Raw genomic sequence first — 72,089 nt, 5'->3', positions numbered from 1 at the left:
CACAGCAATGGTGGCGGTGGCGGTGGCGGTGGCAGTGACGGCAGCGGCGGCGACACCAACTGCGCGCGCAAAGAGCATTTAGTTTAATTCCTTTGGACGGTTGCATACGGAGCTATGTTGCCACTGGCCACGCCGCATGCCACAACAATGCGTAACAACAGCAACTGCCACAAATCTCTCTTCTGCCAGCCTCTTTGCCAATACTCAACTACGCACGTATACACCGATTCTTGGCCAGCAAATGTTGTGCGCCGCAATTCATCTTCTCAGGGGGCGGCACTGCTGCCTGCATTGAGTCCATGTTTCACTTTGCTTCTTCTTCGGCTTTTGCTTTGTTGGCGTTGCTTCACCGGAAAACCACACGTGCCAATTTAGCCCACATGCTGTATGTAGCCGAAAATAGCAACAACAACAATGGTTGCATTACAGCTAGGAACCGAGATTCAAGCTAACAGTGTTTTCTTTGCCTTTTCATGTGGCTCAGTACGGCTTGAGATTATTTCTGCCATATTAACCGCAGGAGGGAGGAAATCTGCTGTCGAGGCGTTGGCATGTGGAGCATGCGCGCACGTCGTCACAGTACCCCGAACGCACGGGTGGCGTAACAGACCGACCACGGCAATGTTCATACTGCACTTTCGAAGCGATATAAATACATATAAACTTGTCCAAGTGTGTACAACTATATGAACATCCGTACACACACGAGTGTGAGTGACTTTGTGTGCGCATGCGCAACGTTTGTTACAGCGCAATACGCAAACGGTAGCTAAATTCATTCGTTTCGCATTTGGAAACTGCTTCATTACGTAGCCGCTGGCAGGGCCCACGCCCGAGCACACTTATCCACATATGCGCGTGTATATGTATGCATATCTAGTGTAAGTATATTCGGACTTTTAGCTCGGCATGACTTTAGATTTACATGCCTTTAAAGTGTGTATGGCTGTGATCTGTGAGGCTTATCTTCGCCAAACGAGTGAGCGATTCAATATAAATCTATTGTTATTTGATAGATCGCACATAAAAATGTGTGAACATTGCCCACGGCTCGGCCATAAACTATCACTTTGAGATTCTATTACACGCTCAACTTTCAAATCAGATCAGTGTTGTTGGAATACAGATATTTAAGTTAGAGCAGTAAACTTAGAAGGCTAGAAGCACGGACGGAACCGAAACTCATATACCAATTTCCCCTCAAACACAGCGTGCTGAGGCAACATAGCCCAGTAGCAGCGTAAGCTGATAAGATAGGAAACTTGGATAGCGAGGAATGCAGGAAATGTGGGGAGCTGGGCTGAATAGAAACTGTAGAGCATCTCCTTTGCGGATGTCCTGCGTTATTCAAAACACGCTTAAATTATTTGGGGGTACCACAGTTTGCCGGACTCGAAGTCATCTCAGCAGTGGGTTATAAATGTCTCCTTAAATTCGCAATGGAAACAGGCGGACTATTTCGGGTGGACTATTTAGAAACACATAACTAATGAACTCCATCTGGTATCGCTATGGATCAAATCGGTATATGCGTGACGGCAACCAGTTCAAGTTAACCTAAGCTTTATGCTGTTACAACAACAACGGTATTTGTCTTGAGAATTGGCGGCGCTTAGACGAATTCTTACATTTGGTTTTAATTTTATTCCTTTCAGCGATGTCATTACTATTGGGTTGGCAACTAAGTAATTGCGGATTTCACTCATAGATGGTTTCAGTTGAATTTTTAGGTTTACAGACATAGTACAAATGTAAAACACACTTTGTTATTTGATAGTTGGCAAATGCAGCTGTCAATCAGTAAAAAAAAATTTTTTTAGTGGTTGCATAGTTTTCGTTTGGCGTTCGTTAAAAAGGAACATTTTCGTCATATCTTGTTTTTTTATTTCCGCAAAGGGAAAACCGCATCGCAAGCTCATAAAAAGTTGTGTGCTGTTTATGGTGACGAAGCCTTAAAAGAACGGTAGTGTCAAAATTGATTTGCCAAATTTCGTTTTGGTGGTTTTTCACTCAAAGATGAAAAATGCTCTGGTCGTCTAGTTGAAGTTGATGACGCCCTAATCAAAGCAATAATCGATTCGGATCGTCACGGTACAACACGTAAGATTGCAGAGAAGCTTCACGTGTCACATACATGCATTGAAAATCATTCAAAACAACCTGGCTATGTTCAAAAACTCGATACATGGGCTCCTCACGAACTGAAAGAAACGCAATTAATGCAACGCATTAACATCTACGATTTGCTAAAGAAACGTAATGAAAATGATCCATTTTTAAAACGACTGATAACTGGCGATGAAATATGGGTTGTTTACAACACTATCAAGCGGAGAAAATGGTGGAGCAAGCCAGGTGAACCCACTCAAACAACATCAAAAGCCGATATTCATCAAAAGAAGGTTTTGTTATCAGTTTGGTGGGATCACAAAAGAATTGTCTACTTTGAACTCTTACCACCCAACCGAACGATCAATTCTGATGTCTACATTGAACAACTAAAGAAATTAAACAATGCAGTTGAAGAAAAGTGGCCCGAATTGACAAATGGAAAAAGTATTGTATTCCATCATGACAATGCAAGCCCACACACATCTTTGCCCACTCGGCAAAAATTATTGGAGATTGGTAGGGATGTTTTGCCACATCCACCATGTAGTCCTGACCTTGAACCATCTGATTACTTTTTGTTTCGATCTTTAAAAAAACACCTTGAATGGTAAAAAATTCAATAATGATGATGATGTCAAATCGTACCTGATTCAGTTGTTTGCTAATACAAACCAGAAGTATGGGATTATGATGCTGCCTAAAAGGTGGCAAATGGTCATTGATCAAAATGGGCAATACATTACAGAATAAAGTTACTTAGTTCCATGAAAAAATTGTCTTTGATTTAAAAAAAAAATCGGCAATTACTTAGTTGCCAAGAATATAGGAATTAAAAGTAGAGTAAAAGATATTAATATTCAACATCTCCAAGAAGCAATAGAACAGTCGTCGATAAGGTACCAAAGGAAATCAAAAAGGTTAGGAAAGAATGAGTGGCTTAACAAAGAATGTGAAGAAGCAAGAATTTCGTCATTTCAAAGTTTAAGTGCCCTTAGAGAAAGTTATAGTGAAACAAATAAATTATTATACTTAAAAGCAAATAAATATTTTAAAGAAGTATGTAAAAGGAATAGAGAAGAATGATATAACAGGCTTATAGAAAATATTAACAACATTAAAGATAGCGCTAGCTGGTGGAAATTTGTTAAGAAGATAAAGGGTGAAGCTTTGGAAATAAGTTCCGCCATATCAACGCATGAATTTAAGGTTTATTTTGAAAATTTGCTGAGCCCTACTGCTAATGACATGAACATTTTTTATGCACATAACTTCCACGCTGACGATCTGCTTGAGGCAGTTTTTTCACCAGACGAAGTTAGATCTGTGCTAAACAAAGTTAAATTAAACAAAGCTCCAGGGATTGATAGAATTCCTTAAAAGTTCTTAAAAAATGCTCCCGACACTCTCATTGCGGCTATGGCAAGTGCTTACACAAATCTTTACGAAAAATGCAAAGTAGACGAGGCATTTAGAACCAGCGTAGTTTTTCCTATCTTCAAAAAAGGGGATCCTGCCCTGGTAGGAAACGACAGAGGAATTTCAGTCATGAACTGCATTGCTAAAGTTATGATGGCCATAATTAACGAAATAATAAATTCTTGGACTGAAAGGAACAGTATCTTAAACGAGTATCAGCCGGCTTCATTTATTATTTAATTTAGCCGCTATTGTCCATTTAAAATTCGAAAAAAAAGAAGAAAGTTTACGCGTATTTTGTCGACTTTAAAGCGGCGTTTGATAGAGTATCAAGAAACGCCTTGATATATAATATAAGCTGCACCATATTGGTCTTGCAACGAAACTAGTGAAGTTCATAGAGAATATATACGCGATACAAAGACAGTTGTATGAAATGGCTCAGAAATTTCAGATAAATTTAAAACAAACTCAGGCGTCAAACAGGGATGCTTATTGTCGCCAATACTATTTGCTCATTACATAAACGACTTACATGAAAGCTTAGAAGGAGGATTAAATATAGAAGGGAAAAATATTAGACTTCTAATGTATGCGGATAATATCATTTTGTTAGCGGATCACCCAGGCAAACTACAAGTGATGATAAATAACCTTGAAAGCTACTGCAACCTGTGGAATCCTGAACTAAACCGCTCAAAGTCTCAAATAATGGTGTTCAGAAAAGGTGGGAGACTTAGTAAAGAAGAGAAATGGTATTATAGTAAGGAAGAAATACAGACTGTGTCCCGATATACTTACTTAGGAGTGGAAATAACACCTCAGATGAATTTTAAAAAACATGTTGAAAACAGAACAGCTGCAGCAAAAATGGTATTAATGTTTCGTGGACTTGTCTTTTAAAAAAGAAAGAAATTTCAATTGAAGCTAAATGGAAATACAAACCATACGCAGCACAGGTGTGGAGTTTCGGGTGGTTTGAAGAAGTTGATATATTGCAAAAGTATTTTGTAAAGCGAATTCTGAAGCCTACATATATACTTTTTTGGAAACCGGCATGCAAGAAAATCATTGGTTCACCTTAGAACTATTCCTTAAGTATATGCACAGAGTTTTGTTTATGTACTCAGAAAATCGGCTGCCACATTATCTGTCCAAAATTGTTATAAAAAAAGAAGTCTTCTGGATTAGAGATCTAAAGAACTTGTGTAGTAAAAACGATGTCATTTGGCGAACAGATAACATACAATCAGAAAGCTGGATAGAAGATGCAAAATTGCTTTTAACAAACCACAACCAGTCTAGAATGAAAATGTACATACAAAAAGCCGTAAGTACTAGTAGGATATGGGTATAAGGTATTAGATTCGTCAGAGGGTCTGGTTTATTTAAAAAAATATGATATAGAATCAAGCATGTGGATAATGAGGGCTAGAAGTGACATGCTAATTTTAAATAACAACAGATTTGACACAGAAAATAAAACTTGCTCAATGTGTAATTTAGGCGAGCTTGAAAACATAGCACATTTCCTGGCGCGCTGCCCAATATTAAGTTTGAATAACCAAGACGATATGGAAAACATACTGACATACAGCTTAAATCAGGATATCACAAAGCATCTTTTTGTGGCAATGAACGTGAAAGATGGACGTTTTGACAATTTAAGTCCAATGCCTTTCAAATACAGGTGGGGGAAGTACTTACTACGTTACTTCAAAGATACATATAGTAAGTTACCAACAAGAGCTCATTTAGCAATATGGAACTAATCATAGCCTTCTGATGGCAGATGGCTTTTTATGAGGCAGAAATACACTCGGAGGTGTGCCATTGCCTGTCGAGGAGGCTCTGCTATTACAAACAACATTTTCTATCATTTGGTGTTTCATGCCCGTGGTAGTTTGTCAAGTAGTTAGGAATGAATAATCGCGACTTGGGGGTCAAAACTCCAAACTTACGTGGGCATAGCATAGTAATGCAAAGCGCAAGGAATTCATTAGGGTCATACTGCTTAGGTAATATATGTTAATAGTAAAACTTTCCAACTTCGTGATCAGTTTTGAATTTAAAAATTAATTCACAAAATATTAGTCTGGGTTTAACTTAATAACATTTTTTTTAGTATCATTCCTGGCAATTTCTGTTTGTACCAGTTATAATTTAAGTAAAAAGAAAACGTTTTTTGCTACCATTTTTACCAAAAAAGTATTTAATTTTTCCACTTAATTTCTACGCCCTTCTTAAATGCGACCTTTTGTAAGGGAGTGCCAAAATTCTAATGTCACAAGTGAGCAAACCTTTAATAATTGAATCATGGCTCATGCCATTGTCGTTAAATTATTGTAAATATTTATTTTTTCTTAATATTTATTTTTTCTTATTATTATTGTATATTTTTCTTTTATTTGCAATAAATACTATTACTAGTTGCCAACCCAATACTTCTTTACTTTAATTACTTTTTTCATTACTTCTTAAACAATTTTGGCCGAGTTTAACAAAGCGCGAAAGTCGCATTTTTCTCGTGCTAACCGGAACCAGTTGGGCACACGAAGTCAAGTTCTTCTTAGCCTACCAACGTAGAGGAGGCCTTCTTCTTCCTCTGCTACCAACAGCTGATAACGCATCGATTATTTTCAGAGCCGGAGCGTCATTACTTAAATAAAAAAATAATTGACGCGTACACTTTTGTTAGGTGTCTGACCGAGCTCATACTCCTATTTTGTGGCGTGCGTCTTGATTTTGCTCCACAAATGGAGGGACTTACAGTTTCAGCCGACTCCGAAAGGGAAATGGCTTTGTATGAGGGATGTTTGCCATTACCGGCCAAGGGACGACCGCTACTATAAAAAACTTCTTCTATAATTTTGCTACTTCATGCACGAAGATTCGAGCTCTCCCGAATGGTAGTCACGCACCAACCCATTCGTCTAAGGCGACCGCCAAAAATCATTACTTACCTCTACAAAATTTTAACACATTTTCTTCATTAATAACACAAATATCGCATTTTACAACCTTTCGCCGAATCGCCGATGTATGGAAGCTTGGCTTGGCTGTATTAAATTTCGTTAAAATTTCTTATTATTAGTTATTCGTTGCATAGGCAGCTGAGCGGTCAGAAATCGAAACGAAATGTAATTGTACGCGTGGCTTCTACATTTCCGACCTTAAAATAGAAATATGAACGTCGATATTGAAAAAGATCTTATTGTTTTTCAAAATATTTTTTATGAAGGTCAGTATACTTCTGCATTCGCTTGAATCAATTTTTTGAAAGCTTTTTGTTCTGTCGCATTTCCAGATCTTTTTCAAATTATCTTTAAAAAATTTAACATTACCTTTAATAATTTTAGTTGAACGATGTACTTTTGCCTTGTGGAAAATTTTAAGAAATAATCGCACAAAAATGTTCAATTTTTTTTTTTTTTGCTTAGATGGACTGTTGAAGCCACTGTAAACAAAAAACGTTCTGAGTGCTTTTCTTTTAGTGGAATATGGCAAACTTACCAATGGTATATTAGAATGGTCCAAGACCAGAAAAATGTTAATGTGTTTTAAAATCATACTTACCAAAGTACAAAAGGTGACGGACATACAAATTGCGCAGGCTTTATACCCTCATATCCAAGAAAAACTCTCGAAAACTTACTTAACATCTACCTCTGTCAGGTATAGAAAACTCCAAGCAATGCAGTCTTCAAAGTATTTCGCAAGTTCAAGTTATTCAGTTCAATCAACCCTCAACGTCTCTCACATTCGGTAGAGACGAATCATTTACACTCACTGTTCAAAGTTAAATCAAAAAGTGACGCGAGTTCTCTAGCTTAATCTGAGACTCTGTCTCTACCTGCAATCAATCACTATCATCTCCGATCAGAAGATACGTGACCTACTCGACTGCTAAAAAACCTCATCATCGAAGACTGAAATGGACAGCAAAACCGCTAACTGCGGGATGAAAGAAGCTTCACTATGTGGTGCCAATACTTATCATAGCTCGAGCACACCACTACTTCTTACAACCCCAGAACTACAAGGTGAAGTCCAAAATAAACAAGACTACCGTCATACAAATTTGTTTTTTGGCGTAATCTTTTTAATGAGTTAGCGCGTTGCAAGTTACATTGCGACTTCCAGTGAAGGCTTGGTGACTTTCAGTTCAGTGGAACCGAAGTTATTGCGTCTAAAGTGTCAGTGTGTTTGTGTCATCGGTACAAAAATGAGTTTCGAACAAAGAGCTAATATCAAATTTTGTTTTAAAAGCGGTAAACATTTGAATTGATGAAAAAAGTGTATGGCGATGATTATCTATCTCGTGCCAGAGTTTATGAGTGGTTTACTCGTTTCATAGATGGTTGTGAGGACATAAATGACAATTAACATACGGACCGCCCAAAATCAGTAATCAGCGAAAACTCAATCGGAATTGTTCGTAAATTTATAGAAATCATCGTTGAAATTCATGGAATACAAAAGGTCTGTACACGTTTCATTCCGCACAGGATAACTGAGGACCAAAAATTGCTCAGAATTCAACATTCGAAAGACCTCATTGAAGAGGCGAGAAAAGGCGAGAACTTCCTTTACAGCATTGTAACTGGGGATGAAACGTGGAACTAAGCGTCAAAGTGCCGAATCGAAGGCCCCAGACGAGCCACCACCCAAAAAATCGCGTTTGGAGAAGTCAAAAATCTAGTCGATGCTCATTTGTTTTTACGATTCCAAGGGCCAACGGGCCGAACCGTAAATGCAATTTTCTATCTTGGCATTTTGAAGTGGTTGTTGCATCGCATTCGTAGAATTCGCCATGAATACCGCGGAAGCCGGCGCTTATTGCATGATAATTCACCATCTCATCGATCCACTCTTGTAACTGACTAGAAATCGCAATTTAACCATCAATCACTCACCGTATTCACCTGATATGGCTCCCTGTGACTTCTTTACCTATTCGGAAAATTGCATTTGGCCATGAAAGCAAAACGTTTTGCGCCCGTAGAGGCTATCCAAACAGCTTGTACCGACATACTGAAGGACATTCCGGATTCCGGTCAATGACCTGAAACACTATTTCGGAAAGCTTTTCTCTCTGCACAGCGTATTTAAAAGCGGTCATCTTCCCCGACAACGATGGACCCTATAGAGTGTTTTCCACCATTACTGCATACTACATACTGCAACAAAATTTGGCTTCATTGTTAACAACGAAACTCGTTCAAATTCTTATAGGGCAACGAGCCGAAACATAAATATCATATTGTCAGCATGTGGCTTCCTTTCATTGCACTAAGGTAAATAATTAATTCAATAGAAAATTTGTGGGCATATTCAAGGAAAAAGTTGTTTAAAAACACACTAAAGGTCGAGCAGAGCTCGGAAACATTATTTTAGAGGAATGACTCAAAATATCCCAGGGCTGTAATGCTCAAAAATATATTCATTCCATGAGAAGAAGACTACAAGGTGTGAAACACGCTCGGTATAGTAATGCAAAGTACTGAGCTACTTGGAGCCCTTAACTGCAAACGTAAAAATACTTTCTTGAAATATTTTTTAAGTGTATATACTCATCGTTCTTGCTTTTTATTTTTATGTTATTTTTAAACGGGGGAACTGTATTTTCTGCTATTGGTTTATGAATTATTTATGAAGGCTGATAAGATTGGAGGTACTTTTTCCAATAAAGCTTTTCTGGCAAATCATACGTGACTACTGTCAAACTAAAAACACATTTTTGTTTTCAGTATTCATTGACGTTTTATCATGGAAAGGCTTACGTCTCAACAACGTTTAGTAATCTTGGAAATGTATTACGAAAATCGACGCTCTGTGAAAAGTGTTCATCGCGCGCTCAGGCCAACTTATGGTGTATGGGGATGAGGCCCATTTTTGGCTTAATGGCTACGTCAATAAGCAAAATTGTCGTGTTTGGGTTGAAGAGCAATCCGAAATCATTCAATAACAGCCATTACATGCATTGAACACAACCGTTTGGCACGGCCTATGGGCTGGAGGAATGATCGTTACATATTTCCTTAAAGACGAAGCCAATGCAACAGTGAATGGCGAACGCTATCGTGCCATGATAAACAACTTTTTGGTGCTGGAAATTGGAGCCCGTGATCTCCACAACATTTGGTTGCAACACGATATCTTTCGTTCTGCTTTTTGCTCACTCGTTCCGCTAAATAGTTCCACTCAAGGGCTACGACGCCAGTGCTAACTCAGGTTAGTGTCGTTCGAAATTAGTCCTGTTTGTCGACGAGCTACGCAGAAAAGCTGGTTCAAAGCATGAAGAAGGGCTCCACTCGACAACGATAAAGACTACACGGTTTATTGAGTAATTGCGACTCGTAGTTTTGTACATACTTTCATGTAAAAAAAAAATGTAAATATAGTATATATCTTTTATACTTCATGAATAATCGCGGTTCCTTTTTTCTGACACAGCCTGTACTACATCGTCGTTTTGGGGAGAAATTTATCTCTTGCCTGCGACCAGTGGATTGGCCACCAAGATCGTGTGATATCACATCTTTGCACTTTTTTTGTCGGTGTATGTAAAATGTGAACGCTTTTTGGATAAACCAGCTTCGATTGCGGCCTTGGAAGCCAACATTGCTCAAGTTATTCACCGATCCGATACCGACCGAAGTCATTCAGCGAGTCGCGAGCCGGAATTACGTCGCAGTTGCGGCCAGCTTGTAAAAAGGATTATCTTTAAAAAATAAAGGTTTTTCCAATAAGAGGTGTTAGTTTGATATTCATAGAAAAATGCTATTTTTTAATATAAATGATCGGAAGTTTATTTCATAATAAATAGGAAGGTATGCCGTTAATAACGGAAAATAACATCAGCCAAATAACCACCACGGCCACGCTTACAGGACAATATCCTTTTCATGAAATTTTACATAACCGAATTGAAAAGTGGCTGCTCTATGCCCTCGATAGACTCACGAATTCAAACTTTGAGGACCCAGAATCGACCCTGGGCTGTTGGCGTAGATCTTTTCTTTCACGTGGCCCCAAAGAAACAAGTCAAAGGTGTTAAGTCACAATATCTCGGTGGCCAATTGTGATCAACTCTTCGAAAGATAACACGCTCCGGAAACTTTTCCCGTAAAAGATCAATGGTTTCGTTGCTTGTGTGGCACGTAGCGCCATTTTGGTGAAAATAAACGTTGTCCAGATCAATACCATTCAATTCTGGCCATAAAAAATCGTTAATCAGCTCTCGATAGCGATAGGTAACACCTGTTATTGGAAAACCCTTTAAATGTCATAAATGGTTCTACACAAAAATTCTAAAGATTGCCAAATCAATTTGAATTTCCGTTGTTTTATTTCAATTTAAAATCCGATGCCTCTAAATTGATCACCTTTTATTAGTCAAATAAAACCAAAAATTTAAAGAAATGTTTAAATATGTCTGAATTTCGCTGGATTAGTAGATGTCAAAACACTTTCTTGGCAAGGTATAGGCAGAAGATAAATAATGGTAATGGTCATGGTTGTATGGGTTAGGCTAAGGCCTTTATGCACTGCGACCAGATTGATCTATTGTGCACCCCTAATTATTTAATTATAATTATTTAGTATACCGAGGAATCGAACAAGCTCCTTAGGAGGGTGCAATTGCAGGTCTTCCTCCTCTAGTAGGTACGCGTCCAGGGTTCTATGTCTCCTGCGGCCTAATGTCTCACAGTTGGTGATTAAGTGTTGCATAGACTCATCATCATCACAGCAGGACCAGAAGATAAATGAATCCAGTCTCCTCATTCCACCCCTGGCTGCTGCCTTAGCCCTTGCTATGTACGTTGTACCAATATTCGCCGAGTTTTTTGAATAAAACATCAATTTATTTATATTTTTATTTAATATAAGTTTATTATTCATTAATTATATTTAGTTAAGGAATTCATTCAATTGACAGTTGGTGCTTAATTATCAATTATTTCAAAACATTACTTGTATATAATAAAATTTTTCATTGCATGTATGTGGTTGGTATGCCAACGTAATAGGTAATACAATAAAACATACATACATATGTGTCATAATAGTATAAATAATAAAGTCAAATAAAAATTTAAAGTACGCAAAACAAGTACAATCTTATTGCAATACGTAAGCATTTGCGTTCACGTTTCTCATCAACTCATTTGCCTTTCAATTTATTTATTTACTTATTTTTTGTTTTTTGATTTTTTTTATTTAACTTATTTTTTGTATGTATGTATTAGTCAATATATTTTATATTTCGTTTCAATAATACTCGTAATTTCCACGAGATAAGTCTTAAGCCTGAAGACAATTCAAAAGAATCGTGGAACGCGCGGAGAAAGGCCAGTAGGAAAGTCCAAGCAAATGCCTAAATACATATGAATACTTGATACACATCAATAGTATGTATGTATGTAACTATGTAAATGTATATAATTACTGGAGTAGTGCACATTTTTTGTAATTTTCATTTTTTCAATTCAAAATTAAGAACTTAAGGCGATAAAAATCTTTAAAATACAATACTTGATTAGATTAATAATAAATTTTGAAAATTAAGTAAAACAAAAAAACAATAAATACACAAACGCGTAAATAAATATAAAAAACATAGGCAAGCAAAGCAATTTTTTTTTTTTAAGAAAAGGAAGAAAAGTACATACAAAGCTTGAAAAGTGAGGATAAAAAATAAGCGAAAATTAAATAAAAAATAATATAATTAATAAATTTAGTTTAGTAAAAATAAAAATAAAATAATATATAAATAGCTGCAGGAACACCTGTGAAGAAGTGTCGTTGCGACACCCTCGCTCTGGAGTGCTTGAAGAACTTCATAGCTGGTTTGCATGTTTCGGCAGCTGAGATGACTGCGGCACATGCGGGCTGCCGCGCTGCTGTTGCTTGAAGGCACAGTTGGTCACTTTCGTTGGACGTTGCACGCTGAAAGCGGTAGGCTGTTATGAATTTACATACGCGTGTGTGTGTGTGTGTATGTGATGCAATCAATTGAAAAATGTGCTGCAAAATGTGACTCATGCGTTGGCGGTTTGTGGCAGCATATTTTGTTTTCCACGTTGAACTGTTTCGAATGGCTGCTCCCTCTCTTCTTTGTATCTTTGCGGGATTGTGGGCAAGATGCGTTGCACGTTGGCATTGAAAAGCACAAAAAGGCGGCGCTTAGTTGCACTTTTTTCTGCGCTTGGCATGGCAAAATTTTTACCTATTTTCTTTTTTTTTTTAATAGAATCCAAAACTTGTGAAAGTCTTACGGGTGCGCGTGAATCATGATTGCAAGTTTGCGGTATAACGGCAGTATACTGCGTCCTGGATTGTTACATGCCTACACACACACATACATTGCAGTGGGTTAATGAGTTGAAGCGTTTGCGCTTTGTGATGTCGGTTATTACGTTTAACTTTTTGAAATAATTTTTGTATTTTTTTGTTTTGTCGTTTTAGTAGACGCGTCCACAAGTATCCATGTGCATACTTCTATAAAAATAAATAGACAAGCAGAAATATGTTTGCATTAATTATTTGCGTTTTACTTGCTTTGCCGGAGGTGAATGGGTGTCGGATGAAAGTGAGTGAGGAAAGTTTCGTGCATTTCTTTCTGCGAGCGCATCCGAAGCGTCCTTGCGTCTTGTGTACGCCACTTTGTGTACACAATGAAGGAGACCGAATGCGAATAAATGATTTGTGTGCTGATATTTTTTTTGCTATTTTTTTTTTGTAATTATGGTATATACAGCTGCGAAAGTGCAAATAAAGTTGTATGTGTGTGAGTGTGCGGTTTTTTGCTTTATATGATTTTTTTTCTATGCTTAATGCGTGATTTTCTATGTGCAAATTTGAATGGGATTGTGCATGTAATGTGAAATGTGATTGCAATACACCAGTTGATTCATCAACACTCACCACCACTGCCCGAAAATGCGAGAAGGTTGCAGCACAGATATTTACACAGGCTTCCTTTTTTTCATTTCTATCTATGCATTTAAAACATCACTTCTCCAGCAACTCCTTTCAATAAACCAAACACCCAAAACAAATTGTTTTTCACCATTTTAACCAAATTTCCCCTTTCACCACCACTGCCTATACAAATGCCATCACAGGGAGATCAAATGCAGTTCCGTGCCATTCGCCACTTAAAGCGTTTGCCGAATAAATTTTTCATTTTGCTTGCATATTTAAACATATTGCGGAATTATTGTTGTTGTAGTTGTAGTTGTTGCCTTATAAGTATGGGTGCGTGCAAAGTGCATTTGTGTGCATATTTATATAAGTAACTGTAGTGGTAAGAGTACGTGCGTGCGTGCGTGCGTGCAACGTTTGTGCTTTCAATTTTCATTTTTATATCTTCGTTTTGCTTGATTTATGCAATATTTATTTTTGTTGTTTTTTTTTTGTTTTTTTTATTATTTTTATTTTAATTTAAGTGCATGAGAGGAGAAGTGCTTAAATTGGAGCTGGCGTTTGCTGTTTATCGCCATACACATTGACTACATCTACAAGTAGAATAAATAGAAAAAAAACACGAAGAGTTACATTTAGCAGAGTTATGAAAAATATTTTTGTACACAAAAAATTTGCATTAGAATAGAAGCAGCCGTAACTATATACATACATACAGTCACACACACCTCATGGGATACAGATACGATTTTTTTGTATTTTTTTATTTCACAATATTTTGCGAAAAAACAGAGTTATTTATTTTGATCTGATATAAATTTCAATGAAAATTTCTGAAAATTATTATTCTAATAACGACGATATATAAACTGAAAAACAAGGTTAAGGCGACCCGGTGGTCTAGAAATTTCAAAAAATCGATTTTTTTATTTATTTCGAAGTTGTAGAATCTTACGAATATACTGTGAAATTTTCATGCGGAAACTCCCAATATCATGGCTTCTATAGCCCATTAACTAGGTAGAGGGCGGTCTGTGTGCTCCTGTACCTCAAATTTTGAACTCATTTATCTCGAAACGAAAAACTGAAAAAAAATTCAACCGAATCACTTGAAATTTGAATACGCTGTTCACAACATACATATATGGCTATCGTCATAAGTAGAATCATAATTTTATTTCAATTATTTCCTATTTTTACACTAAAAATCAAGTTAAAAAGACCCGAGTTTACGAACTGTTTTTCAAAAGCGCGCCATTTTGTCAATTTTTAAGTTTTTCAATTTTTTCTACTTCCGACCATAACTGCTCTTCTTCTTCTTTTTGAATTTTGTGTTGCAGAGGAGTAGAAGTCTCACCTACGCCGTCCGGTTCCGATTTTTCGAGAGGGTCATCTTAAGCGGCATTTTTATAATAATAAATAATGTTTTTACAATATAAAAAAAAAAATTTGTGTATGCTCTATAGTTGCAGTAATAAATATGAAAAGTTGCAAAATCGTTTTTTTAATTTTTAATGGCAAAAAAAAAAATTGTGAAAATAAGTGAAACTCTCGTGCTCTAGACCACCTTTAAGTTAGGTACATCGTGACTTTTCAATTATGTACAGGGCAGGTTCCTCTGAATAGACTAAAATACCGCCAAAGTTTTTAAGTTAAAAAAAAAAACATAAGAAAACTGACGCCACAGCTTAAATGATACAATTAAAAGTACCACTATTCCCTTCGCAAGTTGCAATAAACGAAATTGAATTTTTGGTATGCGAAAGTGAGAATATTGGAGGAGGTAACTTTGTACCTCAAGAGAAGAAGCAGGTATCTTTGTACCTTAACACACACGCCGTACCAAAAACTACTATAAAAATCTTCTCGGATAGCCAGGCGGCCATCAAATCAATGGAGGTGAAACGAAAAAAGGTTGTTCAGGAGCTCTAAATGATATTAGCACCACCGTCTTCAAGGTCAGTCTTATATGGGTTCTGGGACATAGAGATACTGAAGGAAATTGTAAGGCCGATGAGCCAGCCAGAAAGGGTACTAATCTTCCACTGCTTGAAAACAGAGGTAATATTGGAATTCCTATGGCAACTTGCAAAATAAGGATAAAAAACAATTTTCTCCAGGCCGATAGGTCATAGGAGAGAAGAAAATACTCGTGGCTAATTTGGCCGAAAATAGATAAGAAAAGGGTCCGGAGAGTTGCTCAACCTCTCAAGAAAAAATATCTCGAAGGTCGTGGCTTGTGTCGCCGATCATTAACTATTAGGTAGGCACTCTTTTAGGCTAGGAGTATTTTCCCATGAATACTACAGGAGTTGTAGAAACAAGGAAGAAGAAGTGAAGTGAAGAAAAATCCAGCAACAAGCGTGTTAAATTTGAAACTGAAATGACCCGAAAGGGTTTAGATAAGATTTGCCACGCAGAAACTGTTCGAAGAGCACTGAGGGAACCAAATTTAAGTGGCAGAATAGCCCTTAATAAACCTTTCGTAAGTACAAGGAATAGAAGTAAGAAATTGCAGTTGGCAGTTTGAGCGCCTCGCCTAATTTCTAACCTCCCTGATGGAATATAGGGTCTCTACAAAACGATCCTTCGCTATGACAACGGTCACGATCCTTCGCTATGACTTTGAACTATTTGGAAAATTTTCGCTGCAGCGTTAAGTTCTTCTTCTGCATATTTCTGTGGGTTCCTTTCACAGAGTATGTCCAATCCACCTCCACTTTCTCTGTTTTATTTCGCCCTGCTTACTTATTCGTCCAAAGCTCTCTGTCGTTGATTGTTCTGTGCCACCAAATCCGCAACAAACATCTTAATCATTTGTTGACAAAAACTTGTAGACTATTTGCGAGCAAGTCTGTCATGAGCCAGGTGACCATCTAAATTCATCAAGCACACATAACAAATGTGATTGTAAAAAGTATCGCCTTTTGAAGAGTGCCACCAAATTAGTGCAGAATACAGAAAAAAATTGATCGACTCCATGCCACGTAGAGTTCAAGCGATAATTGATAATAAAGTGTATCCAACAAAGTACTAAATACCTTCAGATTTTAAACACTAGAAGCAAATAGGTGCTCTTTCTTAACTGCATTATTTAAGCTGTGGCGTGGATTCGCTGTAAGTTTGTTTTTGTTTTTAGGCATTACAATGAAATGAGTAGACACTTTTTTGTATTTTATGTTAGGAAATGAAGTAAACAAAATAAATAAAATATCTGCATACTCTGTTTTCCCATTTTCACAAATTGTTGTGAAATATAGAAGATTTTACAAAAAAAAAAACATATCTGCATCAAATAACCTGTGAGTAACTGATACATAACCTTAACTAAGCTTGCCACAGGAGCAAGAAAATATTTATTTTTATCCAAAAAAATCCGCAATAAATTTTATGCAACCCATTAAAATAGAACTGATTTATATATATAATATTTTGCAATGTAAAATTTATAAAATAAGTAAATATATATTAAATGTACAAATATCTTCTTAATTAAATAGAAGTTCTAAGTAAACCATAGTACCTCATATACATACGCGTACATACATACATATATGTATGTACATAAGTATATACATTATATTTATTATAAAAGCAAAATTTTTTTACAAATACAAGCAACTGCAAGTGTGAGCCAAAAAGTCAATAAGCAAAAATTTTTAAATTTTAAATTACGAATATTTGCCTTAATTAGATGCTGGTGGCAATTACAGTGTAACCTTTTCTGACGGACACCTCTGCTATTTATATTAGCCGGAGACCTCCCTTGAGCGGACATTTTTTTCTATATCAAATTTTATGTATCGGAAGAAGTTACCCTCTTTTCAAAGGGCAGGCAAAAGCCAACTGACTGTGAGTGTACGCGCAAGAGAGGTTTCACTGTATTTTATTGCTTAGGTGAAATGGTTGAAGTGCCAGTCTGGCACTCCTCAAGTGGCAATAAAGCACCCTTTTCATTGCTTAGCACAAGAAAAAATTTTCATCTTATTTTTTTAATCATGAAGTCGCATCATTTATGGAAGGTGGGCTCCTTTTTATAGAAGGTGGAGCAAAATGAAGATTTATTTATTTTTGCAAATGACGTCGTACGTCAATCATGTTATTGTTGTTCTTGAAGTGGTTGAGTATTCCTACTTAGCGAATAACGCCGTTTTACTACTACTATTCTTGTGTGATATTTTTTTTTATTTTTGTTTTTGGGTCAGATCCATTTTAAAGGTTTACCGAAGGAGCGAAGTCTTGCTCTAACTAAACCTGGACTTTCGAATAAATAGTGGAAAAGACTTTCTTTCACCTACTTCGCTTGACAGCTGCTGCAGATGGGATTGAAAGCAAGCTTAAGTCTGGCTGCATAATACCCTACACAGTTCATAGTTGAAAATTTTGAGCTGGACAGGTGCAGTATGCTTGCCCAATGGAGGGTGTAAAGGTCAAAATAAAGCTTTTCATCACACAAAATCTTTTTTTTTTTTATTATTATAAAAGGTATTCAAAACAAAATGCGATGACTAATTTTGCGCCACCTTGTAGCTATCATTGTGTCTAACAAAACAGAAATTAATAAGCAAGCTGATATAGTAAAAACACCATTTGAAATATCATTAAGGTGAATGGTATGAATACACATACGGATACACATATCAAATACTCGTACAAATGAAATGCTGTCGATGAGATTTCTCATAATTTAACGATCAGAGCGGACAATTATCCAAAAATGAGGTGTAGCATTTTTGTTCTGCGATTTGAGTTAAAACTTGAAAACTGGCAACATCGCATTTGGAAAGAGGGGACATTTCCTAAGTTGAAGGTTGAAGTGTATTTTATGCCTAACTTTCGAAAGTAGATTCTTAGTAACTCAACAGCTGCAACGAGTACCTAGTTAATTGCCTCACATTCAGAATGATCGCAAGGATTACGTGAGTGAAGTGGTCACTAGAGATGAGACCTGGATATGGATATGTATGAGTATAACCCAGGCATATCTATAGAAGGTGATGTGATTAGCGTAGCTGATTTTTTCTTCTTCAATTCGCCTTTAACCCTTTTGCATCTTTCAACGGAATAATCCGCGAACAAAAACTCTCTCTTATCACCGAGAACGGAATAATTCGGAATTAATTACATTTTTGTTAAAGTTTGAGGAAAATTAATAATTTCGGTAACTTCTTTTTATTACAAAAAAGAGCAAAAGTGAAGGTATTTTGAGTACATCGCGCATTCCGAGCGGTGATGCAAAAGGATTAATTAAGAATGTCAGTAAAACGGAATGACGAAAAGTTGTTGTTGTGTTGTGAATGCGCGACAAACTAATTCTATCTACGCGTATTTGTCATTCATTCCATTCTTCTACTCTCTTTTGTTTTACATAACAAATCTGAAAAATGTTTTAGTTGCTCGAATGTCAACACCTTGGATAGAAACGCCTTGAGTTATACTCTCAGACCTGCAAAAAAAGTTAGCGGTGCGCGAAAAAGTGTCATTAGCAAGCACAGAAAGCGAGAATGTCCAATTTGAGTCTAAATGCGTTTTTGATATTTTTTTCGATACTCAGGCATCAACACGGCAACGCGCGAAAACCTTAGAAATGTTGGGGAACTGTTGCGGTAAAGACACTCCAAAGAAAACTGCCATTTACGAGTGGCGTGAACGCTTCAGAAGAGCTGAAGAGATTGCAGTTCATCGAGGATGACAAACGTCGCAGGCCGTCGGCATCGAAAACGGATGAAAACAGCAATAAAGTGAAATAAAAATTAATCAGTAACCCCAAATTAATCATCAGTGAGGTGGCAAAGGAGGCAATGGATAAATCGAAGACAGCTGTGATGGCTATACAGAAAATAGATTCCCAGAATTGTTTCGAGAGCTGGAGCAAACGCTGACATAAGTGGGTCGCAGTTGGTGCGGAGTACTTTGAAGACGATAATATTACTTTTGAGGAATAAACTTGCATTTTGAATTTTTTGAATATATTTCGGGAAGTTTTTTATCCAGGCTGTAAATCTAACCGATCATTTAATTTAATAAAACAAAAATAATTTTATTTTCTAACTTAAGCATTTCTTACTAATAACTCAAGAATTGTTGTATGTTGCCCTCATCACGGGTGAGCGAAAAAACTATTTTAATTAGAAGTAATGAAATAAAAAATAAATAAATAATTGATGCTGTTCCACAGTTCTAAGCCGACTCCAAATGGCAAATGGTTTTCATGCGAAGATTTTTATGGCACTCGGAGGCTTATCATCGCCTACCGAAGGGCGGCCGCTATTAGAAAAAACTTCTACTATTGTTTAATGCTCTTGCAAGGAGATTTGAAGCCACACACTGTCGAATGGTAGTCACGCACCAAGCCATTCGGCTTCGTTGACAGCCTTAGAAATAATAATCAACCACAATTTCACTAAAAAAACCAATAACACAAATATCCTCACTTATTGAACGCTACATGCAAACTGAGGCAGCTTTTTTGAACGGACGTGGGAATTAGGTTGGCGTGAATAACCGGTAGTCCAAATTAGCTACCCTTGTTTTATATTTTCTGGGTTTGAAACTGCGTTTCTCAATTTATTTTATGAAATTCACGACTTTATATCACAAATCTAAAACCCTTTCACGTACTATTAATAAAATTGCGCTATTTATTTTTTCACTGGAAAGTAGACGCAGTTTGGCACTTGTTTAATTTATTTGGTAAGCTTCTTCGCGCGTACGAGTGAAATTTCCGCATGCATTTTTCCGAATTCCTCATAAATTTCGCACTTATCTGACGATAAGCAAAAGCTGGCAGGTTTGTATTGGAAGTTTGGTGGTTCAATGCTGCGCAAATATTTAGGCGACTATTTTGGTGGCCAATTTTTTGCCTTGCGAATTTTTGCTTTGCTGCTTAAGCGAACTGATAAAAAAAGTTTCAAAATTGCATTAGTGTACCGATAAATTTCCAATCGAGTATTTAAGTAAAATAAATTTTAATTATAATTCCGATATTTTTGTATTCTTGATTGCATTTTTGTACGAAACTTTTGCTTATTGATTTTTTGCTCCATACATTTTTATACTTAAATTTTAAGTAAAATAATTTTTTTGAGTAAAAATTTTTCGTTGAGTTTTTCTAATTTTGATAAAAATATTCAAGTTCATGCAAAATTAAGTTTTGCATGTATGTACAAAACATACATACATACATACAAATATATATAGATTATTTTGTTTTTGATATTCACTCACCTGTGTTGACGCAGGTTGTCGCGTTGCTTGAAATATTTGCCGCAAACCTCGCAGGAATACGTTATCTCGGGCGATTTGTGGGTGCGTTCGTGTATCATCAAATTGTAAGGCTTTGTGAAACGCCGCTGGCAATACTTGCAAATGAACTCACACTTTGGACGCATCTTGCGGCGGAAATCCGACCGGCAGTCATCGTTTTCGATTCTCATTACGGCGAACATTTTGTCGTTGCTTTTGGCTTTGCTGCGGCTGCTGCTGTTGCTGCTGCTTGTGGTGGTGACTGCGCGTCAAAATTATTATATATTTGTATGCACTTGTATTTGTGGCAATGTGCCTCTGTATGCGTATTTTGCACGTCTGTCTCCGTTTGCTAGCTGCTTCAGTGGGTTTCACGCTCACGCTCCCCAATGAAATTGTAATTATTTTGCTGCTGCTGCTGCGTTGCGCTGTGCTCTTAAGTCAAAGCGCAATAATTCAAAAAAAAAATGAAAAATCAATGTAGTCGTTGGGCAGGCGCTTACTTTCGAAAGCAAGCGGCTCAATATCTCATTCGCAAACTTTAGCACTTCTGGACGATGCGCGATGTGCGGCGTGTAATGCGCGACGCTTGAACTAACAAATCAATTGACAAGCGCGCGCGGCGTGTTGCCTTCTTAGAGCGCGTAAATTACGAGCGTATTAGTTATCGGTGCGCTCGTTTATTTACTACTGATGGCGTAGCGCGCACAGCTAAGGTGGCTACACTTCTGCTTCAATGCAATGTGGGCAACAACAGTGAATGGAGAGTAAGCGAAATGTTGTTGGTGTTGGTGTTAGTGCTGTGGTCGCTGCGGCTGCTGCTGCTGTTGTTGTGCGCGAATTGGTACTGGCTACGTGGTGCAATTGCGGGCGATAACGGTGTATAGCTGTCGGCTCACGTTTACTGCTACCCTGCTGGGGGTGGGCTGGGGTACGTTTTTCCACGAAGCTCTTGTGTAAGTATGTGTGTGTGTATGGGTATGTGGTGGTGGCGAAGTGATTTAAATCGCTTCGCTTTGACACTTTATTTCTTTTCCAGCCACTATATACGCGTACAGAATGTATACTTGCTTTTGTTGTTGTTGGGGATTTTTTTCTTCTCTGCTATTACTGTTTTAGTAGTCGTTTACACTATTTTTGTTGCTACTTTTTATGAGGAACGTTGTCGTTAATATTTGTTGTCGCGTTATTATTAGTGTTTTTCTGTTTCTGTTTGTTTTTGTTTTTCTATTTGTTTTCCCCCTTTTTTCACTCTTTCTACTCTTTCACCTTCGCTATCGTTGTTTAACAATTTGTTGACTTTGTTGTTGTATTAGCTACATAAAATGCTGGCGTTTGCAACCACTACACAGAAATGTGATGACTGTTGGTGCTGTGTGTGTGCGTGTGTATATGTAGGCGTATTGGTTAGCGTTGGTGGGCTGATTCCTTTATGACGGAAATCTACAAAGAAAAGAAAACACAATAAAGTAAACGAATATGGAAAAATACTAAAAAAAATGGTAGATATTAAACTGAGCTATCAATAAAAATGGAACAACAAAGAAATTAGCAACGCCTTCTGGTTGAGTGTAAAAAAGTTAAAGCAGAAGAAAAACGACAGTTGATAGCTGAGTACAAATCAAAATTGAAGGCGATATGAAAGTCCAGCGGACTGTAAATAGATGCACTTTAAATATACAAATTTAAAATGTATGTATGTATGTGTGTAGGATTTTATGTGTACAGCTATAAAGCATTTCAAATAATCGCTGCAACGAGGAAACGCTCAAAACGATTGTCAGTATTTTATGTAATATTTTGCAGGAAACATTTTTAAAATTACGAAATTCGATTACATTATTTTTTGAATGCAAATTTTAGTGGTAATTTTATTGCCCAACACGCATAAATAATAATTTTCGTTTTGTAAATGTAGTGGTGCATCACGCAATGAGCAAAATCCCGATAAAAGTCTAAAAATCCCACAAGTCGACACACCATAAAATGTAAATACAGGGTGCATACGAAATTTGAGGGCATGTTTGGGGTATGGTATATGTGGCTGTAACTATAAATGAAGTTATATGTGGCTTTAACCTCCCAAAACGATTATTTTTCTTTTTGCTCTTTTTCAGATAAAGCATGGAGTACTACAACTCAAGTCCAGAATCGGAGAGACTGGCAGTTATCGACGCTGTGTGTGCAAATCACACCGTTTTAGAAATCTGTAGCACACCTTTTTTAAAACCTCCGATTGGGCACCCGGGTCTGGCCTTTTTTCGTCCTGTTCGAGAATCCTTTTTTTAAAGGTATTTTCATTAATCGATAGAAAATTAAATTTTAGGAAGCTACATGCAAGCTAAAGTCCTTAGCTATAACCGAAATATGTTAAATTTACGTCCAAAGATTCGTAAAATTCGAAAAAGTTAGACTTTTCTGGCCAGATTCGGATGCCCAGCGGTGGGTTAAGTGCGCCCTTTCATTCGTTCATAAGATTCGCCGTAAATTGAAAGCAGAATATGTTGCGAAACGCAAAAAAAACGAGGGACATTGTGGCACTGTCCGATCTGCAGAATTTATTCAACAAGAGCAAGCGAACATTGACGAGGACCTTTCAAAATCAGTGAGGGCACTTCTGAGCGAGCTTAGTTTAGTTTTCCTGAGGGCCTTATCCAACGAGTAGTCAATGAAGATCGATTAAAATTAAGTCTCTTTTTAAGCATCTTTTTCGAAATATTTGTCATGCTAAATTTTTTTCTTAAATTTTTGATGAAAAAAATAGTTCTTTGTATAATAAAAACCTTACTAAACGAAATTCAAAAATTTTGTGCAAAGTCACAAAAATTAAAAAAAAAATTCATAAAAATTCAATTTTTTAATAGAAATTTTTGAAGAACTTCTTATAAAACGAAATGCAAAACTTTGTATACAAATCATAAAAATTTGCATAAAATTCTGAAGCTTTTTTTTGAGTAAAAATTTTCAATTTTTTAATGGCAATTTTTAAAGAAACGAAATGCAAACTTTTTACACAAATCATAAAAAATGTTCATAAAAATATTTTCATGCTATATTTCGTTAATTTCCTAATGAAAGAAATACTTAATTCTACAACAAAAAGCTTATAAAAAAATGCAAATTCAAAAATTTGTACAAAAACCACAAAAATTAAAACGTTCAACTTTTTTAAAGATAACTCCTTACATGCAGTTTAATAGCCCATTTAATAAGCACAGCAAAGCATAAATTTAATGTGGCTCAAAAGTCGTATTGGTTTTTGAAAATTTTTTTTTTTTGCGTCTTGTTTTTTCCATACGAATGTTGAGAATTTTCTTCTATATAAAGTAGAATTTTTTCATACGGAAAAAAGCCGAGACAGGCAGAAAAGGCAGTCGGTCTCTAAACCAACTTACTTGGACTGCTGCTGATCCATTGTGATACCACGGGTAAAACAGCCTAGCACCGAAAACAAACTGCAAAGATTAACGGTATTTTATAGTCACTTAGAAGTTGCACTTTGCACTACTAAAACTGCAGAAAAATTCTGAAAATTCTGGTTAAAAAGGTTAAAGTTTTGATGAACCTTCGAAAAATGTTGTACTCGTACATAGCTGATGATTTAGAACCAATAACAGCATAAAAATCACATTCCGCTAAGATGTGTTATGTTGAGAGAGAAAATAAAAAAATAAAAAAAATTTCTTCGACACAAATCCATAGGGCGACAGAAGAAGTGTCCGGCTGAGAAAGCGATTCGACGTGTGACTTTGAAGACGACTTTGGAGCTGTGGGCATATCTGACATCAAACGAAAAGCCGATGGCCGAGTGGTGTGGACGCGAATTGTAACGGAAGCAATGGTTCACCCAGAACTGTGATGCTATGATTTCGTTTATTTCGTTGATGATGTTGAGAATCTTCGTCTATATAAAGTAGAATTTTTTTTATAGGACATAGGCATTCGATATTATTTTAGTTTCCGACTGGTTTTCAATTTACATTTTTTTTTTGGAATCTATGTACTTTGTATAAATAATTTAGTTTGAAAGAATTTAGTAAAAATTAATATTAAAATTTAATTTGAATTCGCCATTTGATATGTAGTTAAATATTTTTTATTGTTTTTTTTAAATAGAACATTTTTCGTTTGTTTTTGTTTTGTGTAGTTTTCCTTATATAAACTTGAAAATAATTTTAAACATTTTGGTTTTTTTTTAATATTGCCTGAATGCGGCCAACTTAGCCGATCTAGTGGTGCACGTAACTTTAAAGTGATAGAAAGTGGGTTTTCTAATAGCAGTCGGCCCTCAGCAGCCAATGGCAAACTTCCAACTACACTTCTGCCATGGAAAAATATCTGCGCAAAATTTCCATTTACAAAAAAAATCAATACGATTGCTACAAATTGGAGTAGGAGCTCGGCCAAACAACGAACAAACGGTATTTTTTTCGTTGTTCACTCCTCTCGGGAACATAGGGCCTCGACAAGACTCAGCCTTGCGTTGGTTTCGTTAATATATTTTTGCTTTCTGACAGGGTGGTTGATTAGCCTGCCGCTAGCCGGCAAAGGGTATACACCCCAATTAAATATATACATATATATTGTACATCGGGTGCTTTTTTAAGCTGCATAAGAACTCTCAATATCGATAACTATGGTTTGATAGTTAGCTGAGAATGGCAAACTGTGTTGACATTTCTGTTCAGTAAGGTTTTCTGTTCATCAAGGCAGCATGGATTATTTAACGCTTCCAATTGTGCAAATTTTGTTTGAAAAAAAAAATTAATCTGTTCGCAAAGTTCATAGAGCACTTCGTCCATTTTAGGTCTGGTTTACACGCTGGCGGCATCATCGGTTCTTATTTCTTTCGTAATGGCGAAGGAACAGCCATTACGGTGAATGAGGAGCGCCATCGAGTTTCTGTTTTCTTTTTGAATTTTTGCTTTGAATTTTTTATTTTTTTTCTTTAACTTGTTTTTTTTTTTTTTTGTTAATTTTCGTTTTGAAATTTCGTTTCGAATTTTTGAGTTTTGTTTTAAGTTTCGTTTCCAAAAATTAGTCATTTGTTTCTAGGAAGACGGCACAATTTGGCATGCAGCGCGCTTACCGATCGATTTATCGCAATATGCAAGCCATTCTATTCACCATCGGAAAAAGTAGTCAACTGATCGAATGGTAGTCAACTGATCGAGTAGTAGACTGATCGAATGGACCAATTGGCTCGTAGCTGCGGCGCGCATATGTATGCCGGATATCAGATTCCAAAAATGCCATGAAATTATCTACCAGATTATAATAAAAAGAAATGCATTCCAATAATATTTCAGTTTTGTATTATCTTATTCCAGATACCTGGAAAATTGCGAAAATTTCCATAAAATGTTAAGAATATGTCAAAAATTTTTAGAACTTAAATTTACGTATTTCTTATGTTATAGATCGTCAACCGTGGCGGCTCTATTCTTTGCGTTCGAGCGCTGGGAAAGGTACCTATAGTTACGTTGCCGACTTTTTCGCGTTTTTCTCAAAACAATATTTTTCGAATTGGCGTACACGAATTTTTTCGAAGCAAAAATAATAGGAAAATTCGGGAAGCCCCGTTGCGACCTTCCTGGAAGAATTGAGTGTATATCCGCCATTTTAATTGATTAAAATAAAAAAAAAATTATTATTTTAATGTATAAATAAACTGTATGCCAATTTTGAAAAAAATATATTAACTTCTTCATTTTAAATAATTTCAGGTATCTGTCCCCTTAAGTTCTCAAGCGCTTAAAAATACACCCGATATATTATATGTAAGTGTAAATCTTTTTTTTCAGGTTTTATGACCTGAGTATACGGCGACGCTTTAATGACTGAATTACCAACTCTACATATGAAAAGTAGAAATATATGAATTTTAAAGAAAAGAAGAAGACAGCTGGCCACAAATATATCGTCCCCTTAGTATTAAAATAGCCTATAAATTTTTTGATGTTTTGAGAAAATGAATTTCAAACTTTTTGTCGAAAGTAGCTCTCACTCAAATCTCGTTATGTCTGTAAATATTTATTATTTTTTGACTGACGTTTTGACCCACTTTGTGGAACTAGAATTTGACAAAATTTTGACCACATATAAAATCGACGATGGAGAATCCAAAAATTCAATAAAAAAATAATAGCCTATGAGCACATAGGCTATTGTTATACTAAGGGGACGATATAGTAATACATTTTTCAATTTTTTTTTGTTTTTACTTTTTTTTACTTAAATTTTTTTTTTATATTAATCTTTGCAAATATAATTTTAATACGTAAACATTTCGTAATAACTCTTAAATTATTTTCAATTTCGTCAACCGTTCCACTAACTCCAACAATGTTCTTATGGTACTTCGTAATAGTCAATCTTTGTATCAGGATTAATTAAAAAAGCTGCAAAATACCAAATCTAAAAAAAATTAAATTTGTTCAATCTACTTTTTCTACTGATTGAATATTATTTGTCTGCTTCTGCGCGCAACCGCTTTGAAGAAATTTATGCTGAAACAGCAGCTGTAGCATAGCAGCTATCAAAGCAATAAATCTATGCATGAGTAAAATCTCACACAAAAACAGAAAACCCCCAGAGAAAGAGTTCACAGTCAAATTTTCAAGTTATGCCATTTAAAATCAATAAACCGCAGAAGTAGATTTGTGTCGCCGATATGAAAATAAGCTGTGAGAAACTCACATTTACATGTTTCTAAAAAATGCATAAATAATGTAAAAACAGCAGCCAGATACAATAAAATTGGATAAATCATAAATTTTCGCTGCTCACCAGCCACAATGACTCAATACTGCTTTCATTTTCGCCTGTACTATTAAACAAGTGCATGTGTATACGTGTATATGTGTATGTGTGTATGTGCATTAATCTGCTAGTTAGTCTTGTGGTTTACTAACAAGTAGCAACTTCAAAAATCTGCATAACTTTCAGCACTGCTGGTCTAGTGATGCGTCACTTGCGGAAGCCCTTTCACGTACTTTTCACTCGCTTACCGCATACAAGTTTTAAATATTGCATGCTACACAAGTAACGGAATTATCTTGCGCAACCGAAAATTGCTATTAGTCATTATTTGCAAGGCTAACTGTCTAGTCATTTGCAACAAGGTCAAAAAGATACACACAGAAACAAATATACGAGTAAATACGTTTACAAAAAACAAAAAAACAAGCCCGTGGCTGGGAAATAACAAAGTGAACTTAGATCATGTTTTTGACAATCAGACTCTTTTGAAGGTAATCGAAATCCCAAATTATGAATTCGCGAGTTTCAGGAAATTTCATATTTCATAAACTTTTACATATGTGCATATGCATGTGTGCCACTCGTTTACCGCACAGTGCAATATTAAAGAGAATGGAATAGCGCATGAAATATTCAAGTAAGAGTGGTAATTGATTTTAGCGAAGCAGATGTTTCTACAGAATCAATCCTTTGTAATCCCATGAGGCGGATTGACGAATTTCGCATAGTTGTAACAAATAAACTATGGACCTGAGGCAGATCAGGTGTGTAGGCATCTTAAATCTCGCAGCAGAAATTGTCGGTATAGCGATTAAAATTTTTTGTTTGTATTTGTTTTGTTTAATTTTTCTTACATCAACTTCAAATTAATTTTAAACATTATTTTAACTTTCTGTTTAACCATTCCGCGGCCACCTTAACCGAATGAGTGGTAAACGAAACTTCAAAATGACCTTTACGGTGAATGAAGAGCACTATCGAGTTTTGTTTTCTTTTTGAATTTTCGAGATTTTTTTGAAATTTTTTTTTAATTTTCGTCTCCAAAAATTAGTCAGCTAAATATCGACGACATTTTTTTCCAACAAGACTTGCCATACAGAAAGCTTCAAAATGATAGAAAAAGTTTTTTCATATAGAGATCGTCCCTCAACAGGCAATGGTAAACTTCCCAGTGTAGTTCTGCCATGAAAAAACCTCCTCATAAAAAACTATCTTCCGTTGGGATGTGACAGATTTCCACTTGTGGAAAAACAGAAAAACGTGCACCGAAGGGGCTCGGCTTAACATCCAACAAAGGGTATCAGCGCCAATTATATAAGTAAAGGGTTTTCCAATAACAGGTGTTATTTTCATTAGCCCGCTATTTCGGTAGATGTCACTTTTGAAGCTGCCATTTTTTGATATTTGACAAGTAGAAACTAGGCCATGAATTAAAATGGAAAGATACACGCTTAAATAACGCTTTGATCTTCTTAAAATTCACTATAAAACGATGAAAATTTGGCAGAGATGGTTCGTAAAACTCGAACGTTTTTGGGTTATCGTGAAGCACCTTGTCGAAGCGCAATACAAAAATTGGTGAAAAAATTCGAGCTGTTGGGACAAGTTAGTGATGTGAAGAATAAAACCCGTGCACGTCGCTCAAGAACAGCCGAAAATATTGCTGTTGTAGCCGAGAGTGTTGAAGAAAACCCAGGTTTGTGCATTCTTTGTCTTTCTTTGGAATTAGGCATTCCACAAACGTCATTACACCGTATTTTGCATTAAGATTTGGGTCTTGCGGCTTATAAAGTCCAGTTAACACAAGAACTCAAGCCGGCCGATCATCAACAACGTCGTATCTTTGCTGATTGGGTCGTTAAATCATCTTGAGTGATGAGGCCTATTTTCCACCTCGGTGGCTTCGTCAACAAGCAAAATTGTCGGATCTGCGGCTCAGAAAATCCAAGAGTTATTGTTGAAAAGCCTCTCTATCCTCAACGTGTGGCTGTTTGGTGCGGTTTATGGTCCGGCGGAGTCATTGGAGCTTACTTTTTCGAAAATGAAGCTAGAGCAACAGTTACAGTGAATGGATTGCGCTATCCAGAGATGATTAACGATTTTTATAGCCGGATTTGGAAGGTATTGATATGAACAACGTTTATTTTCAACAAGACGGCACTACGTGCCACAGAAGCAACGAAACCATTGATCTTTTACGGAAATGACATCTCTTATTGGAAAACCCTTTTTTAGTACTTCGGTTAAAGTCATAAATCTCCGTAAGTTTTGATCGGATTTCCTTAAAATTTTCGCAAAACATTTAGAAATTAGAAGCTACGCATACATCAGATCACCTTCGATAGTTTGCTCTCCTTCTCTGCGCACACAACCGCAATTGCTACTAAAGTGCAAAACCGCAACAAGGTCCTCAACTCGCGATCCAGCAGTACCTGAGACAAAGGCAAAGAAATGTTGCTGGCGACGTTTAAAGCAATTGGCCGGCCGGTTCTAAATTACGCAGCGCCTGTCTGGTCGCCTGAAACAAGTGATACGCAGTGGACAAAGCGACAGACATACAAAACACTGCAATTCGAACAACGACGAGATGCCCCTCTACAACATCTGAATAATGAGGAACAGATGCTTCAAGTAAAAGAGGACAACTCACTACTCAGCAAACAGTTTCTACAGGGGTGCTATGGAAGGTATCACCCAAGAAGACACCTGCTTGAACCAGAGCTGTCTCCCAGGCACGTTAGGAGGCATCTATTCAACTACTCTGACGAGATCCAGAACAAAACAAACCGACAACTACTAGACCCGACCGTGTTTAGACAAACACTTAACGATATTCATCGGGAGACATTTACCACCTTCTTAAGCTTCCGACAAGCGAATGCAGTAATCGGAGTCCAACCACCACCCACCCACAGCAGATGAAGAGCTAACCACCTTTTCACATGTGCCATCAATCCCGCTCATCTAACACCCCTCTCCCTCTACACCTAACCTGTCGAAACAGCAAGTTTGCTGGGGCTACCTTTAGATGATCTATAGGGCGACGACCGGCACTGACAGGCTTTAGCGTGCTGCTACAAAAACAACAACACATGTTCGTTCGGTGTCGGCTTGAAATTGTAGGTCCCTCCATTTGTGGAACAACATCAAGACGCACACAACAAATAAGAGGAGGAGCTCGGCCAAACACCCAAAAAGGGTGTACGCGCCAATTATAGATATACCCATATATATGTTCCAGCCAGATCGGTATATTTCTTCTATTGTGTTCTTGGTGATAAGAAAGAGTTTTTGTTCGCGAATCACTCCGTCGAATGACGCAAAAGAGTTAAATGTCAAAGTGTCCTGCTTCTTTGTTTCTATCCAGTTTGTTTGTTTATATTCTCATTGAACTTTTGGCATTCAAACCAACCAATTCCAAAAACAAAATACTTGTAATGTAGTTGCTCTAGCAAAGTTTCTTTTTATGAATTCGTCCAGATACTGCATATGCAGCAAAAACGCCTCTAAGCCCTCGCCTCATTTGAAATAATGTTTTTGGGTGTTTCTTTAAAAGCTTGTAAAACGGAAAGGAAACAAGATTTTTTTTGTTTCCCATATTTTATTTTTTTGGTCTATTGCCTTACTAGTTTCATTCAAAAAATTGTCAGCTTTCAAAAAATGGTCTTCACTTGGGAAATGGACACTGATATAGCCGGATCACTCAACCGATATTGATGAAATAAAATTTAAATGACGTAGAATTGATGTCGTTATCATGTGAACTACGATCATTCGGAAAAAAAATTTTAGTATTTTTCTCGACCTTTAAGTAAAAAAAGGATCAAGCGATCATTCGGAAAAAAATTGTAGTATTTTTCTCGACCTTTAAAGTAGAAAAAAGTATCTAAAAACGGGTTTTAATCTTTGAAAGACCACCATTTTGTCAATTTTTTTTAAGGTCGATAACGACATTAATACTGAAAAAGCACTTTTTTCTGTTTAATTTCAGACACCTGTGAGTCCCGGAATCCGTATCGCGAGCGATATACTTTTTTTTTGGAAGTTCAGTTTTTGAAGGCTGACAAATTTTTGAACGAATCTCGTATGATCAAAAAAAAAATTTTTATTTTTTAACAATAGATCAGAAAATAAAATACTCAAAATAAAATAAAAAAATCTTTTTCGTTTCCGTTTTACACGCATTTACAGAAACACGCAAAAAGCACCACTTCAAATGAGGCGAGGGTGAAAATTGTCTAGTAAACTATCCAAGAAAATATTTCTGAGAGTTTTACTGACATGAAAAAACCTATTTCAAATAAACAATCCAACCGTTAGAGCGCAAATATGCATAAATATTTTTTTAGAAATAATAATTTCATGTTAATGGTAGTGTAAAGCTTCCATACTAACCCCCCTTTTTTAAGATACTTGGGTTCACACCTGCTGCGCATAAAACATCTATCCAAAACGCTGATTCGTTAAGTCAATAATATTTACCCGTACCGTTTAATGGAACTATAATTATTAACTGCCTGTTTTGCGCTTTAAAAGTTGCTAAGCTTCAGGGTGTATGTATGTATATATGACATACGTACATACGTATTTTTTCATACATATGCATGAATGTGTGTGTGTGTAAATTTTGTTTCATGCGCGAGGGCGTTAAATGTAATTTTTAAATGTCCTTCAGCATAAGCGCTTAGCTGTTGTGGCTCCCGCATTCCAGCATCGATGTCGCCACAACTTATTTGCAACGCTGCATATGCGAATCGAAATGCGCGCTACCCCGCAACAATCAATAACCCCCCTGAGGCATGGTAAGCGCGGCGGCGGCGGTGGCGGCGGCGTAATGTTAGTTAATATTAACGGTAACCGTGCCATCAGCAGCAGTCACTGCCGTTGCCACCGCCATTACCACGGCTGCTGCTACCACAAACACCGCAACGCCACAGCACCACAGCACCAGAGCGCCACAGCGTATCGCTCATAAATTGCAATCGAGCCAGCAGTAGTCAGACATTCTTTGTCTTTACTTGATTTTATTTAGTCGCCACGCTGCTGGATACCGCTGAACGCGGCATTGAATGCCATTGTCTTAAATGATATGATATGAAATGAAATACTCATATAAAAATATCCACTTATAAAGGTATAAGACATGTCATATAATAAAATGATGGAAATAAAAGCGGCGCAAGCAAATCTGCCACAGCCAAATGAGTGGATTAAGCTTCTTTTAGCGCTTGAGCGCCAGTCGCCAGCTACAAATAAGAGCAAAAAGTGAGGAAAGAAATGAAATAAATGAAAATCATATGACGATCGCACAAACAAACAAAATTCACACAAAAGTCCAAAAGGTGCAACACAGTGACACTTGGTGCTGAAGGAGCGCGTCCAATGTGACTTCAACGAATTTATAAGCCTCGCACAGCTGGGCGTAAAGCGCGTTGACTGCCTTTAGCTGTTGGAGCCGCTGACTTTGCGCTTAAATTGCTGCTGCTGTAGCTGTTACTCTTATGGTTTGTTTTTTTTCACATTGAATGGAAAAAGTGACGTTGTTTTTAGACCACAGCGGGGCGCGCTTCCCGAAAATCAGCAGCCACAAAGCAGGCAAACAACAAATAAAAACAAAAAATGGCGCATGCAGACCTTAACAAAAAAGCAGTAGAGTAAAGTCAAGAATATAAAGCACGAAAATCCCAGCGCTCCCACATTACATACGAATATACACGAAAACACCAGCAACGCCAACGCCAACGCCATTGCCCCAACTCACAACACCGTGGAGCGCCAGTAGAGACGCCAGTGTCAACACAATGACCAAACTATGGCATTGGGGGTTTATGAAGTATGTGAGCATGTATCTATGGGCATGTGTATGTATGTATGTATGCATGTATGTATGTATGTATATTAGGAAATATGTAACGTGCAAGAGCTTACGTGTGTAGCAGCAGCTAAAATAGCTTACACCGCTCAACCCGCCTCACTCCGCTGCGTGTCGCATCACAAAACCTTTTCAAAACAAAAATGACCTCTGGCGCTGTGTCGCTTATTGTTATTATAATATTAATGTCCACAAAATAAAATCGACTTTGACTTCACTTGGCTTAGCTTTGGGCCAGCGCTGACCAAGGTCTGTTTGGGCGCGCATAAACGCCAAGCGACACGCACCCGCGGTAACGAGAAAACGCTATGATTCTTGAGGAACACTCATTCACGTTTACGTGTGAATGTATGTATGGGTGTGTGCATGTTTTAGTGTGGTGGCAGCCGTTTAAGTGGCTCCAACCATGCCATTCATTATTTTGTGTACACAATGTGGCGTCACATTGGCATTTTGTCGCCGTTAATCATGCAACTTATTACCAACCGGGCGCCCTCCTATTAAAGTCCACTTCAGCTCCATAGTTTCAACCAAGCATACTTGCATACATACACATATGCATACATGTTGCACACAATCATATGTAGGCTCGCTCATATAATTTTATGCTTCTTTGCATTTCATATTTCCATTTCATTTGTTTGAGATGTTTATTGTTTATGACTACTCCCTCTACTTTGGTTATTTGACTACTACATCCACATATATATTATTATTACTTTTTTTTTTATTTTATGGCAGCCGCGCGGCACTTTAGTGACTATTTTTTATATATTAAACTTAAGTGGCAGTGCAGTGGTTTCTTCTGCTTTTCCCCCTTTTTTTTTGGTTGAATTAATGTGTAGGTTGCACGTGAGTCGCTCAAATTACAGGTGTACACAGGCATGAATTAAGCGACTAACCTATGTATGTATGTATGTGCATGTACATAAATATAAGTGAGCATATTGGGCGGCATAAACCGGGGAGTATGGAGAATATCGACTACAGTAGGTGTAGAATTACATTAGAAATTAGAGTGAAATAAGTCAATTTGTGGAGCGTGCAAGGAAAGGCGCTGAACTTGGCTTTCAGCAAGTGGTAGGGGACATAAGCACTCCTCTAAATGAACTATACACAGCGATTGACTTGAGCGTAAACGCGGAAACCAATAGACCCATAGAAGGTGGCCTCTGACTACATAACTGCAGGGTCTCTAAAGCGCTTTGCCGAAACTGAATCTTAAAAAGACAAAATGTCTGCTTAAATTCCATAGATCAACTACCAGTGCCCGCACAGGTGTTATAATGGGTCATTGCACTCCTGGCACCCTAGCCATTAGAATGGCTGTACCTCACAATGACTTCTGCAGGAGCTGTGGAGATGAAGAAGAAATTGAGTCGGTGCAACACCTCCTCTGTGAATATTCTGCACTTCAAAGAAGCCGTGCCGAATATCTTGGCGATTATTCCTTTGAAGACCTGGAAATTTGCAAAACGTCTCGCAGGAGGGACCTTCTTAAAAAGATCCAAGTGGCTTAAGCAACTAAGAAAGGGGATGGGAACTAAAAGCAGATATCACAATGAGTCTTAGGGCCACCGAGTGGCTTGTCTTAGCCAAACAACTTGGCTAACCTAACCTAAAATCAATTTGTACTACTTTTTGGATCATTTTGAACAAAAGAAGCTGGAGTTACATATTTAAAGCGCATCCAAGTGGTAGAATCGCTAACACCGTTAAATATTTTGCACCAAGCAATGTAAAATGCTTAGCCTGCATCAGACCTTACATCAGACCTTCAGCAAGTCTGTTAAACTAAAGAATTTCGAAAGGTAATTGTGACAGCATCAAGGCGGGCACCGTAGCCGAATTGGTTGGTGCGTGACTACCATTCGGAAGTGCGCAGATTTGAATCTCCATGCAACAGCAAATGATAGAAAAAATTGTTTCTAATTGCGGTCGCACCTCGGCAGGTTCCATAAAAATAGAAGAAATGATAGAAACCATTTGCCCTTTCGAGTCGTTTTGAAGCTGTAGGTCCCTCGATTTGTGAACCAACATCAAGACGCACACCACAAATAGGAGGAGGAGCTCGACCAAACATCTAACAGAAGTGTACGCGCCAATTATTGTTTTTTTTTAATAGCTTTAAAAATAGGACGGGGGCCAAACTCGAAGCAGTAAGCAAGGAAGAAATTCCAAGCAGAACAAGAGCTCGAGTACGGATCCTGGCCAAGAATAGGATCCTGGCCGGAAAAAAAAATGGAGAGATCTTTAGATTAAGCAGCAGCAGGGATCTACCAACACATAATTGGCAGATAGAGTGGATTGAGGAGCCAGTAGAAGGGAGAAGGCAGCTATTGTTGCTTCTCAACACCGAAACACTCGCGCCACGGGCGAAAAGGTGTTGAAAAGCCCGATTTGGGTTCCTTGACGCAACCGCTCGGATTTCCCGAAATAAAGAGCCAGCTCTAGAACTCGAGTGAAGAGCCATTAGAGCTGACTTGAACAGTCGTGACGAAGAACGGTTGCCCAGCAGCTAGTACTCAACCGATTCAGGGAGACTTACTGGTGTGGGACCGCGGTTCTACGAAGATGATCTTCTCGCTGACGACACCGAGGGTGAGCAGATCGCTAAGGAACACGTCGACGTCAACATGCGAATAAATTGAAATAAAACTAATCCAAATAAACCTCCATTATTCTACGCTCGCGTCTGTGAACCTTTCTGCCAGCTTGGCTGTCGGTGGACATGATGTAGCCCTCATCCAAGAGCCGTGGGTTAATGGTAACAAAATCTCCGCTTTGGGGTTGAGAGTCTTTGAATTGTTTGCCAGTCAACACATAAAAACTATACTACGCTTCATAAGAGAGTCTAACAGGTTCCATGAAAAATTAACGGTACCACGACGGACCTACATGGCCTAAGTGAGTGGGCTTTTCTCAACCGACTGCCACAAAAACCTAACCTAACGCGAGTATCAAAACTTTAGTTTTTTTTTTCTTTCAACATGAAATCTATTCTTTCCATTCAGATCTGTTCTGCGCCAGTTTCTTCCCGGATAAATCTATAGCGTCAGCGGCAGGCTAATCTACACCTACCCTGTCAGAAATCAAATATATTAGATTAACGAAACCAACGCAAGACAAGTTTTGTCGAGGCCCTATGCTCCCGAGAAGAGTGAACAAGGAAAAAGGTGTTTACTGGCCTACCTTGAGAATTACTGGTTATCTTGGAAATTCCACTCAATAGCGACTCTCGTTAGTTCATCACCGAGTCTACAAAGGAGGTGACTAATCCAGCCCCATTTTCTACTGCAAATCTCAAGGAGTATTGGGGTAGGTGGGTTGCTCTCCACAGAACAGGAATCGAGATTGTATGTGGATAGAAGATTTTCAGGTTTTAAATGGTGAAAACTTGCAGTGAGTTTATATCGGTCACCGTTGCATTCCACGTATCACAGGCACAAAGTAAAGATGATTTGACATTAGAATCGAAGCTCGTCAGCGGTGTGCGCTGCGAATTGTGTCACGCTTTTTAGATTAGACGTAGTGAGCCGAATATTGCGCTTATCTATTGAGGTTTTTTTATGTCTTCGCTCGAGCCATCTGACAGCGAGATGATACTGCCAAGATAGCAAAAAGATTGCACTTCCTCCAACTGAGAACCATCGATCAGCAACCGCAGCTTATTTTGGTTTTAATAAGCCTCACTTTGGTATTAGGGATTATTGCAAACTATCCCAACTTTAGCGGTGACTTCCTGAACTGATTGGAGTTGGATTATCAAGTGAGAAAAAGGAAGGGGAAAGCAGGCAAATATTCTACGCATAGTCGATCTTAGCAAGACGACCCTGGAGGCCTCAAAAAATCTCACTTCCAGATCTTGTGAGGTTCTTTATAACGATGAACGATGTCCAAGACGATGTTAAAGAGCAATGGTGATAGTATGCAGACCTTTATATAGAGTTAGCCAAGATCTTTGGAAGATGATCAAGGAAGACAAATTTGCCAGTATGTGCAATTCAAACATTTCTGGGATGCTACATGCATGTTTGCCAAGCAAAATGATGGCAGATGCTTGATTTAACGACTCGCGACCATATCATACGCACATGAGATTATCGCACCCTTTCGAAGTGCCATCTGCTTCATAACGAAAGTAATGGAGACTAACAGCGACGTATAACCTCCATTCGTCATAGGTAGAGAGCCTGGACGGAGGTTTTTTTTTTGTGGTTGATAGCCACAATCACGGCTCCACTCTCGATATAGTGCAAAAGCTGTCACCGGGTGGAAGTCAGCCGAAGAGGGGAGGTCAGTTTTAGTAAGAGCATGCCCCACATAACGTTGGCGGGATGGCATCAATCGAAATGCCATTTTTATTCCCCCTTTCCCCAAAAAAAGCCTGCTCTGGCTGATGTGCTGCTGAAAGCCTTTTGTTGATGTAAAAGTTGCTAAATTGAGTAAAGTATGCCAAATTTATTCAAATATTCGTTAACTGTGCTGTGAAGGATTCTAAGCCAACTTTACAAAATTCCTAATCTATTTTTTCTCACGAAAACTCGAAAGCGTCAAATCTCATTTCGCCAACAAGTAAACAGCAACTGCGCATCATTACAACCTCTACCACCTGTAAATCCACAAATATTTACAAAACAAAAGCGGATTTGCAATTTTGTGAAAATTGATTTTCCTAGCATAAACTGTTGCAGTCAAGTCTTAATATTTTAATCTGCAAATCGCAATGTGTGAGCCATGCAAACCGCAAGAAATGCAAAGTGTTTCAAATCCTTACTTGATTTTTAATACCTTCAACTGCAACGGATTTTGTGGCATAAAGTCAAAAAACATGTGAAAATGTACATATATATGTGTGTATATATGTACATTTGTATGTATGTATATATGTATGCATTTATGTATGTATGCATGTCTACCAGGAAGCGCACCGATCCAAGCGGGCTCAGTATTTAGGCACACATTGCCAAAATCCGATTAGTCAATGTACTGAAGGCTGCTGCTGCCACTGCTGCTGCTGCTGTTGTGATCACTTTTGGGCTGCTACACTTCGTACTTACAAAGGTTCTTACTAGGTTGTGGCATGCCACACACACAGCCTACACGCCAATCCGCCACATGTGGTAGCCAACTACTTGACGTAAGGGGTACAGCTTGTCTGCGCACACTTGCAAGTATCCCTTCGAGTAACGTGTGCGTGGGTGTGTGTATGCGAGTTGTATAATCATGCAACGCTCGCCGCTGCGTTAATCTCATTAATCCCAGTGCAAATAATTAGTGTTTTGTACACATTGCATTGTCGGCAATCCCCAGCCGGAGTGAAATCGGCATTTGCCCGCATGCGAAAGTGAGTGCAGCGAGCGGATGAGTGACGTACGTATGAACGGAGATTTCGACCGAATGCGTTTTGCATGCAAATACTTATGTAAGAATGTACATATGAAAGTATTAATGCGCTGACGCTGGTCCATGTAAAATAATTCCAGTTTTAGTTGTCATTGGTTTTATTGTTTTTGCCCTTCGTACTGCCTACCTGGCACGGCTGCGGGCGCTGCTTCGTCTTCGTTACTTCGAAGCAGGAAAATCCATTAAGGAATGCTCGCTGCACGCTGCGTCACACATTACAGGATGAGCGTGTGAAGGAGGGGCGGTGTGCAGGCATTGCAAGCGCTAAATGTAAAATCGAAAAATGCAAAAAATCGAGAAATGCATAAAAAAATGATCTGCAAAATCGAGTAGCGTTAATGCCGCGTGAAATTAGATTTAGACTGAAATCGCCGCAGATAGTCGTCGAACAGCGTCGTCGTCGTCCTCCCTGCAATGCGCCACCAAGGCTTTGACTGCTTAAGCAAACTCATCCTGCTCCTCCTTAGGTGTTGCAACGAGCGTCAAAATGCGGTTAACGCCGCCTCGCCCCGTACGCTCAAGGTGAGACAAACCGACAAACCGACTTAGTGGCCATTCAACACATGCGGGATTTGTGTTGGCCGTTTCGCCTTGTTTTTTTTTTTTTTGTTTTTGAGAATCTTTTTCACTACTAATGCGATGAGTTTGTTTACGTTTTCCAGGAATCGAGAAAAGTTACACTTTAACACCCTGCAGCCGATAAAAATTTAGGCGGTACGCCAATGACTGCGTAGCAAGTTGCTAGCCGATTGTTGTAGTTGGTTTTTTGGTTTTTTTGTCACTCACGCTTGCAACGCAACCACACAAAAACCTGTGGCTTGATGGACAATTATTGTTGCACTGAGCGATATGAGGGCGGACAGCAGTGGCAAGGTGCCATTAAATGTAAAAAATGACAATAAGCGCAACGAGCACAACCAAAGGGCCGACTCACGCATATCAGCCCAGCCACGGACGCTTCATTTCGAGCCTATCGAGCTGAATCTGATTTTGAATCTGAATCTGAAACGAATCTAATTGTGCTAATGACCGAAAATTCCAAGGAAACACATATGCACACATACATGAGACGCATGCCCACACGAGCACTGCACGCATGTATGTGTGTGCATATATAAGTGATTGTGTGCGTGTGTGTGTTCTAGGTATTTATGCGGCCAACAATTAGAATTACGGGATTAAACCGAAAATAATGGAGTGTAAAAAATCTTGTTCCACAAACACAAATCCTTGGCGATGATTAAAATTGGAAAAACTGGACAACAAAGAAAGGGGCGAAATTGAAAAGACAATGCGTTATGAGGCATGGACATTACGAGGCATGTAAGAGAAATGTGTTAAATTGTACAGATAGAAGTATGAACACCCAAACAGGAGGGCATTTCTAGATTTTTATCATCATCATCGGTGAATTTCAGATGTGGTTGTTTTTTACTTTTTTTTTCTCTTTGGAAGCCAGCCAACCGAGGCCTGTGCTGTGACACACGTGGACACACCAATGTAAGGATCAAGCAACGATATTTTTAGCTTGCTTTGACACCTTTAGCATTTTTGAATAGCCGAATTTGCGTATGAGATTATAAAGCTATAGACAATAATGGCGACTTCAAGTTAGAGCTTGGCACTGTTGCAAAGAGTGGCACTGTTGAAAATTAGAAATTGCATACTTTTATAGTGAAATGAATTTAAGGAAGTACAGATGGAATTAAATTTTTGGTATAGAATAATTTGCAATATAAAGTACGGGGAAAAGCCAGAAACAGTTTTCAAAATCCATTGAGCTATGCCGAAAAGATACACTCGCCAAATGGTTTTGCGGTTCGATAAGAGAGGGCGTTGGGGTTAGCCAATATTTTTATCGACGTGTCACAGTATTTTCTACAATGAAAAAAATCAAATATCGAGCAGTGATACTTCTTGTTCTCTATTTGCTATTCGTAATCGAAAGTAACCGATTATTCAATTTAAAAGTAATACAATTCTTTCTTTTTTAATTTTGAACTATTGTATATTTGAAAACAATTCGCGGTCTCGAGCTGCTTCCAAGAGAGGGCCCACACGTTGTATACCGCTCCATTGTCTTATGTTCCTCAACCAAGAAAACTGCTGTGATTGAACTTTCATTTTCGAAAGATTTAAAAGCAAAGTAAATTTATGATTAAAAGATGGATTGCTGAATTGAAACGTAGTCGCACAAGACTTAAAGACGATCCACTTTAAAGATGTCCAAACACAGATACCGCATTGGAAAATCGTCGAGTGACTGCAAGAGATTTAGTAAAAGCTCTAGGCATCTCATTGGGCAGTGTAAGCAATATTTTAACTTAAGTATTGGGTTTCAGAAAGCTGTGTGCACAATGGATGCCGCATTCGCGAAGAATGGAACAAAAACACCTTCGAATACGACTTCCTCAGCAACATTTTGAGCGTTTTCGAATGGATAAAGTGGATTTAGTGCATCAATTCATCACTATTGATGAGACTTGTGCCTATCAATATGATCCTAAATCAAAACAAGAGGCTAAAGAGTGGTGTGAACCTGGTTCTTCGGCTACGAAATGAGTGCGTGTCCAGAAATCAGCCAAGATGGTGTTAGTTTTTTAAGGATGTGAAAGGAATTTTGTTCGTGATTACTTGCAAACTGGTAAATCAGTAAGTTTTGAATATTATTGTAACCTTTTAGATCTGCTGAAGAAAAAAATTGTAGAAAAAAATCCAGTTTGCAAAGAAAAACAATTTTTTTTCATCAGGATAATGAACTATTCATATGAAGAGCATTTTGTTAATGGCTAAACACAATAAATTAAAGTTTAAATTTTTACAGCATCCACCGTATCCACCAGATTTGGCCCCTAGCGACATCCATTTGTTTCCAAACCTAAAAAAATGATTGTGGGGAAAACGCATTTCATTCACTGCCGTGGAAGCGTATTTTGCAGTCCTTCCAGATTCTCACTTCAGGTATGGAATTCATAAATTGGAATCTCGGTAATAGAAGTGTGTTGATGTTCAGGTAGACTATACTGAATAATAAAGTGTTTTCAAACCAACAAAATGTGTTTTTCTTAACGAACCGCAAAACTTATTGAACCACCTAGTATATGTATTGTATATTAGAGTGGGTAAATTTTTTTCATATCCCATTCGAGTTCTTCAATAAAATCAAAAAAAAATAATTCACTAAAGCATAGCTCTTGAGTCAATTTTGAGCCCCCCAATTTTTTTTTAAAGATTTATTCATTAAATAGTTAAACATTTTGCAAAAATTTTTAATATGAAGATAAATATTGATTATTGATATGAATATTATTTTTGCTTTTAGTACAAACTTGTACTTGCTGATTTTTTGGTACGAAGCATTTATTTTTTATATCAAATTTTTATTTACAGAACCCCATGATGGCACAACGAGGCAAATTATATTACGTAATTGGCCTCGAAGGCAATTTTTGACAATTTTTTTTTCTTCTGTTTTTTGATATTCAAGGTTTAAATAAAAAAATAAGTAATTTTTTTTCATTTTTGTATGTAAAATAAGTTAAATAAAAAGCCCAAAAAATATAAATAACGTTTTCCATTTCTTTATTAAAAAAAAAAACTGAAAATAACCTAAATTTTCGAGCTCTAGGCCACCGGGACCCCTTAAGGTACAAAGTAACTCTACAATATTCTCACTGTCGCCTACCAGAAATTCAATTTGAAATAAATAATTTTCAATTTCAAAATAAATATTTTTTTTGTGTGTAAATCAAACTAAAACTGGCAAGAAAACCATAAACAATAAAATCGTGTACCACTTAAAAAATTTACAATTATTTTCGTTTTAGAACTTTTTACTTCCAACAGATAGTGTATTTTTTCTACTTGCTATCTTCAGTGTCAGAACTTCCACTCATGAAGGGTAATTTTCATTACTTCGAGTACTCAAAACATATTAAAGATGTGCAAGAGGTGGAATTGCGCATATATCTACACACAGAAATTTAACTCCCATGGTGGAAAGAATTTTAGAAAATAATACTGAAGAAAGCTGCGAGTTTTTTTTAATTCCATGCGACTTAAATGCCTCTATTTGTTACATTGTAAGTTGGATTTAGTTTTTTCCCACATCAGAATTTTTTTATTTTTTATTAGAGATTTTGCTCAGACATATGCATTTATGTACTTGAATATTTATATATTTTTAAGTCTTCCCCACTTCTTATAAAATATTATCTAATTTTATATTTTAATATTATAATTTGTCACTTACTCGAAATTTCTTCACAGAAATATGAAAGCATGCCTGCAGTATATTATATCAGTGTCAAAAGCAAATCCTTGAAAAGCTGAAGACTGAATTCTTCTTACACCTGAAAACTAATTTTCTTCATCAGGCGATAGCCTTTGGTGCTAGCGTTGCGTTTGCTTCAGTTTACCTTATAATTTTATTATCATGTACGTTTTTTGAAACAAAAATAAATAAAAATAAATAAAAACACTTTTTCTGCATGTGCAGAATAAGGTTTTAGACATCTTTGCCTCTAGCCAGCTCAATAAAACCATGAAATCCAAGTGGAAAGTGCATACTTGCATGCAGAAGTCTCCATTCACTCATATTAATATTTATAATTGCGCTCAACATGTACCGAAATCCGCCATTTCCCAATGCTAAAACTCCCAACCAACAACAACTAGTCATTCCAACGACACAACCCTTTTCTCCACTACCAACAATTACAGTAGCACTTATGCGTGGACTTATACATATGCATACATAGTAGTTAGTCCCCCACACAACTACTCGAGTGCGAATGAGCAAGCGCTAGAGAACTACATTAATAAGTAACTCCACAATGCCTAAGAACTTCACACACACACATTCACAGTGCCAACAAAACATACTTGATGGGGATTCACCAATAACAGTGCGTAAAACTGGTAGCTGCTACAACATAAGCTACAACATTTAACAGAAAAAATAACATACAACAACATGCAGCACATTAAAAAACGACGGTTGTCGGTAGAGCGTCGAGGCGCATAGTTAGAACAACGCCGACAACGGCAACAACATGGCCACATGGCTGGCTACTGTTTACACAGAACGGAACAACACGAACAGAACGAGGTTAAACCGCAGCCAACGCAACACAACATAAATGGACATGGAGAAGGAGAAGCAACTGAAAAGCGCCACTCACACAAATAAGTGAACAAAAAAGAAATCATTGGTGGCGTAACTCAGAAGTCGTATCGTCGTGGATGGGCGTACATTTGCCGAACCACCCGTTTAACCCGAATGGTGCGCTAAAACAGTGGCACTTTGATGTAGCGCATGTGTAAAGAGAGCCGCTGTAATATGACTGCAATGGTGGTGGCGATACAGTGCTGTTGTAAATACATACATATGTATGTATGGAGGTATAAAGAGGGTGGTGGTCGACAGTGATTTGCACAACCACCGAACTTACATTGTGGTTTGCTATAATAAGTTAAGTTAAATGAACTTCATATATTGTTCGCTCACAATCACTTACCGCGTGTAATGCCACTGAATCAAACACCTAGTTTCTTATGCTTTTAGTACAGATTTCATAAGTCACAATAACTAAGTATGCGTTAACATTAGTAAGAAGAAAAACACCGATTCAACTTTAAGTTGCAAACTAGTTAACACTTTGGTATGTATGCACAGAGTTCCCGAGTATCGGTGCATGTAACTGCAATTAACTTTGCTTAAGCGTTTGTTGTATTGTGAACGTACGTGAACGACGATGCAATTTAACTAACTGCGAGACGAAAATAAACGGTTGCTTACTACTCTGCTACAGATTACGGTCTGTGGAGCAGGCACGTCGGTAAGGCACGAAGTTGACTACTTCAATGAGATACGTAACTACCTACTTACAATTTGGTGCGAAAGTGCCGATGTTGCAAGCCAACGCTGCTGCTTCTGCTACTGCGACTGCTCACTTGCTTGTTTGCTACTCGATGTATGAATGTTCAGTAACGCCGCGTTGCGTTACTTTGCAATGCGGTACGGAACACAATTCAATGAGATGCGCTACGCTGCGCTGCTCTGATGCGCCGGCCGCTGTCTTGTGTGCGCCGCCAACTACCGAATTGAGTGAGAGTTCTGTGTGTGTACGTGCGTGCGTTGTGAGCGTAACAAATTGAGCGATCTACTTGAGCGTAACTGCGAGTGCAGTCTGACACACTGGGCAGACCAATCAACTCGCCTTTTACCCACAGAAGCCAGAACTTTTGCAGGTTTGGTGTTACATTACTTTTTTTGTTGTTGTTGCTCGAAGTATAACTTAGAGCCCAAAAGCTTCCACATGCATATGTACAGATATACCAACACAAATGACTAGCTCTGCGCTACTAGCAGGCCGAACGACCAGCAACCAATCAAGTAGCTAGTAAATCGAGTCACCGATGACTAACTAAGCCCGAACTTCAAAGTCCAGATGAAATGCGTTTAAGGGGCCACTTCGTGCGTGTACGATCGGTTGGGAAGGAGGCGCTTAAGACCGGTAGCCGAAGATACAGCTGCTACTGTCTTACTCGGGGCAGCAGCAACGAACATGACATACAGTGTTTGGGTGGTGATGAAAAGTTTTTAAAATACATGAACCAAAATGTAATAAATGTTAGAAGGATGTTGAGCTTAAAAATCGCAAGCTTTCTATTTTCTTGATAAAATCGATTATTCATTATTTTTTCGTATTAAACCTTAAACGAATTTTGAGCTGAAAATTTGTGAGTTTCGCGACTATTTTTAAAATCAGTGTTTGGGAGGTGATGAAAAGTATTTCAAATAAATGAACCAAAAATCAATAAAATTTAGAAGGATGTTGAGCTTAAAAATCGCAAGCTTTCTATTTTCTTAATAAAATCGATATAATATTTCTTTCTCATAGTGAACTTTAAAATAATTTTGATTTAGTTGACCTTAATTTATCAATCTTTAGATATCTATCAAAATTTTCACTAAACAAAAAATATATTAAAATGTTTCCAGATGTGTGTCGGTCAATGTATAATTTCTAGTTTTCAGCTTTTCAAGACTTCAATATTTATGCTTGATTATATTTATTTTGAGAAATGCTTCAAATATTGCATTACCAACTAAATAATAAGCAAATCAAGGAAATCATTTCATTGAGACTTGGGCTTCGAATGAAAAAAATGTTAGAAAACTATCACTTTTTTCTTAACAATTATAGGTTTTATGAAAGGCTTAGTATGAGAAAATATTAGAACTATTTAATTATTTTTTGTTTTTAATAATAAAATAATAAACGTCTTAGTATTTCATTTTTTTAATGATTATATAATATCTCAGAACGAAGAATTTTAGAACAATATGCAATTTTTTTCAAAACCATACAATTTGTTTTATAAAAATACTTTTAAATCATTAAGAGGTAAAAATGTTTTACTTGAGATATTTTTAATGCAACCGTTTTATGGTCTATGCAAACATTTATTTTACTACATTAGTCATTATCATATTGCGCATATAATATTTATAGGTAAATCTGAGAAAGAATTTTTATTTTACAAAAAATATCTACATATGTATGCAATTTAAAAAAAGCAGTGGATGTTAAACACAATATTATAGTTTGATGCTGTTAATATTTCTAGTAATTTTTAATATTTTTTTTAATAAAAATTTTTGTTTTTTGTTTTTTAAGATATAGCAGTGGATGTTAAACAAAAGTTTATAGCTTAATGCTGTTAATACTTTTAGCAATTTTTTCTTTTTTTGTTTATTCGGAATATTTATATTATAACTTACACTGAGAAAAAGTCTCAAAGTACTGGCAATAAAATCTTATAAATCTTTCTGAATGAGTTTTTTCTGATGAAAGATATGGTTTATTGAGCGTTTATTAAGACAGATATATACTAAGTGCAATGGTGAAACGCTTCTACAAAATTAAAAAAAAAATCATTAATAATCAAAATTAAAATTAAGATTGATGTGCATATTTTATGCATCAGCTATGCGAAATTTTAACAAAACTGCTTTATTTTATTTTTCACAAACTGCGTTCAAGTGCTCAATAATAGCAATTTACGAAAAAATTATACCGTTCTTGTTTAAAGCTTTTGTTTTTCATTTTCAGAGACAACTGATCACTCTTGAATTGATCTAATGCTATAGCATCTTCAAATAACGAAAGTAAATCACCCTTTGAAATTAACTCTAACTGAAAAACCAAACTTTCACACGTCCCTCCCATTTTTTGTTTTTTATTCCTTAATAAATTATACATTTAGATGGCATTCTCATTTGAAACAAACATCATAGAGTGTACGTCATATATTGAAATGTAAATCGTTATGAGTAGAATGAAGAGAAAAATAATTTTTCCCTAAAATTTTAATGATCTTAGTGTTTTTTTATACGATTAGGTTTTTATAGTGTATGTGATGGTCTTCTTCAATAAAGAATAAAATAATTTCCCTCTGAATTTTAATGATTTTAATGCTTCTTTTTATACCCGTTCGATTTTTATATATGTATATAATTTCTCCCTATAGTTTTAATAATCTTAATACTTTTTTTGTAAACCCATTCGGTTTTTTGTAGCGTTTGTAATGGTTTTGCTCAACTCTTCCTTTGAGATTTCAACTAAGAATGTAGTTGCCAGAAATCGAAATATATTTTTCTATAAAATTATTAGCAATATTTAACTTTCTGAAAAACGTTACTTCTTGAAATCTCAACTCAGAGTGTAATTGCCAGAAAACCAAATACATATGTATTTCTATAAAATTGCTGCACTTTTATCTATCTAGAAAAAAGCTACTTCTAGACATCTCAACTGCACAGAAATAAGTAATGCTTGGAAAGACTGCCCCTATCCCACTAAGCTAATATTATGTCTGTGCGTGCACAATGCGTTTTTCAATACCCCTTTTTTGCAAATTTGCCACACCGTGCGTCGTAGCGATGATTGCTGATTCGGTAGCGACGGCTGCTTTGACGTCGTGCTTGACTGTCGCCATTTAAATTACTAACATAATTTGCTCAACGATAAAGCAACCGTTGTGAGCAGTGATCTTGATTTTATTACGTCGCCCTGTCGGCTTGCGGTCAATTGCAGCGATTTGTTTTATGCGGTTTGTGTATAAAGAATGCGACTGTGGTCAGCTGTGATCGGCTACCACAAAATCACACGCACAGCGCTTACTTCAAACACCTGCAAAGCGGACACAATCTGTCCCAGTGCTCTGTATTAGTGGCAGCTACCATTGGTCAGACGTTACGCACCGCCACGGTGTGCCAATCGGAAGTAGGCGCACGTAACTGTAGTAGCGCATAGCCAATAGCAGCTTCTGCAGCTGTTTAACGCACGGCATTTCACTACGTTTGCTAAGGGGAATATTTTAAAGTTAACAAAAATATGAAAAACTTACCAAGAATTCTTCTTTAAGTTTACTGCAAATAATCAATTCAGCAGAAAATATAATATAAACTGCAATGCCCAATGTTACGTAGTGTTTACCGTCGGTTTAAAGTCGTTTTTACGTTTATGAATATTTCTATATTTTATCCAAACACGAATATTTCTTAGTGACGTGCAATTAAAAAACATGAAATCATAAAAAACGTTCCTTTCTTTATCTGCTGGCTAATTGCAGACACTCAATTCAAGAAACCGTCTCGATTTTATTGCCATGGAAACAAGATGTACGGCAAACTTGAGAAAAAAACGGCGATTCGCTTTTGTCAAGTTATATTATTTTATGATGATGATATTGCGTGCGTGTTAAGCGGCGCGATCTCGGCTAGGCGTATTCAGGTATACAACTGCTTTAATATTATTTAATAAAATATATTTCACTTCCGAACGCTTCCGTGCGCTATAGTGAACTGCAAAGTTACGATCGAAACTTCAGCTTGATAGTTAACAGCTGCCTGTGTTGAACGCGGAGCGGCTTCTGCTTCTGCTTTCTGCTTCTGCCTTGCTATTGCCTTGCTTTTCTTATTGCTCTTTCCTCTTGCTTCTTGCCGCTACCCGCTTGCCGCTTGCCTCATGCAGTCGCACGTCGAAGATCTGGCGATCGCCTTGCCCAGCTGTGTAGCCGTACACCCGTACACCGTTGATCGTGCTGATGGCGTTGGTGATGGTGGTGGTGGTGATGGTGATGGTGATGGTGGCAGTCGCTTTCGCGGTTGTCGCTGCTGCTGCTGCTGCTGCGACTTCATGCGTCCGCCTGTCGTCGTTCCTTCGCCAAAAAGCGCATTACGCTTGGCTTTGTTGTTGCTGCAGTTGGTTCATTGGTTGGCTACCACAATTCCAATTACATGTTGTTGTTGGTGCCCCGTTCGTTGTGGTATCCTTTAACTCTGCATTCATTGAAATTCTTGAAAAATCAAGACAGCACCAAAGTTAGAAAAAGCAAAGAAAAAACTAGCAGCAATGGCCATCCACTTAAGGCAAGAAGAAATGTGTACATATGTATGTGTGTATGCACAACGACCGCTTCGGTATAAAAGACATCATCACCAATTCTCTAAAACGGAGCTACAAATACAAAACGTGTGTACACTGAAAAACACCAGCAGCAGAATCAAGGCAAAACAGGCAAAAATAATTACAAAATATGTTAATACGCTTGGCACTTGGGCCAACTACGCGCGCGCGAATGAGATGCACAGATGCTGTTGCTATCGCCGCTGACGTTGATGCCATGAATGGCATGCGGGCTGTGCAGGGCAGGCAGACACTACGGCTACTACACCAACACCAGTAACATCAGCACAAGCATCAACCACCAGCCAACCACCTTGTCAGCACTCCAGTGCAAACACACTCCATTTCCAGCTCAATCACTCGTCCACTTAACTCACTCACGACGCGCGCTCACCAAAAACTCCAAGCGCGCATTCCAACTTAAGAGCGTCTATTGTTTGCAAATACGCATGCGCAGCGGTGGATGAGCGCGTCGCCCAACATTGATATGTGTGTGTGTGTGTGTGTGTGTGTGTGTTGATTGAGCTACAGAATAGTGAGGAGTCGAACTCAAAACTGTGTTGAGCAGTTTTGCCGCGCGTACTCGTCAGCACAGGTAGTTTTTAGGGAAGCTATTCACACTCATACCAACGCAAATACCAAATACACTAACCAATTTGAGTGCGTGTGTATTGCGTGCTTTTTGGCGTTTCGCCGCTATGATGCGCTAAGGGGCGTATCCCTTTTGCCTTGTACTCGTATCACGGTGGCTAAGCGCCGTCCAAGTTGTGGTAATTACGGCCAAATAGCGCGCTACTGTGACCGCAGCAGCAACAAAAGCACAAAGGCAGGGCAAGCAGTGCCAGAAATCCCCATAGCAGGGATCAACTTTGCTGCCAGCGGCTGCAGCGCCAGCTACGTATGAATCACGGCTGCTGCTGTTGCTTCGTGTTTATGAAATAAAGCATCACAGTTGTGCTATACATTTGGGCATACATACATACGTATGCACGTTGGACATTTTAATTAAGCAGCAGTCAGTGCCAGCAGCAGCTACGTACAAGTGAAAGTTCAGCAAATTGTTTTGCTGCGGCGCTGACGGCGGCAGCCGATGAATGGAGCGCCAAAAAAAGAGTAGAATTGGTTTGTGTTGGTAAGGTTGGTGCATATTTGGTGAAAGAAGTTTTGGCTGTGTATTTGACTGCGCCAACTGCTGCTGGTGGTGGTGGTGACCAGTAGCAATACAGCGCTACAGCGCTTTCGCCATCTCTTTCGTTTGTTGGGCACTCGTGCGGCCACTGCCGATCTTGGAGGAGAAGTCAACGCAGTGCTACTGCTTTTGCTTACGTGGAATATTTTTTCCAACCAAACATGCATATGTAACTCCTTTTGCTACATACACACACACACATACACTTGCATATGCAGAGCATTGGAGAGTTGATATTGCATATACATTTGCATTTTTATTGTTGGCATTCACTTTGTTTGGTCTTTGCATGTTTTGGACTTTTATTTGCTGCATTAACCACCACCCTCTTAAAAGCAAGTTCTGTTACCAACGCGCCCACACTCACATATACACACAAGCATACATTCATAGCCAATCTTGTCAACACCCGAACCGCGCTCCATTTTCGAGGGGGCGGTACTGCACGATTCAGCCAATCAGCAGTCGCCATCACTGCTGTTGCCCTAAATTCGGAGCAAAACAGTAAGACAGGCTATAAAATGAAGGAAAAAGCGGTAGAAAAACCCACATTCAGCGCATAGTGTCTAGTGGGGCCAACAAGAAGTACAGCAACAAAGATATCCCACTACTTGCATATATTCCGTGTACACAAATGTTTACATACATATGCACATATCTACCTGTGTGTGAACGAGTACACGGGAGTTGTTTGACTGGATACGCTTCAGCGTGAGCGAGTTGGAAAGTCAACTGGAGAAGCTTTGACATCAGCAGTTGCGGCAGCGTGTCCGGAAGGCATTGTCGTAAGCATTTTGTGCTTCTGCTGTGCGTTACGCAGTGGCCGCTATTTCATGGCAATGTCAGCAATCGTTGCGAGATTGTCTTACATATTTTTATCCCCGAAAATGTTCATCAAATTTTGTGCATACTCGCATAAAATTATGTGTGTATGACTGTGAGCTTTAGGTGTCGCCATGCTGGCAGTACTCACAAAGACAAGTAACTAAATTCATATGAAAAACTGAATGCAAATGCTTTTCTATATACTAAGTTATATAAATACACTTATATGTAGGTATGTATGTAAGTATCTAGATATACATATACTTGTTTGTTTTTCAAAATATGTACATAAAAATAGCTCCGCTTTTATACTGCGAATGTCTCACGTACGTTGATGTGTTTGTGTACACATTTCCCTTCTCATTTCGTTGGCTCGGCATTCTTTTTGTGTGAAACTTTATCTTCTTATATACATACACACATACATATGTATATATGCACGTCCATACAGACGCACATACATTGCTGGCAAAGTTGTCGGCAAACTTCAATAAATAAATTGTCTTTGTGAATTTTTTGGTTGCCCATAAAGTTGCTTCGCTTTATTTTATTTTTATTTTTACTCATTATTTTATTTGATTTTCTTACAACTCTAGAATTTTCCTTCACAAGTATCTACAACAGAATAAATACGCTTTACTGTCGTCTTAGAATATCGCCATTATTATCGCATCTAAATTGCTTTGGCAGCGTAAATATGTTCAAAGACTTGTGTGGATAACCCATATACATACCGACATACATACATGTAAAGAGTAACATTTCAAAACTGCATATTTTTACAGTATGAATGAAAGAAGATACCCATTCAAGAAATTCCGTATTTATATATTTGTATTTACCTTTAGAAGGATTCTTTATACATTCTCTTTTCGCCTTATACTCATTCAATTTTAATCGTAACTAAACAAGTTTTAGGATTTTTGTTAATCTACACTTCACTGGCCGATGTGCCAGGCCCCGAGCCATTTCTGAATTAAAGATCCTTATCGTGAATTCCAAGTGAACAAATAATTACCATAAATTGCATTACGATATGGAAATAAATGTATAAATTGGCTTCACTTTTGTCTCGTTTTGTAATGTTAGTTTTAGGAATGATTTGTGCGCATAGAATTCTCGATATGCCAAAAATTGTTTAATTTATGCATCAACAAGTATGAAAATGCAAAATTTTCCATTATCTCCCATAAAAAGTATGCACACAAATAATTGTAGCAGGACTCAGTAGACAGGAATGTGACTACCGAAATATCGGTATGTGTGTATAATCGACCGGGTCGATTTGTGGGGAGGCAAAAAAATCGCCCATTGCTCTGTGAAAATCATATTCTAGGGATCAAAATAAGAAACTTTGCCGAAGGAACCATACCTCTAAAACGAATTCTGATGTCCCCAATTTGGGTCGAACTTTTTAGTTTCTTTTCTCATGTAAAGGCCAAAAATGGTGATATTTTGAAATGATTGTATGGGGAACCTCCCAGGCGAGTTCCAGGGGGTGTGCCACTGAGATGGGAGGATCGGCCGTCCAAAGTTAGTGGGGGTCGGTCATACATTTGGACTCGATTGGAGCACTCTAAATGGGTCAAAGTGGGATTTTTCAAAATTTGCCCCTACCCAAATTGGGGGACATCAGAATTCGTTTTAGAGGTATGGTTCCTTCGGCAAAGTTTCTTATTTTGATCCCTAGAATACGATTTTCACAGAGCAATGAGCGATTTTTAAATCGACCCGCCCTACTGTAAAATCTGTATTTAATTACAAGCAAGTTTCAAAATAAGAGTTAATTATAATAGGTTTTTTGAGTAAAGGAAAGAAAACCAACACAACTGCAAAAATATTGTAGCATTCATAAAATTAAGCATAAGTCCTATCATTATTAGAAAAAACGTAAACGGCACATAAAAAATTATAAAAAATTGGCGCTTACGCCCTTTATGGATGTTTGAGCTCCTTCTTCTTTTTGTGGTGTACGACTTGAAGTTATTCTACAAAACTTTTTCTTGGCTTTTAATATTAGCTGCAATTGTTGATCACCGGGAACATCCTCAAGTAATTTTTGTCGTCCCTGTATACTTAGACTTGCCATAAGTACTGTTACAAGTTAAGTATGTTATAGATAAGAAATTATGAGACTTTTTTTAATGAAGTTAGTTTAATTTAATCATGCCAATATAAATTTTTTTTAATTTTCATTGCAAATTGCCATCATTTACTTTTACACAAGCCTTCAAACGATTAGACCATTCAGCTACTGCAGCACGCGCGGTTTCCATGGATATTAGAGTGGCTGCTCGAACCAAAGATTGTTTGAGGCTCGGGTATTGTTCTCCAATTCCGACTGCAAATTGCAATCCAATGGATTCAGATCTGGACATCCAGCCGGCCAATCCTTTGCGGCTACCAACCCAGAAATTTTGTTTTTTAACCACTGCTGGGTGGGTTTTGCCTTATGAGTTGGAGCGGAATCTTGCTGGAACATACAACGCTCTCCATTGAAGATGCTTCACCACGTCTTCCTTTCAAGACATCCTCCTGACACTCTTTTGCCTCAGTCTTAACCCCTTTTTCGCGGAACTTAAGAGATGTAACGCCTTCACAAGACATTCCCCACCAAACCATTACGGAGGCTGTATGGGGGCTACGCTGAACCATTGGAACAACATTTTTTGCGTCTTTAGAAGTTTTAGCATAGATTTTGTCGTTTTGCTTATTAAAACTTTTTCAACAGCGAAAATTATATCGCCTGTGAAGAGAATATTTTCATGACCGTTGACCACCTACCACCGAAGCAGCTGCCTGCATCTGTCGAGTCTAATTTTTTTAAGCGCGTTGTAGAAAAATTGACCAGTTGAGCGGCGGAAGGCTTTCATGTGGTTATCATCTCTCAATAGTCTTGACATAGATCTGGTCGATACATACATTCCCCTGGACATGATTTTCTGCTGCAAAGGGGATTTCTGCGAATTATTTCTCGAACGGCTTTTATGGCTCCACTGATTCGAACCACGTGAGCACGACCACTTCTTGTTCTGTCTGTCACTTCAGACGTTTGGGAAAAACGACTGATCGTGAGGTATACCAAAATTGTCGAAATATTAGATTTTTAGTCGGCAATTCTTAGTTTTCACTTGCACTTTTACCACGGTTTTGAAATGCTAAGGAAACAAAAATAACGGAACTTTTTTCTACGAATTTGTTCTCGCGGTATGCATTGTAAAATTTGTCACAGAATATATGGCAAGACTAAATATAACGTTCTTAAATCAGAACCAATTTTTTTGTCTTTTGTGTCTTCATAAAAACAACAAACGCTTAAACATTCCATGTTATAAAGCCTTTCTAATAGAAGCCTGATCGGGAAAATTTTAGTAACCAGTTACTTTTTGTAAAATACAAGCATTTTCAAAAGAAATTTAAGTCCTCTGATAATCTGCTTTTCGAAAACGAAGTCGTTTTGGAATTTTTTCAAATCGTAAAGGTTGAATTCGAGTATACCTGCCTCGGTGATTTTGGAGGATAAATTTGCAAGTACACTTGCAGAAGCAGCTAACTTATTGGCAGAGTTTTTTATGTCAAATTAGGTGTCGGCTGATGTGGTGTCTCCTGGCCTTGCATCCGAGATATTTTCATTTCTAAATTTTGGCAATTTGCGCATCTCATCTGACAGTCTTTCAGCTACCTGGTTCAAGAATTGTCCAACGTTGGCAAGTTCTCTTTAGAATATTTTTTAACAAATCTTTATCTACGGGCACTTTTTTAAATGAATGGAAATACTCAATCATCACTTTTTTTTAAGTAATTCGTAAATATTTTGAAATAATTTAAAATAAATCGTAATTATAGGCCGATTTCCAAGATATAGAGACATTTGATAACTTTTTAAATGCTTTGTAAAGGACAACATTTATTTTGCGGTTAAGTCTTTAAATAACCCAAACTAACATAGTTTTGTAACTGGCCATTCTACAGCTACTAATTCATCGTTTTCGAAAGGTCTCGAAGTTGATTGCATTTACACTGACTTCCCTATGGCATTTGACAAAGAGTCGCACGAGCTTACTAGAAGCTTAACTTGCTTGGACCTTCACTCCACCTTCTGCAATAGCTTAAGTCATATTTGACGGACAGACGGTGTGTGGTAAAAATCAATGGAGTTTTATCAAACCACTATGTTGCTACTTCACGTCCGCCAAGGAAGCAGCTTAGCGCCACTTCTTTTTGTCATAAGCAAATGTTTTTCCTTTTCGAATTTCTTGCTCTGTGCGGATGATTTAAAAATTGTCTCATGTGTTAAGAACTCAGTGGATGCTCAGAAACTTCAACTCGACTTGAAGAATCCTCATCAATGGTACATGAGGGCGCGTCTGTCTTTGAATATTAAAAAATTTTGACGACAGCACAACTTCAAGCGGCAAAACTGCAAATTGACGTTGTTGCCGAATTAAATCTATTTCTAATTTTGCCGACGACAACTCACAAAGCAAGTGTTGCTACTTAAGTAGGACCTGGAAAGACCAAACGACTTCGTCTGGAGCTTTTCAATTGCTTTCAGCTATAAAAACCGCAAATTTCCAGATATCCATGCACATTTTGAGCTCGGTGCATTCTCTCTCATTGTCCCTGAGTCGAGTACTTCAAGGAGAAAATCAAGATCTGGGAGAGGCTATCAAATTGGCTGATGCAGCGAAACAAATTTTGATGGAAAGAAGAGAAAACGCTGAGGGTGAGTTCAGACAAATTTTCAAAAGCGTGAGCGAAATTAGACAACAATATGAAATTGAATTGCGAAAGCCAAGAATTGCGTCGAAACAGACCCAACGTTCCAACGTACAAACTGATTCAGCTGAAGATTATTTCCGCATAACAATCTACATACCGTATATTGATTCGTTTCTGGTACAATTGCAATCTCGATTCTTAAATCACTGCAATATTTTATCAAATTTCGCTTGCCTTTTTCCCAACAAAATGCAAATTTTCGAGGAAGAGTCCTGCGCTCAACTATTCCAACCATACTGTTCAATTTTGCACGACGATTCCCGTGAAATTTGGGTGAACGAAGTACAACTTTGGCGGAAGCTCATTGCCGGAAAGGAAATAAAAAACTCACTTCCAAATGTTAACCAGATGCTTCGCATGATGGCAGTTTTGCCAGTGACAACAGCGATGAACGATCCTTCTCAACTTTGCGACGACTGAAAACGTATTTGAGATCAACAATGTCTGAAGATCGCCTGAACGGCTTAGCCTCACTCAATGTACTTCGCGATGTCAAAATCGATCCGCAAATAATTTTGAAAGAGTTTTTTTCAGTACCCCGAAGAGTAGATTTATTACATACTTAAATGTAGCTAATTATTACTTTTGACAATAAAATTTCTGTACTCTAAAATTTTTTTTTTCTTTTTTCATTGATTACGTAACTTGAGTTAAATAAATAAACTCAAACCGTTATAAAAATATGCACTTCTATACGGCATATTAGTATGGTGGCCGGCTTTAGATAAATTATAGATTAAAAGAACCATGGAACACGTACAAAGAATAGCCAGTCTTTGCATCCGCGGGGCCTTAGAACCACACCCACAGATGCACTAAATGTTATGCTTAATATTTTACCCATAGAGCAATTCGGTAGGCAAACAGCTGCCAAAGCAACTCTTAGACTAAAAGAAATTGGCCTACTCAGAACGAACCAAAGAGGACACTCTTCAATTTTAGAACAATTCCCCTGCATTCCCAGCACAACGGATTTCTGTACGACCAAGGACATCAATTTAAATAAATCCTTTGTCATTTCCTTCCAAAGAGGAATGGGATAACGGGCTTATTGTTAAGAAAAATGATTTAAACATCTACACAGATGGCTCAAAACTGGACAACAAAGTAGGTGGAGGGGTCTACTCCGATAAACTCGGAGTATGCCAATCATTTCGCTTACCTGACCATTGCAGTGTATTTCAGGCGGAAGTCACTGCCATAAAAGAGGGACTTACAGAAATAAAAACGAGAGTATTATCCACAAATGAAGTCTTCATTTACTCGGACAGTCAAGCGGCAATAAAAGCGCTTGAATCAAAAACGCACTCGTCAAAAACAGTTCTAGAATGTTTTAAACTACTAAATGACGTATCTAAGTGCACCTTATCTGGGTGCCAGGCCACAGGAATATTGCAGGAAACTGTAATGCGGATGAACTTGCACGAACCAGTACAACGCTCGATCTCGAACCGGATAAAGCGCTGATACCCATGCCACTTGGACGAGTAAATTACTTATAGACTGGGAAACCATCAAAAAGATGGTTCGATCGAAGATCTTGCTAAGATTTAACAGAGAAGCTATAAGAAAAATGATATTGATTTTAACTGGTCATTGTTTAATAGGCAGCCACGCTAGAAGGTTAGGACTCCCGTATTTCGATTTCTGTAGAAGCTGTCTAAATACAGAAGAAGAGGAAACAGTCAGACACCTTTTATGTGAGTGTGAAAGCCTAGCTATGAGAAGGCTGCGCACTCTTGATACAGCATTTCTAACCGATGTAGCGGACATAGCCCATCTAAAACTAACGAAGCTCTGCTCGTTTATTAAAGCTACCGGATGGTTTGAAAAGGAACACGTAGAGTAAGGATAAGCTCCAGTGGTATCACAATGGACCTGTTGTCTTTATGACAACCACCCCACCTACCTACCCATGCACTTCTAGAAATACACTTGAGGTTTTGTCATTGCCTTCCGAGGGGCGACCGCTATTAGAAATCATTTTTTCTATCATTTTGGTGTCTCGTAGTGTCTCCCCATCAAAGTTGAGTTTAGTGTCGAACAAAAACGTATTTAAACAATTAAGCATAGATAAAGTTTTGCTCAAAACAGTTGATCTATCGTAGATGCTACATATTTATTTATTTACTTAGTCTAACACAACAACCACAGGTTAGATCCTAATTTTTTAGGCTTTTTATTTAACTCCTTTTACATAAAAATATTGAAATTTTATTTTTAATTCTAATTAAAAATGGCGCTGAAGTTGACCCTCCCGTACTAGAAAAACAAAACACAAAAAAACAAAATTGACAAAATGACGCAGTTTTGAATTTGATACTTCAGTTTTGTAATCAAAAAAATACGAAATAATTGAAATAATAATATGATTCTAGTACAGGCAATAGCCATTGATGTTGTGAAACGATTCGGTTGAATAAGTTTTTTTTTTTTTTTTTTGACAATACCAGGCCGAAAAAAGTCGTTTCGAGATAAATGTTAAATAAAGTTTAAAGTTTGGGGTACAGAAGCGCGCGGACCGCCCTCTACCTAGTTAATTGGCTGTAGAAGCCATAATATTAGGAGTTTCCGCATGAAATTTTCAATGTATGTATATTCTTAAGATACTATACTTTTAAAATATCGAAAAAAAACCTTTTTTTTTAATTTGTAGACCACCGGGTTCCCTTGAGATTCTTTAAATGGCATAGCCCCTTGTAGCTTGTTTCAAGAAAAATAGTTCATTATTCCGAAGACAACGTTGAGGGATGTGAAAATGAATGTATTCTGGAAGAAAGTGGCAATCGATTACGCCATTAATAACAACCAAGGCAAATGAGAGGGCAAATAGTGAGTTGACTAAGTTGATAAGCTTAAATCTGATTAAGTTCATTAGCTTACATCAGCCGTTATACGATGGGATTGGGTCCACAAAATTCAGAGATCGGAGGGCAAAGCGAGTAAATATCTTTTGGATACGCTCAAGTCTTTTAATGGGGCAATCAAAAGAAGGTCATCAAATGAAAACCGCATATTAGACTGGTATCGAACTAGGGACTTTTTTTTCCTTGTTCACTCCTCTCGGGAGCATAGTGCCTCGACTAGACTCTTCCATTGTACACGGCTCTGTGATGTTGTTTTTGCGCCGTCCCATGAGGTGTCGGCATCTGCTAGTTCGCGCAGCATCGACCTTCTCCAAGTGTTTTTTTGGTCAACCAGGACCTCTGCTCCCTTGCGGGTTCCAGTCCCGTGCCATTTTCGTGATGCTTTCTGCTGGTTTTCTCAATATGTGACCTATCCATCGCCACTTTGTGCATTTGATTTGCCTAAGGATAGGTTCCTCGGTCGTTAATCTCCACAGTGCGTCGTTACTGATGGTGTTTGGCCAGAATATTCTGCAGATGATGCGAAGGCATTTGTTGATGAAGGAGTGTAGCCTTTTTGTGATGGTGTTAGAGATCAACCATGTTTCGCTTCCATACGGACTTCACGCATGAGCCGTGAGCAGACTTCACGTGAGCGTGACTAGTTTGTACGCTATCGCTTGCATGTCAGAGAGTTTGTGAGAGAGGAGGCAAAGTCCAGGTTCTCAAGATGTCTGGTTAAACTCCATACGATACCTTTTTGGGCAGGGTCAGTTGGCTTATGACGGCAGAGGACAACCTTGCCTTACGTCTGCGTTGGTAGTGAATGGATCGCTGATGTTGCCGTTGTGGAGCACTGCAAGTTCGAAGTTCTCGTAAAGGACTCTGTTGAGCCGGGTAATCTTAGCGGGACCTCCCTTTCTACTCAACGCCAGCCATATTGAGGCTCGTTTGATTGTATCGAATACCTTCTTGAAGTCGACGAACAGCATGTAAAGCGAGGCGCATCCCTCAGTTCAATGTCATACTGTAATGCTAAGAATGTTGGCTTGATCAACACAGTTTCCGTGAGGGCGAAAACCAGCTTGCTCGTCTCTTAAGAAGCGTTCGATATCTTTGAGCCTGCTTTATATGATCACGGCTACAATTTTGTAGATGGTGATGAGTAGGGTTATTCCTCGCCAGTTCCCGCAGTCACGCAGGTCGCCTTTCTTGGGCAGCTTCACTATGATGCCTTTTATCCAGGACGGGGGTAGCTTTTCATTGCTCCAGACAGCGGCGATGTGGGGATGAAGAATTTCCGCTAATATTTGCGGATCGGCAGTGATTAGTTCAGGCTCTATGCCATCTTCGCCCTCAGCTTTGCTGATCTTCTTAAGCTTCTTAATTGCATGCTTAATCTCCGCCAGGCTGGGGCAGAGCTTAATAATTGAATTTTAATGTTTATTAGATGATCATATATTACTTTGTAAGAGTCAATATCTCGATGTTAAAATTATATTCTGATATGGAAACAGAGCAAAATTAAGATATTCACACAGTAATATCGGCTAGATTCAGAGCGAAGAAAAGACGTTCGCACTGCTTGAAATATAATCACAGACGTCAAAGAAAAAAAAACATTTTCGTTTTCTACAAATATTTCTCGTTTCTTCCAACGCTGAATTTTCGAACGGCAAGCAAACCCAATAGTAGTGAAACGAATTAAACGCACTAACGTTATTTCCAACAAAAATCGAGGAAATTTCGAGAAAACGCAATATCTCCCATAACTGACACGCCAAACACTCGGTATAAATACTTTACAGGTTTAAGTTAAAAAAAAGAAATGAAATAATCAGCATATCAGTTACTTGTATATATTTTATGTTTTTATAAATATCTTATTTCAAAAGAGTTTTCATGAATGAATGGAACATAAAAATACGAGCCATTAGCCAGGCAGTGCTTTTCGTATTCGGGTAAAAGCAAATTTTTACAACTAAGTCAAAATCTTAATGTGGTTGCACGCCTACATACATTTTTATGTGCATATGAACATGCATATATATAGGGTGTTCCAAAAGAGTGTATGGCGGGGCAGCTGCTCCAGCCCTTTAAAGTTTTCAATTTTTTGTTTTACTTTAAAAATTCATTTACAATCTAAAGAATAGCCTTTCAATGTTTTACGCTTATTAAAAGTCTATGAAGTCAGTGAAGTGATGAACGAAAGATGAGTAAGAACGAAAAATTTAATCGCGTTTTTCGCGAAACTCGTTTTTTCCGGGCTGTAGAATATAACTGAAAATTTTTTTAATATATTGACCTTCGCATGTACTTCAAATTTTAAATTAATTTGCACTAAAAATATTCTTTTCATCAAATTGTTTACAAAAAAAGTGTAATTTTTTTCTTTTTCATTTCAAATTTGCGTTTTTTTTTTTTTGTTAAAAATTGGTAAGTGCAAAGCGGTATAACTTATTTTAATGAAAAATTTGTGTCTGGTTGATTTCAGGCGATTACAAGAGGCTGCACATTCCCCGGCGCAAATTAAAGGAGCCACGTTTGAGCAGCTGTAGCGCCGCCATTTTGTTTTTTATTTGTTTCAAAAAATTGTTTGTATATTAATTTAAGTATGAATATTAACATGCTGTTTATTTATATACTCTCAGTTTTTCGCAAAAAATGATTGAAAAACTCATGGTCTGGAGTAGCTGCCCCCCTTAATATTCCATTTATTCATGCGCTCTGTAGTTGTTTTACGTCATTGCCATACTCTTGGGAATAAATTCTTGTATTTGGCAATTTTCAAATTTTGGAAAATCATAGTGTACAAGAAGGGACAAAGTACTGATCCGTGAGGGATTCCAGCCGGTAATCCAGGTCGGAGTATTCATTATTTAAGCACACACAAAAGTAGTGACTGGTCAAAAACCTTTGAAAGTGGATAGTGAAAGCTAAATATATTATGCATAAGTACTTTATGCCAAACTGAAAATCAAATGCTTTTTCAACATCCAGAAGAACCCCGTTGACTTTTCATTCTCAAAGCTTGATTTTACATGCTTAGAGATGCATTTAATTCGGACACTTCCGTGGCAATAAATGACCGAGTAAGCGCGGCAAATAAAGAATTCTTTGCAGACATAAAATTATTCAAGTCCCGATTGCCACCAAACACTCAAAAGATAGCAATGTATTAAGTGCTTGTACGGCCCATACTAACTCACAGCAGCGAGGTATGGGTACTTAAAACAAAAGGCATCGAACAAATACTGAGGCTTAAAAGAGAAATAAATGGCCCTTCTGCCGAGGTGACGGAACATATCGGCTAGGATACAATCACGAGCTCAACGCTCTGATTCAAAATGAAACCACAGTACGCTTCATAAAATGTCAACGAATCAGATGACTGGGGCACATTTACAGAACACCCAAATGGAGAGCTGCCAGTATACCTTTCCATAGGCAAGTGTCCAACCACAGAAGTCGACGGAGACCAAACAAATGCTGGACTGATGCGGCCACAGCCGACTTGTGGAAAATGGGATTCGCAAACTGGAACACGACTGTAGTGCTATTGATGATGATGAGAGATGATGCGTTCAATCTTATGCGTTGTACGGTGGTGCTACCTAAGTTCCAACTGTTTATTTGGTATTATTCGAATAAGATTTATGAATAGAGATTTTTTTCGTTTAATCATTATCTTCAAAAATTAAGTTCAAACTACTTAGGAGACTAATAGGTGAATAACTACGAGCAAACTTGGTTGCTTTACGAGGCTTGTGGATTGGGAAAATATTGAAATTCAAGGCAAGGGTTTAATATAAACAGGGTTGGAGATTTTGCGCTACCACTAAATTGCACGATAATTTAATTTTTAGTTACTTAGTTAAAATAAGGGTTTCATTTTTCAATGTTTTATTTATTCCCTTATTGCCTTAATTATTTAGTGTACTATACCCAACCCCGATTATAAAGGTAAAAATAGTATTACCTCTTTCGGCAAATATTGTCCACACTTTTATTTTTTAATCATCTTGCCCTGCTCACTTTCTTGGAGGGGCTTCATGAATAACTTCTTGAATTTATAATATAATATTTAACATTCTCGAATTCAGCCTCTGGAGTATCTAACGAAAGAGAACTCAGTTGGTTTAATGTTGCGATAACAAGATTTTCCTGCACCGGCACGCCAAGTTGAATGGACACTTCATGATTTTAAAGCAATGCATAGGCAAAAAAATTTGCCATTTCATCATTGTTGATGGCATCAAATGACCTTATCAAATATTTTCGATAAAAAAATGGTCAATGACGCCAACACTCCCAAGCTCACATCAAACTGTACCAATGCGTCTGATGCATAGGTAACCTCGAAAACCATTTGCGGGGCTTGCTAACACGAATTCTGGCAAGTTTGCTTATCCACAAAGCCGACGAGATGATACTCCGCCTCGTCCACTACTTCTTTGCACAGGTTGGACAACAAAGTACTTACTTTGCAAAATTTCTCAAAGTTATTTTGGCTGCCGGGTATTAGGCGCGGTGCGAAACCCACTGTGCGATTGAAGCACTAAACGATGGAAAAGATTTTTTTCTAATAGTGCACACCCTTCGGTGACCAGTGCATTTTTGCCATGAAAAAGCTCTTCATAAAAACCATCTGCCATTCCAAAGTGGCATAAAACTTTAGGTTCCTTCATTTACGCAAGAGGTTCCTGGCGAAAATTTATGTCTATTCTTTCTCTTCTGAACTCAGTAAGTGAAGCTAAGTCCTTCTCCACCTGATCTTTCCAACGCAGAGGAGAGCAGCTGGTACCGCATCGAATACTTTCAAAGCCGGAGTGTTTGTATCCTCCATTTGGACGATATGGCCCAGCCAACGAAGCCGTTGGGCCTTTATTCGCTGCGCGAGGTCTATGTCGTCGCAAAACTGGTACAGCTCATTGTTCCATCGTCTACAATAGTCGCGGTGACCAATATGCAAAGTTGCAAAAATATTCCGCAGAATCTTTCCTCAAGCACTCCAAGTGACGCTTCATCGGATGTTGCCATCGTCCAAGCTTCTGCGCCATATGAAGGAACAAGCAGGATAAGAGCCTTGCACTGAGTTCGTTTTTTTGATCGAGGGAGGACTTTACTACTTACCAAAGCCAACTTTATCGTCAAGCTTTGAGCCATCAAAGCCATCGTAGGCAGTGTTTTCGACCATGTAATTGTCAACCCACTCACATCTGCCTGGGATTCTACATAGTATCATACTAAACCACCTTTTAAATTATGGTTCATTCAAGCAGTAATCAAGAAGGTTGTTTGGACCCAGCCCGAGTAGGTTCAACCCCTAAATTGCGTCATTGATTAGTTGCGGCAAGTCGAGCAGCAGTTTTACCTGCATTCTGTTTACCAACTAAATCTAGGAGAGGTAAAAAGAAAAGAGTATTCAGAGCATCAGCGGATGTAGTTCTAAGAGCCCAACTGATGCATACAAGCGCCATACATCGAACCCTGGAGCCTGTTTCTAATTATTGTCTTGTCGAGAGCCGTCCACCAGATTGTAATCCCGTAAAGGAGGATGGGAGTGATACGATCTTGCATAGCCGTATTAGTTTTGCGGGGATACCAAATTCAGACATCTCGGCATATAGGCAACTCCTTTTCGTGCTGTCGAATGGTGTTTTAAAATCGACGAAAAAATGGTGTGTGCCGATTCTCCTTCCACGGGTCTTTTCCAAGACTTGGCGTATTGTGAATATCTGGTCAAGCGCTAGTATCAAAGTAAGCTGTGGCTCTAAAAGCTACACCACATTCGGACCACCCTGTACATATTTAGTCATATACAACTGAAAATCGAGTATATGGAAGCGGTTTGAGCTGTTGCGCCAGTCGGCGCGTATTTGCTGGTCAATTGAGTCCATTCAGTCAATGGGCGCATTCAGACTTGTTAGTTTTATTAATGAAAATGTGTCATCAGCAAATTAAAGACAATGAATTAATTTAGAGGTGCGCTTAATGGACTTACGATGCCTCCTATATACTACAGCACCAACAACAACAGCAGCAGCAACCACAGAAAAAACATAAATAAACATTCACAATAACCATAAGTACACCTTTCACACCACAGCAAACCACACACGAACATTCGAAACGCCGGCAGAGGCTGCATAACCAACCACAAAGTGTTGCCGCTTGCCCCACACCTTACCGCAAAACGCTTGCGACAACGTAATTGACCACCACTTCGAATGGCCTAAATGGCAGCACAAAACAAAAAAAAAAAACAACGCAGCAACGGCATTCGCGACAGCGAGGCTAAAAAAGCGCTGAAAAATCAAGAGATTATTTTCTTTGTTTTTGTGTCTTGTCATAAATTACGGCTATTCATGGCAACACAGCGTAGACATTTATTTTCTACCAAATTGGATGAATCGGCGACAATTTATGAGCGGTGCGATCTACGGATCGCAACTTTATTTTTTATTATTAACGCTTTATGTAGTTGCTTGGCATTTTATGGGTGTATGCATACATACATATAAATATTTATACATACATTAGTGATGCAAACCTACATTCATTCACACACGCGTATGGACCCACTTACTTAGTTTTAGATACTATTTTGTTTTAATTTCTAAGTATCTATCGACGAAACTATAAATAAATATGTATGCGTAAGATGACAACAATGAACTACTGAATATTAATTCCCTACCACATCTTCAGCAGCAACGGTAACAACAGCAGCCACACCGGCAGCAGTATAAAACACTAAAAGCATTAGCAGTAACAGCAACCGCACTATGCTCCATTACTGTAAGTATGTGTGTATGTATGTATTTATGTATGTATTTATATATGCACATATTCACTATTGATCACAATAAAAATTATGCTTTGAGGAAGCCAACTGGAGTGCGAACTAGAGGGAGGTGACTATTGGGTTGGGTCGTCAATTTGCATACCTCGATCGAATCGAGCAATTCAATACCAACGGTTTCATTAATATTTATGAATGTCGAGAAATAAAACGATAAATTTGTGTTTATACTACAAGTTCAATCAAACCTTTGTTGTGAATAAAATAGTTGAAAATTAAGAAGCAGTGACTACCAAAATGTTTTTCACACTTTAGCTGAGGATTGTCAAATCCGCTTTGAAGTCATTTGTTAATCTCAAACTAAGTAGAAAAACACAAAAACTATATTAAAAAATGGCATTTGCATTTGATTAAGTATTTTAACATCCTAAACACCTAAATCAATGTAGCTCTCCTTTGTTTTTTCACTCTTGATGTAGCATTTCTTCTTTTGTTTAAAGCTGAGAAATAAATCTTATTAGAAGTTGATCGCCTGCCTGGTGAGCTTTTTAAGGCTGGAGGAGATGAGTCGATTGGGAGATGAGTTGATTAGAGTTAGAGGAGATGAGTTGATTGCTGCACCGACTTATCGGCTTCATATGGCAGGCAGTAAGCATTCCCGGTGATTAGAGGCTCAGTACCCTTTGTCCTATCCTAAAGAAAGGCGACGCCACGAACTGCGCCAACTGCAGAGCGATCAGCCTTATCTCCATCGCATATAAAATTCTATCCTGCCTGCTATGTGATAAACTGAAACCTTACGCCCAATCGCTATTTGGGCCATACCAGACCGATTTCAGACCTGACCGCTCCACCGTCTACCAAATATTCTCACTGCGGCAGATCCTGGAAAAGACCCATGAGAACCAAGTTAACACAAACCACATTCGCAACTAGCTCTATCGCATATTTGTCTAAGTTCGGTATCCGTGCTAAGCTGATACGGCTGTGTAGTTTGACGTTGAGCAGCACACAAAGCTTCGTCTAGATAGGGATGTCGCCGTCGCTTTTACTGCTATTGAAAAGGAATCCGCACGACTGGATCTGACGGTAAACGAGGGCAAGGCCAAGTACATTCTGGCGTTCCGCAGGTAGTTACGGCGTCTTGAACCATAGATCGAAATTAACAAATATAAAAGGTGATAAATGAAAGAGGCATGCGGAAAGCAGAGACACCTGGTGAAACAATATTCAGCAGGCTATAAATCGGTAACGGGTTGTTACGGCCAATTAAGTAAGTCAGTCGGATTGGGACTCGATGAAGAAACAGCGACTACTCCTTTCTTCTTTGGGGCTAGTTAGATTGAACTTGGTTTCTTTTGCTTTCATTGGCTAACAATATTTTTACGTTCTTGCTGAGGTAGCGACCGAAACTTCGAAACTGTAATGCCAAAATAACTGACAGTAAGGTGATTCGATCTACGACAAGCGTTCTCACGACAGTTAGTTCTACGTTACCGAAACGACCAATACTCGTCTCAACTTTTGAGACGGCGATACGTCTAAATTATGATATATAATCAAAAAATGGGCAAAAGCAAAAGTGGTTTTCATTCCCAAAGGAGGAAAAACTACACATACGAAACCGAATGACTTCGGGCCGATTAGCCTATCATCTTTTTTGTTAAAATCCCTAGATGGGTTGCTTGATGTGCACATCAAAGGAAAGACCAGCTACAAGTTATCACCTTCCCAACATGCATACAGCAAAGGCAAATCAGTGGTTAACACAGTTGAAAGATCACTTCACTATATAGAATATACCCTGGCTGCCCTTCTGGACATCGAGGGTGCTTTCAATAGGATACATCTGCAAATACCACTTCGCTAACGGCAAGGGGAGTAAACAGTGCTCTAGTCTCGTTTATAGAGCAAATGCTAAGTGGGCAGACGATAAGCGCAAATTTGAGCGAAACATCCATTAAGAAATTTCCGATCAGGGGTACACCACAAGGTGAGGTAATCTCTACACTTCTGTGGAAACTGTCAATAATCTACTTCAGGAACTTGAAAACATGGGAGGTAAGATAATTTCATATGCCAATATTGTAATAATAACCTCGGGAAAACGCCTTGCAACGTTATGGGATCTTCAACAAAGATCTCTCAAGAATATCACTTCGGTGTAAACGTCGAGGACTAGAAGGACTAGAAGGAGAACAGAAACATAAAACACCTGCTCTTAAACAAATATTCCTTGCAGAAAAATCCCCTAGATTAACAGAATGAGCAAAATATCTAGGGTTTGTACTGCACAAGAAGCTAAATTGGCGACTCACAGTCGCAGATAGAGTACGCAAAGCTGACAGCGTTGTACTCCTGCTGAAAGCTAATTGGGAAAAAATAGTGGTTGGAACCCAGAATGATACAGCAGTAGGTGGGCCAATTCTCTGCTATGGTATTTTAGTATGGTGAATAGACAAGTTTCAGAGAGTCGCATCTGTTCTTAATTCGGTGTGATGTCTACCATAGCATCGAAAGCATTATATGCGACATTAAACTTCCTTCCGGTAGATCTGCAGGCAAGATATATCGCGCGCAGTGCGGCAATAAGGTTTAACACAGTGGTTAAAAACGGACTACGGTCACGATAAAATTCTTTTGGAGCTTCCCAGACTGATGGACTATACACTCCCGCCTACACTTGCCCTTATAACGTTCACGGCCCTCCTACCTTCAAGGCAATAGTAGGAACGGAACGATGTAAGACAGGGCGCGTCCGTTCATGTATACACAGATGGCTCAAAGCTCGAGGGCAGAGTGGGCGGAGGTGTATAGTCTGAACATCTGGGATCTCATTCAGTTTTCGGATCCCGGACTACTGTAGTGTCTTTCAGACTGAACTGATGGCAATAATGAAAACCGCAACACTGCAATAGTGTGATGCGATATCTGGAAATGATATCTACGTTTTCGATGATAGCCAGGCGGCAATAAATTCTCACACAAAGCAGTCAATAACCTGAATAGTAGCCATGAAATGCTGTACATCTCTTAACAAGATGGCTGAGCTAAAGAGTGAAAAAGTTTTGGAAATAGAATGCCGTGGTTCATCGTGCATCGTTATGTCAGACAATAATGTGTCGGTGGTTCGTTGGTACGGCAATAAATGTGTACAGTTATTGTCCACGTAGGTCGGAAAAATACGCAAGGTGGGTGACTCTGTTCGACTACATGCAGGTGATGACTGGCAACAGAATTTCGCAAGCAGACACCGTCGAAGGAAATGCAACCGCAGAACACTTAACCCTACACATAAGTGTACAACTCGTATGACTAAACAGGGTCAGAAATAAATCCGCAAAATTTATTTATTATTCTCCTATCATGAAAATTAACTTTCTTTTTTCCCCCATTACCCCATTACGTGAGATATATTTTCTCCTGAGAGAGTTAATCTGTTGTAGTTGTTAAATTGTATAGAGATTCATCATCATCATAAATTGCTAGAGTTCCAGTATGGAGCATGTGGCCACAACGAATTTCTTCCATTCGGAACTGTTTTGCGTCAATCTCTTAACTTCACTCCAGCTAAGCTGCATGGCGCGGGTTTCTGACTCCAGCAGACGTCTCCACGTATTCGCTGGTCTTCCACGTCTGCGGCTTCCTTCCTTGAGGATTCCAGTCAATGGCGGCCTTGGTTAAATCACCATTTCCTCTGTGTAGAATATGGCCAATCCAGCCCTATTTTCTCTTTCAGATCTCTAATAGTATTGGCTTCTGCTGGGTTCCGGGCCACAAGTCAGCATTCGAGTTAATATTTGTACAGAATATTTTGAGAATTTTTTGAAGGCATCTGTTTATAAAAACTTGCAACCAGCTTGTGTCAGCTAACGTCGCATTTCACGTTTCACAACCATAAAGTAAAGTCGAGTATACGTTGGTGTTAAAAATTCACAGTTTTGTGCGCCGTAAAATGTGTGATGCATTTCAAATTGCTTGCAGAGAGCCAAATGTCGCCACATCTTTCTTTATTTGGCTTTTGATATCATCGCTCGAACCTTCCCAGGCCGATGTAACGCTGCCTAAATAGCAGAAAGATTGAACATCTTCGATATCGATGCCATCAATTGAGGCATTTTGTATGAGTTTGGTTTTCAGCATATTGATCTTCAGGCCGCGATGTAAAGTATCGAACGTTGTTGGAAGTCTATAAAGACGAGATAGACCGAGGTAATCCACTCAACTGACTGTTCAACGATAACTCTGAGACTGTTGATGTGGTCGATGCATGAACGGTTCGCTCTGTTCCTGTCTGAGTTCTGATTGCAGCACCGCTGAAAGTCTTTTCTTTATGATTTGTACGATTATATTATTAATCATAGTAAGCAAAGGAATGCTCGTCCAGTTCTTAGATTCCGCCAGATTGGTTTTCTTAAGAAAATTCTTTCCCTTCAGTTCATCAGACAAGTTGCGTGTTGCCCAGAATTTCAAAATCAAATATTAAGCTCGCGCTGCCCACGCGATCAGCTTTCAACAATTCAGGCGAGATGGACAACAGGAGCCTTGCTAGTTTTAATAAAACATTTCTACGCCCAAAATTTCAACAACTTTACAAGAAATTTCGCCTCGGCTGAATCCAAGCCAAACGATTCAACTAATACAGCATTGAAATGTTACTATTCCTAAGCCAAATGAGTCACTTCATGGTAATACAAAAATTTACTCACATTTCGGTGTCGTGCACTCCACTGTTTCAGCGCTTTCAGTGATCCAATCGACCAGTGACGCGCTTGAAATCGATGAATGAATGAAACAAGTTGAGTAAACCGAAACGCTCAACGCGCACAGCTCGAACCGCTATGAAATATTGGCATTTGATTGACATCAGCATCAGCGCAGACCGTGAATTCGTATATGTAAATGACTTCAGTGCGATTCGCCCGCCGTCCCTGCCTCACCCACAAACACGCGCATCCATACCATTTTGGTTTCACACGTTTCAACTAAATGTAAATGGGAAAATATCAGTTGGGTTTCAGCTTCCATTGCAGCTTCCAATTCGTGTTTTTGAAAGCCGAGCAGCGCACACTTGTACGACTGACGGACTGACGGACTGACGCTGCTGCTGTGGATTTGGATTTTGATTTTGATGGTTGTGCTGCTTATGATGCTTGTGATTTGATTTGTTGTTATGCGTTTTTCGTTTTTTTGCTTGTTTTTGTGTTTTTATTTTATTTTTTTTTTTTTTTTTTTTGAGAGACATTAAAACACAACCCACACAAGCGCATTTTTTATATTTTATTTGGCAATTAATGAAATTTAATACATTTTATATGCAAAACAAGGTGAATATGGACGCAACACTGACGGGTAGCCCATTTAACGAGCGTTTGCGTGCTGTTGTTGTCATTGTTCGTCTCCGATTTTTATTACAAATATTTGCCTTCAGTATTTATTATGATGTGACTGCGCTGGTGAAGTGGTTTATATTTATATGCGCACACAAATATACTTTTGTGCGTGTGTGTGTGTGTGTGAGTCCTTCCTTATTTGTGTGGCATATTGATGTTGTTTGAAACAAATGTGGTTTATTGCTGCTACATTTATTTGCATTTAAATAGCGCTGAACCGTTCAGTTGCTCATTCGGCTTGTTACCCTGTTGGTGGCACTATTTATTAATATATACATACATATGTATGTCTGTATGCTATGTCTAGATAGGATTTTGTTGTTGCGTTGGTGAAAACGATGTCGGTGGCTATAACGGTGGCGCTGTTTCCCGCACATTGGGGGTCCCAAAAATCTTGTTGCTTCTACAGCTTCTGCTGCCGTTTTCAGCGCTGCTAACATGCAGTTGGCCATACATGAGGCTACATACATACATACATACATAAATAAGCTAAAGAAGCTATAGTGTCGAAATCGAAATAAGGCATCCTCAAACGCTTCGCTTCACCCACCTTACACCGCGCATGCGCGCATCGTCAAACCCGAAAATCAACCTTAACCTTAGCTTGCCGTATAAATTAAACCATAAATTATATGAAGCCATTATTTTCTTTTTTCAGAATTTTATATGACAAAACAAATAATTTTTTCGACAATATATTTTTTCGTTATGTGATTTTCAAGCACTTTTCTACCTCTTTTGTTTTCCGCAACAGAATTCTTTTCTCACTTTTTTGTTTCGCTCGTTGCATGAATATCAAAAAACAAATGGCTTGCAACTTACTGCTATTCCATATTTAAATTGTGGTCATTCGATATATTTATTTGGACGAGTATTCTCGAAACGAAAGGAAATAAAAAACAAAAACAAAAACAAAAAAACAACAAAAAGCGATGGGCATATCATATCAAACTGTGCAGAGTAGAACCACGAAACGGAACTGAGAAGCTGCGACTGCTTAGCAAAAGTCATCAGCAGGGCAGTAAGAC

The 72,089-nt window shown here is 38.1% G+C and overlaps 1 protein-coding gene across 4 annotated transcripts; it reads right to left on the bottom strand.

Annotated features, from left to right (window-relative positions):
• Positions 1–12,809: 12,809 nt before the first annotated feature.
• LOC128863651 (protein drumstick) lies at positions 12,810–70,473 on the bottom strand. Of its 4 annotated transcripts, none has more exons than XM_054102910.1 (4): positions 70,378–70,473; positions 20,686–22,146; positions 13,459–14,051; positions 12,810–13,032 (listed from the first exon to the last, which is right to left on the bottom strand). In XM_054102910.1, the coding sequence occupies exons 2-3, from the start codon at positions 20,904–20,906 to the stop codon at positions 14,027–14,029; spliced, it is 246 nt and encodes an 81-aa protein (XP_053958885.1). In that variant the 5' UTR covers positions 20,907–22,146; positions 70,378–70,473; the 3' UTR covers positions 12,810–13,032; positions 13,459–14,026. The 4 variants fall into 4 exon arrangements, with proteins under 4 accessions (XP_053958885.1, XP_053958881.1, XP_053958884.1 ...); XM_054102906.1 differs by lacking the exon at positions 70,378–70,473 and adding an exon at positions 48,161–48,789; XM_054102909.1 differs by lacking the exon at positions 70,378–70,473 and adding an exon at positions 44,634–44,737.
• Positions 70,474–72,089: the final 1,616 nt, after the last annotated feature.

The sequence above is a fragment of the Anastrepha ludens genome, chromosome 5 (genome assembly GCF_028408465.1).
Source record: "Anastrepha ludens isolate Willacy chromosome 5, idAnaLude1.1, whole genome shotgun sequence".
Taxonomy (NCBI): domain Eukaryota; kingdom Metazoa; phylum Arthropoda; class Insecta; order Diptera; family Tephritidae; genus Anastrepha; species Anastrepha ludens.
This window is presented reverse-complemented; position numbering and strand designations above follow the sequence as displayed.

Coding starts and splice junctions, on each gene's coding strand:
- LOC128863651 (XM_054102910.1), bottom strand. CDS start 20,906: ATGTTCGCCGTAATGAGAATCGAAAACGATGACTGCCGGTCGGATTTC. Junction 14,052..20,685: donor GACAACCTGCGTCAACACAG/GTGAGTGAATAT, acceptor TTCTACTTGTAG/ATGTAGTCAATGTGTATGGC.